The sequence below is a fragment of the Glycine max genome, chromosome 7, assembly GCF_000004515.6.
Source record: "Glycine max cultivar Williams 82 chromosome 7, Glycine_max_v4.0, whole genome shotgun sequence".
Taxonomy (NCBI): Eukaryota; Viridiplantae; Streptophyta; class Magnoliopsida; order Fabales; family Fabaceae; genus Glycine; species Glycine max.
In genome coordinates this window covers 25,260,732-25,332,820 of record NC_038243.2, presented here as the reverse complement: position 1 = coordinate 25,332,820, position 72,089 = coordinate 25,260,732, and the positions used below count along the sequence as shown (strand labels likewise).

The 72,089-nt window shown below is 41.9% G+C and overlaps 1 protein-coding gene across 1 annotated transcript; it reads left to right on the top strand.

Annotated features, from left to right (window-relative positions):
- Positions 1-51,969: 51,969 nt before the first annotated feature.
- LOC102669853 (uncharacterized) lies at positions 51,970-52,485 on the top strand. Its single transcript, XM_006584270.1, has one exon. The coding sequence runs from the start codon at positions 51,970-51,972 to the stop codon at positions 52,483-52,485; it is 516 nt and encodes a 171-aa protein (XP_006584333.1).
- The last annotated feature ends 19,604 nt before the right edge of the window (positions 52,486-72,089 follow it).

Genomic DNA, 72,089 nt, shown 5'->3' with positions numbered 1-72,089 from the left:
GGTGACAGTCTTCAGCAGTCCAGCAGCCGTGATGAGGTCCATGATCTCCTTGCAATCCAAGGCAGCTCTTCCCAGTTCTCTTTCCAAGGCAAGTCTGCGTTGATACACAAATTTCCACCTTTCAGCATTGCCAATGGAGTGGAATGAGATGTTGTCCAATGGTGCATCAGGGACATTTTCAGGCACCTTTTTCCCTGATTTCTTGGCCCTCTTTGATGTCGAGACATCTAGTTCGACATCATCATCAGAATCAGATGAGGAAATTTCTTTCCTCTTCTTGGAAGGGATTGCAACTTTGCTCCTTCTGGATGTGGTAGGAGTGATTGGAGTGCTTTTCTTCTGGGCCATAGTCTTGATTCGTCCAGACCTCTTAAGGGGGGTTTTTCCTTTTCTGCTTTGTAGTCTTTCCGCAATGCCAGGTGCCAACTTGTTGGCAATGGGTTCCTCATCAGATTCTACATCTTCGAGGTCAATGAGGTCACCTGGAGCAGGTTCTGGTGCCTTTGGTGCAGGGGTCTCTTCTGTGGCTTGATCATCTTCTTCTGTTGATTCCTCTTCACTGGGTGAAGGGAGGGCTTCAGCATTTGGAGCGGAAGATGTTGGAACATCTTTATCAACATCAGGCACAGAAACATTTGGGGTGGAAGATGTTGGGACATCTTCATCAGCTTCAGGGACAGACGCATTTTTCAGAATGTTACTCACAATACTGCGGATCTTCTTGTCCATCTCCGGGTCTACTTCCCTAGGACTTGTTGCAGGGCTAGGGTTTTCAGCAATCTTCACTCCCTGTTGTCGTTTGGGAACCAGTTTTTCAGGAACAGGGGCTTGACCAGGAATCATCTGTATGGGCTGGATATTGAATTCAAGTCGTTCCTGGTTTGATGGTGCTTTGGTGGATGATGGAGATGATGGTACAGCGGGTGAACCAGGAGCGGAAGTTTCTTTTGGTGAGGTAGCCATTGAGAAGCAGAGCGTTTGGAATGGTTTTGCAAATTTCTGAGAGCTATTGGGGAATGCTGAAAACGAGATTACCACGAAAATATAAGTTTGAATGAGGAATGTAGAGGGACGTGTGAAGCAACGGTCGAATTTGCTTTGGTTCAGTAGTGAACGTGCTATTAATGTTAAGTGAGACGTTTGAGCATGTTCAGATAGCAGTAGCTGCTATAATTCCTCTAGCAGACAAATGCCCAGCTTGCCCCTCAGTTTTTCAAACTGATTTGCATCCAATGCCTTTGTGAAAATATCTGCTATTTGTTCCTCAGTGTCAACATGCTCTAGTGTGATAACTTTATCATCAACAAGCTCTCTAATATAGTGATGTCTAATGTCAATGTGCTTGGTTCTGCTGTGTTGCACAGGATTTTTAGAAATATTAATAGCACTCAAGTTGTCACAGTATAATGTCATGACATCTTGTTCGACATTGTACTCCTTGAGCATCTGCTTCATCCAAACTAGTTGTGAACAGCTGCTTCCTGCTGCAATATACTCGGCTTCTGCAGTAGATAGGGACACACAGTTCTGCTTCTTGCTGAACCATGAAATAAGATTGTTGCCCAGATAGAAGCATCCACCAGAAGTGCTTTTTCTGTCATCTGCACTTCCAGCCCAATCAGCATCACAATACCCAACCAGCATTGAATCTGAACAATGACAGTACATAATCCCATAGTCACTGGTGCCATTTACATATTTCAGAATTCTCTTTACTTGATTCAAGTGACTTATCTTGGGATTGGCTTGATATCTTGCACAAACACCTACTGCATAGGTGATGTCGGGTCTGCTAGCTGTTAAATATAGTAAGCTCCCAATCATGCTTCTGTACAGACTTTGATCAACACTGGTGCCAGCTTCATCTTTTGACAGCTTCAAGTGAGTAGGTGCAGGTGTTCTTTTATGGCTGGCATTCTCCATCCCAAACTTCTTGACAATGTTCTTTGCATACTTGCTTTGTGAGAGGAATATGGAGTCTTCCATCTGCTTCACTTGGAGTCCCAGAAAATAAGTCAGCTCTCCAACAAGACTCATCTCAAATTCAGATTGCATCTGTTGGATAAAATGTCGAAGCATCTCATTCGACATCCCTCCAAACACAATGTCATCAACATATATCTGTGCTATCATCAAGTTTTCAGCATCTTGTTTGACAAAGAGAGTCTTGTCAATTCCTCCCTTCCTATACCCTTGCTGAGTAAGGAACTCTGTTAGCCTTTCATACCAAGCTCTTGGAGCTTGCTTCAATCCATAGAGAGCCTTCTTGAGCCTGTATACATGATCTGGATGAGCTGGATCTACAATTGCTCCAATTCTTCTTGCATAGCATTGATCCAGAACTCATCAGTCAGTGCCTCTTTCACATTCTTGGGCTCAATTTTGGAGACAAAACATGAGTTGGAGACAATCTCAATCTCCCTTGATCTTGTAGTGACTCCTCTGTTTGGATCTCCTATAATCAGCTCCTTGGGGTGCATCTTCTGGATTCTAATGGAGGGTCTCTTGTCAGGTTGGTTGATGTTTGATTCATCTGTAGCAGAATCAGAGTTTTCTGCATTTTCTGCACTTTTAGCTGTATCTGCTACATTGTCTCCCGATGTTCTGACATCTTCTTCGACATCCTTCTTTCTTGCTGGAGTTAGATCATCAACAACCACATTGATGGATTCCATCACAGTTCTGGTTCTGGAGTTGAATACTCTATATGCTCTGCTGTTTGTAGAGTATCCCAGGAATATCCCTGCATCACTCTTGGGATCCATCTTTCTCCTTTGCTCTCTATCTGCCAAAATGTAACATGGACTTCCAAAGATGTGGAAGTGCTTGACAGTTGGCTTCCTCCCTTTCCAGATTTCATACAGTGTGGTTGGAGTCCCTCTTCTCAGTGTGACTCTGTTGTGGATGTAGCATGCTGTGTTCATGGCTTCAGCCCAGAGATTATAGGGAAGTTCTTTGGCATGGAGCATGACCCTAGCAGCTTCTTGCAAAGTCCTGTTTTTCCTTTCAACTATGCCATTTTGTTGTGGTGTAGTGGCTGCAGAGAACTCATGAGTGATGCCTTCAGATGTGCAGTATTCAGTAAACTTGCTGTTTTCAAACTCTCTGCCATGGTCACTCCTGATTCTCTTGATGACACAGTCTTTTTCTCTTTGGAGTCTTAGACTCAACTCCTTGAATACTTCAAAGGTGTCTGATTTTTCTCTGATAAAGTTGACCCAGGTAAATCTGGAGAAATCATCCACAACAACATAGGCATACCTCTTTCCTCCAAGGCTTTCAACTTGCATAGGCCCCATCAAGTCCATGTGAAGTAGTTCCAGCACCCTGGAAGTGGTCTGATGTTGAAGCTTCTGGTGGGACATCTTGACTTGCTTTCCAATCTGACATTCACCACAGATTCTGCCTTCTTCTATTTTCAGATTGGGAATGCCTCTAACAGCACCTTTGTCAATGATTTTCTTCATGCCTCTTAAGTGCAGATGTCCAAATCTTTGATGCCATATTTTGACTTCATCTTCTTTGGAGAATAGACATGTGGAGGAGTACCTGGTTTCTTGAGGTGTCCATAGGTAGCAGTTGTCCTTTGATCTGCTGCCCTTCATTAGAACTTCACTCTTCTCATTTGTCACCAAGCATTCTGACTTTGTGAAGTTTACATTGAATCCTTCATCACACAGCTGACTGATGCTGATCAAGTTTGCAGTCAGTCCCTTCACCAGCAGTACTTTGTCCAGACTAGGAAGTCCATCATGGACTAGCTTTCCCATTCCAGTGATCTTTCCTTTAGAGCCATCTCCAAATGTCACATAGCTAGTGGAGCAAGGTTCGATGTTCACCAGGAATTCTTTGACTCCTGTCATGTGTCTGGAACAGCCGCTATCTAGGTACCAATCTTCCTTAGCTGATGCTCTAAGTGAAGTATGAACAACAAGACTAACAGTCTTGTGTTTTGGAACCCACATCATCTTCCTTCCGCTGCTGCTACCTTGATTTCCATGATGTGGATGGCCATGTAAATGATAGCAAAAGGGCTTTATGTGACCATACTTGCCACAGTAGTGACACCTCCACTTCTTTCTTTTGCTCCTTTTCTGCTGCGTTCCATGATGTCGAGACCGATGTTGTGACATCGTGGCTCCAGTGCTGTTTTTGGCAGGAACAAATTCTGTCATGGTTGTTCTGCCAGCAGATTTATGATTAAATCCAAGTCCTCTCTGGTTTCCAACATTCTTCCCAAGCTGTAGCACCTCATCAAGCGTATCTGAGCCTTTATTCAGCATCTTTATTGATTTTGTCATGTTTTCCAGTTTAGAGTTCTCCTTTAAGCTCAGAGATCTCCTCTTCATGTGCCTCCTTTTCAGCCTCCAGATTTGCAATGACCTTCTTCAGTTGTGCTTCTTGCTGAAGAATCTTCTCACTTTTGATGCATAGTTCTCTATAGGATGTAGCAAGCTCATCAAAAGTGATTTCACTGTCTGTATCACTTGAATCTTCAGCAGATTCAAATCTCCCAGTGAGTGCATTCACATCTCTGTCAGAATCACTTTCTTGTTCACTCTCTGCATCATCAGACCGACATACAGAAAGTCCTTTCCTCTGCTTCTTGAGATGAGTGGGACATTCAGCTTTGATGTGTCCATAGCCTTCACACCCATGGCATTGAACTCCTTTGCTGTGACTGGGCTTTTCATCTGACCTTTTCTGGTTTTCACTACCTTTCCTGATGTCGAAAGAGATGTTCTGGACATGTGGTTTCTGCCTCCTGTCCATTCTGTTCATCACTTTGTTGAACTGTTTTCCAAGGAGCACAACAGCGTTAGTCAGACCTTCATCAGTATCCAGGTCATACTCATCTTCTTCTCCTTCATCATTGGACACGAAAGCCAGATTCTTGCTCTTCTTTTCAGCCCTATCCGAGAGTCCTAGCTCAAAGGTTTGAAGGGAACCAATGAGTTCATCTACTCTCATGTTGCAAATGTCTTGGGCCTCCTCTATTGCAGTGACTTTCATGTCAAATCTCTTAGGCAAGGATCAGAGGATTTTTCTCACCAGCTTTTCATCTGTCATCTTCTCTCCCAAGGCAGTGCAAGCATTGGCAATTTCAAGAATGTTCATGTGGAAGTCATGAATACATTCTTCTTCCTTCATCTTCAGATTTTCGAATTTTGTAGCCAACAGTTGCAATCTGGACATCTTCACTTTGGAGGTTCCTTCATGAGTGGTTTTCAGGATCTCCCATGCATCCTTGGCCACTGTGCATGTGTTGATCAGTCTAAAGATATTCTTGTCAACTCCATTGAATAGAGCATTCAAGGCTTTGGAGTTTCCAAGTGCCAATTCGTCTTCTTCTTTTGTCCAGTCTTCTTCTGGCTTTAATTCATCAGTGGGCTTTCCTTCTGTGTCCAGCATCTTGGGATGTTCCCAGCCTTTGATGACAGCTTTCCAGGTTCTGCTATCCAGTGATTTGAGGAAGGCCACCATCCTTGCTTTCCAGTATTCATAGTTGGTTCCATCCAGAATTGGTGGTCTGTTCACTGGTCCTCCTTCTTTCTCCATGTTCATCAGAATTTATCTCCCTAGATCTCACTCAGTGATTTCGAGTGCCTGCTCTGATACCAATTGAAATTCTGATACCACTGCCAGATGTCGTACCGGATGTCACGACATCACGCTTCAGAACATGTAGATTATATTTGGGAGTATGAACAGATTAAACAAGTAAATAACACAAGAGAATTGTTAACCCAGTTCGGTGCAACCTCACCTACATCTGGGGGCTACCAAGCCAGGGAGGAAATCCACTAAAATAGTGTTAGTTCAAGGTCTAACAGCCACTGTTTACAACCTTCTCACCTAACCACTACCCGTGCAATCTCTACCTAAGAGCCACTCTTAGATATGAGAACCCCTCTCACTCCCTCTCAAACACTCTCCCGTGTTTACAATTAAATCAAATACACACCAGAGATTGCTCTCTGAACAAAAGGGATCAACCCTACACACTAGAGATCAACTCTACACACTCAGGTCCAACTCTTGATGTTAGAGTAACATCAAGGTGGCTCACAAAACACTCAAGTCCCAAAACTCACAAAATAACCCTTCAATCCCGGACTTGGTACAGAACTCGTGCAGCCTCCATGTTTTTATAGCAGTGTGTGATTCTGGGCTGCAACTTCTTGTGCTGGATGAGATCTATCATTCTTCCTGAAAATCTGCACTTAAAGATCTAAAAGATACAGTTTGATCTTTTAGTTTTTATCTTTAATCTTTAATCCCTGAACGAACTCTTCTAGTTTGTAATTCAAACTTTAATTATCTTTTAATTCGTTCCTAAAGATAGATCGTCTAATCTCTTGCTAACTGCACAATAATCTGTTAAAGATATAACAGATTTATATGTCCAGTATTTTCGGGCCAGATGTCCTGGACATCGTATCCGACATTGTGGATCCTGCAGCTTCCATTCTTCATTTGACTTTTATCTTGCCTTCCAGTATTTTCGGGCAGGATGTCCTGGACATTGTATCCGACATCGTGGATCCTGCAGCTTCAATGCTTTTAGCAATTCCAGTATTTTCGAGCAGGATGTCCTGGACATTGTATCCGACATCGTGAATCCTGCAGCTTCAATTCTTCATTTGACATTTCATCTTGCCTTGTGCATTGTGCAGCCCGATCTTATCGTTGACATAACGTTGGACATCATGTGCAGCAACTCCAGCTTTCCTTCATTGTCTAAGTGCTTATGTTTTAACAAAATCTTAGCCAATCTTTTAAAACTCAGTAGAGCTAAGCACTAACAGTTTGGACCACGTAAAATAGACTCGAAACGGCATAGCGGGCCTACCACGGAAGTACCTAGAAGACATGGCGCGAGGGGTATGGCCAGTCAAGGAGATTGGGTCCCGTTTATGGATGTGTTAGCATTGCTAATTTTTGGGGTCGTCCTCTTTCCAAACGTAGATGGTTTGGTGGACCTAGCGGCAATCGACGCTTTCCTTGCATACCACCATAGCAAGGAAAGTCCGGTGGTAGCTGTCTTGGCAGATTTATTTGACCCATTTGACCGAAGGTGCAAGAAGAGTAGCGCACGGATCATCTGTTGCTTGCCCGCTCTCTGTGTTTGGTTGGTTTCGCACCTGTTCCTGCAAGACACTAGGCATCCATGTCCGCTCCAAAGCCATCGCTCGTGTGCTGAAAAGAGAAGAATAGATTGGGACCAACTTTTGGCTGGTGTAGGAGGTAGAACAATCAATTGGTTCCCCCGATGGAAGGAAGGAAAGGAGGGAGTCCTTTTCTCATGTAAAGGGTACCCAAACATTCCGCTAATAGGGACGAGGGGTTGTATTAACTACAATCCCGCGCTCGCTATAAGACAACTAGGGTACCCCATGAGGGGAGCACCGATGGAAGAAAGCATGTCTCCTTTCCTTGTAAGGGATTTCGGCGCGCAAAATTTCAAGGCTATACAAAGAATCCATAAGGCATGGGAAACCCCGTTAAGGAAAGATCAAGAACTTAGGGGCATTCGTAACAGCATCATTGGTGGTTATCATGAATGGCTGAAAGTTCATATACGAGGTTTAGATTGGCTCGCCAAGTTAAAAGTCGTCAGCGAAGACAGTTTCGAAGCACTGGAAGAAGACGAAGAAGTCCAAGCTCTCAAAAACGAGTTAGGAAAGGCGAAACTTGCCAAGGAGAAGTTCAAGTTAGCCGCTACACACATCCGGAAGGAATGTGCCGGATTACGGGAAGAGAATGCAACTACCGCAAAAGCCCTTGAACAAGAGACCAAGAGGGCTCGCAAGGAAGAGTATGGCCGTAACAAATTTCGCGGAGCTCTGTGGGGTAGCAACAGTGAAATCAAGCTGCGAAGGGAAGAGAGGGACCAGTCGCGAGCACATAGCATGGTTTTGAAAGAGGAGTTAGTTGCCTGTTCAAGGTCCAAAAGGAGCTTGTCTCAACGTTTATGCGAGACGGAGACCAACATGCTAGCTATCATCGCCAAGTACCAAGAAGAGTTAGGTCTAGCCACGGCCCACGAGCATAGGGTCGTGGACGAGTATGCCCAAGTATACGCGGAAAAAGAGGCTAGAGGAAGGGTGATCGACTCTTTACACCAAGAGGCAACCATGTGGATGGATCGGTTTGCTCTTACCTTGAACGAGAGTCAAGAACTTCCCCGATTGTTAGCCAAGGCCAAGGCAATGGCGGACACCTACTCCGCCCCCAAAGAAATTCATGGGCTTCTCGGCTATTGTCAGCATATGATAGACTTAATGGCCCATATAATTAGAAATCGCTAGAAAACTTGTATGGTCTCTCAGACCTTGACTAGATACGACTTTCTGAAATAAAATGAGTTGGTCCCATGTTTCTACTCCAAAAAGCTTGTGCGAATCAAATCACTCCTGCATTTTATCTCTAGCATGCATTCTTTCTTTCTTTACCCACTCCTCACGTTTGGTTTTTTAGGGAAAAACACCATAACTAAACGTGCCACAAGGCATCCCTATCGTACCAGATCCAAATCTAGAACGATGGGTGATCAAGAGGAGACACAGGAACAGATGAAAGCCGACATGTCGGCTCTGAAAGAACAGATGGCTTCCATGATGGAGGCCATGTTAGGAATGAGGCAGCTCATGGAGAAAAATGTGGCCACCGCTGCCACTGTCAGTTCGGCTGTCGAAGCAGACCCAACTCTCTTGGCAACCGCGCGCCATCCTCCCTCAAACATAGTAGGACAGGGAAGGAACACGCTGGGGCACGACGGCAACCCTCATCTGGGATACAACCGAGCGGCTTACCCTTATGGATTGCCGCCCAACTACTCACCACCCGTCCTGCAAGACGATGCGGGCCATATTGCTTCTCCCATCCTTGAAAGAGAGCCTCCTCAACAGCCCGACGAGGTCCACGAAGACCCTCAAGACTATGCTCGAAGGGATGTCGAGTTCTATCCCCCGATCCCCGAAGGGCCGGCACCCAGCACGTTGCCTCAGCCCAACATCACGACACAACCAATAGTTTTGTCCATGGAAGGACCGCCCCCGGCAACTGAAGAAAGGAGGAAGCTATATCTCCTCGAGGAGAGATTGAGAGCCGTGGAAGGATTTGGGGACTATCCGTTCGCAGACATGACGGATCTTTGCTTAGTACCCGATGTTGTTATCCGCCCGAAGTTCAAAGTACCGGACTTCGACAAGTATAAAGGGACGACTTGTCCCAAGAACCATCTCAAGATGTACTGTCGCAAGATGGGCGCACACTCTAAGGATGAGAAGCTTTTAATACACTTTTTTCAAGATAGCTTGGCCGGAGCCGCGGTAGTTTGGTACACTAATTTGGAAGCTTCCCGTATCCGTACTTGGAAGGATCTAATTACTGCCTTCCTAAAGCAATATCAGTATAATTCCGATATGGCTCCCGATCGCACTCAGCTGCAGAATATGTTCAAGAAAGAGGGCGAAACCTTTAAAGAATACGCACAACGGTGGAGAGACCTGGCAGCACAAGTGGCTCCTCCCATGGTCGAGAGAGAGATAATCACTATGATGGTAGACACGTTGCTAGTGTTCTACTATGAGAAGCTAGTAGGTTACATGCCGTCCAGCTTTGCAGACCTAGTGTTCGCCGGGGAAAGGATCGAGGTAGGGTTGAAAAGAGGAAAGTTCGATTACGTTTCCTCCACGAGTGCGAATGCCAAAAGAATCGGGACAACGGGGGCAAAAAGGAAGGAAGGAGATGCCCATGCCGTCTCTTCAACGCCCGCGTGGGTCAAACCCCCGCAGACACCTCATGGTACCCATCAGTACGCGCAACATCACCCGAGCTTCTCGGCTCACACCGGGAACACCTCTAGTTCAGCACTTGTGCAGCCTAAGGCACCCACCCAGAGGGAAGCTCCCCAAGTTCCAACTCTGAACACAACTCGCCCGGCCGGCAATTCCAACGCAACAAGGAACTTCCCTTCGAGGCCATTTCAAGAATTCACCCCACTCCCAATGACGTACGAAGACCTCTTGTCGTCCCTCATCGCCAACCATTTGGCCGTGGTAACTCCTGGAAAGGTCCTCCAACCCCCTTTCCCAAAGTGGTATGACCCTAACGCAACTTGCAAGTACCATGGGGGTGCCCCGGGGCATTCCATTGAAAAATGCTTGGCCTTTAAACACAAGGTCCAACATTTGATAGATGCTGGATGGCTGACTTTCCAAGAGGATCGGCCCAATGTGAGAACCAACCCGCTCGCCAATCATGGAGGGGGAGCGGTTAATGCCGTTGAGTCCGATAGGTCGCGCAGGTCTAAACCTTTAAGGGATGTGGCAACCCCTAGGAGGTTTATCTTTGAGGCCCTACAAAAGGGAGGTGTGATTCCCCATAGTGGGCATAAGGACGATTCCTGTTTGCTGCATTCCGGCGAGCTGCATGACATGGAAACGTGTTTGGGAGTAGAGGAATTGTTACAGCGGATGATAGATCAAGGTCGACTAGAAGTTGGCAGTGAAGGAAGAGAGGAGCAGCACATATGCATGCAATCCACGGATGGGAGCACTGTTGCGAAGCCTAAACCCTTGGTGATATACTTCACCAAGGGCACAACTTTGCAAAAGCCCGGACACCCCTTGGCAGCTAAACCTGTCCCTTTCCCGTACCAAAATAGCCACGCAGTCCCATGGAGATATACACCTCCGAGGGGGAAGGGAGAAGAAGCCACCGACGTCAGCTCGTTGTCGGCTAAGGTAACAAATATCACGGGACTGAGTGGTGTGACCCGTAGCGGTCGTGTGTTCGCACCCGCGGACCTGCCAGTCCAACCCGCGAACGTCAAGGGGAAAGCAAAAGTGGTGGAGGAACAAGATGACGAAGCACCCCTCACTTCGAATAAAGATATTCCGGCGAAAGGTCTTCCGGAGAAAAAGGATGGTAAAAAGGAGGTGTCACTAGAGGAAGCCAGTGATTTCCTCCGTATAATTCAGCAGAGCGAATTCAAGGTTATCAAACAGCTCAACAAAACCCCGGCCAGGGTCTCGCTGTTGGAGTTACTCATGAGCTCCGAGCCTCATCGGGCTCTGCTAGTGAAGGTTTTGAACGAGGCCTATGTGGCCCAAGACATCTCGGTAGAAGGTTTCGGAGGGCTGGTCAATAATATCACTGCCAACAACTATCTCGCCTTTGCCGAAGAAGAAATCCCCGCCGAGGGGAGAGGGCATAACAAAGCTTTACACGTATCAGTCAAGTGTATGGACCATATCGTAGCCAAGGTGCTCATCGATAATGGTTCCAGTTTAAACGTGATGCCTAAGAGCACTTTGGAGAAATTGCCATTCAATGCCTCCCACCTAAAGCCGAGTTCAATGGTGGTTCGTGCCTTCAACGGCACCCGCCGAGAGGTTAGGGGAGAGATTGACCTCCCAGTACAGATAGGCCCTCACACATGCCAAGTTACCTTCCAAATAATGGACATTAACCCCCCCTATAGCTGTCTGTTGGGGCATCCGTGGATCCACTCAGTGGGAGTTGTTCCCTCTACACTCCACCAAAAGTTGAAATTCGTAGTGGAAGGGCATCTGGTCATCGTATCAGGCAAGGAAGACATCTTGGTGAGCTGCCCATCCTCTATGCCTTATGTGGAGGCCGCAGAGGAGTCATTAGAAACCGCTTTCCAGTCTTTCAAGGTGGTAAGCATTTCCTCCATGGATTCCTTCTCTGGGCAAGCTTGCCTGTCCGATGCAACAGTAATGATGGCCCGAGTTATGTTGGGGAACGGTTACGAACCCGGAATGGGTTTAGGCAAGGACAACGGTGGCATAACTAACCTGATAAATGCCAAAGGAAATCGTGGGAAGTATGGGTTAGGCTATAAGCCCACTCAGGCAGATATAAAGAGAAGCATCGCGGGAAGGAAGAGCGTTAGTCAAAGCTCGCGGTTGAGACAAGAAGGTGAAGGAAGCCCGCCCTGCCACATAAGTAGAAGCTTTATAAGCGCGGGTCGGAGGGACGAAGGTCAAGTGGTCGCGATATACGCAGATGGTGTTCCGGGTACATTGGATTTGGTACGACCATGCCCTCCTGATTTCCAGCTGGGAAATTGGCGAGTGGAAGAACGTCCCGGCATTTACGCGACGAGCATAATGTAAACCTTTACGGTTTTAAAAGCTCTATAGTTGGGCCTAGGCTTTAGAGTTTTTCTTTTGTTAAGGCTTTGTGTCTTTTGTTTTTGAATTTATAATACAAGGATCTTTCTTCATCTGTTCCTACGTCTCTACCCATTCTTATCCATTTGCATGTTTACTTCTTTATTTCTGAAACGGCAGATCCGATGACGAGTCCCCCGAAGGTACTAATACCTGGGACCCGCCTATCAACTTCGAGCAAGAAACGAATCAAACGGAAGATGAAGGGAACGAGGATGTGAGACTTCCCCCAGAATTAGAAAGGATAGTCGCCCATGAGGACCAAGAAATGGGGCCTCATCAAGAAGAAACAGAACTAGTAGACTTGGGAATTGGCAGTGGAAAAAGGGAAGTAAAGATAGGCACAGGTATTACCGCACCTATCCATGGAGAATTAATAACCCTGCTGAGAGACTACCAAGACATCTTTGCTTGGTCGTACCAAGATATGCCCGGTTTGAGTTCTGACATTGTACAGCACCGATTACCTCTAAATCCCGAGTGTTCCCCGGTAAAGCAGAAACTGAGAAGGATGAAGCCCGAAACATCTTTGAAGATAAAAGAAGAAGTGAAGAAGCAATTTGACGCTGGTTTTCTGGCCGTCGCTCGGTACCCAGAATGGGTCGCCAACATTGTACCGGTCGCTAAGAAGGATGGGAAAGTACGAATGTGTGTGGATTATCGGGACCTGAATCGGGCCAGTCCCAAGGACAATTTTCCTTTACCACACATCGACATCCTCGTAGATAATATGGCCAATTTCTCTCTATTTTCCTTCATGGATGGTTTCTCTGGTTACAATCAGATAAAGATGGCGCCAGAGGATATGGAAAAGACTACCTTCGTCACCCTGTGGGGAACATTCTGTTACAAGGTGATGTCCTTTGGACTCAAGAATGCCGGGGCAACTTATCAACGGGCCATGGTAGATTTGTTCCATGATATGATGCACCAAGAGATCGAGGTCTACGTGGACGACATAATTGCCAAATCTAAATCCGAGGAAGAACACCTTGTTAACCTGCGGAGGTTGTTTGAAAGGCTTAAGAAATATCAATTAAGGTTGAACCCCGCCAAGTGTACCTTTGGGGTCAAATCAGGGAAATTGCTTGGTTTCATTGTAAGCCAGAAAGGGATAGAGGTAGACCCCGAAAAGGTGAAGGCTATCCTTGAGATGCCGGAACCCCGTACAGAGAGGCAAGTCCGAGGTTTCCTGGGACGCTTGAATTATATTGCCAGATTCATATCGCAGCTCACCGCCATTTGTGAGCCATTGTTCAAACTCTTACGCAAAAACCAAACTGACCGCTGGAATGAGGGTTGCCAAGAGGCTTTCGGAAGGATCAAGAAGTGCCTCATGAATCCCCCTGTGCTTATGCCACCAGTACCTGGAAGGCCTCTCATCTTGTACATGACAATCTTGGACGAGTCAATGGGGTGTATGTTGGGGCAACATGACGAATCCAGAAAGAAAGAACGCGTTGTCTATTACCTGAGTAAGAAGTTCACGGCCTGTGAAATGAATTACTCATTGCTCGAAAGAGCGTGTTGTGCTTTAGTATGGGCATCCCATCGCCTAAGGCAGTACATGCTGAGCCATACTACCTGGTTGATATCCAAGATGGACCCGGTCAAGTACATCTTTGAGAAGCCAGCTCTCACAGGACGAATCGCCCGGTGGCAAGTCCTGCTATCCGAGTTTGATATAGTTTACGTCACCCAAAAGGCGATAAAAGGAAGCGCCTTGGCAGATTATTTGGCTCAGCAGCCTCTTAACGACTATCAGCCCATGCATCCTGAATTCCCGGATGAGGACATCATGGCCTTGTTTGAGGAAAAATTGGATGAAGATCGAGACAAATGGACCGTATGGTTTGACGGAGCGTCGAATGTTCTAGGCCATGGGGTTGGAGCAGTATTGGTCTCTCCGGACAATCAATGCGTGCCTTTCACAGCCACGTTAGGATTCGACTGCACCAACAACATGGCCGAATATAAAGCATGTGCCCTGGCCGTCCAGGCAGCGATTGACTCCAATGTCAAACTACTCAAGGTGTACGGCGACTCAGCGTTGGTAATCCATCAGCTGAGAGGGGAATGGGAAACTAGAGATCCCAAGCTGATACCCTACAAAGCCTATATCAAGGAATTGGCTAAAACCTTTGATGAGATCTCTTTCCATCATGTTCCCCGCGAGGAAAATCAAATGGCGGATGCGCTCGCTACTTTGGCGTCTATGTTCCAGCTAACGCCGCACGGGGACCTACCATACATTGAATTTTGGTGTCATGGCAAACCCGCGCATTGTTGCCAAGTTGAAGAGGAACGGGACGGTAAGCCTTGGTATTTCGACATCAAGCAATATGTCGTAAGCAAAGAATACCCACCAGAGATTGCCGACAATGATAAAAGGACATTGAGAAGATTGGCGGTCGGTTTCTTCATGAGCGGAAGCATACTATATAAGAGAAACCACGACATGACACTCCTGCGGTGCGTGGATGCCAAAGAGGCGAACCACATGATCGAGGAAGTCCATGAGGGCTCATTTGGAACGCACGCCAACGGGCATGCTATGGCCAGAAAGATCCTAAGGGCAGGTTATTACTGGCTTACCATGGAAAGTGATTGTTGTGTCGACGTAAGGAAATGCCACAAATGTCAAGCATTCGCGGACAATGTCAATGCCCCGCCGCATCCTCTGAATGTCATGTCCGCCCCTTGGCCTTTCTCCATGTGGGGAATAGATGTCATCGGGGCCATTGAGCCCAAGGCCTCGAATGGTCATCACTTCATCCTCGTAGCAATAGATTATTTCACCAAGTGGGTCGAGGCGGCTTCCTACACCAATGTCACGAGGGGTGTAGAGGTCAGGTTCATTAAGAGGGAGATCATCTGCCGGTATGGTTTCCCAAGAAAGATTATCACGGACAATGGCACCAACCTGAATAACAAGATGATGGGGGAAATGTGCGAGGAGTTTAAAATCCAGCATCACAATTCCACGCCCTACCGACCAAAGATGAATGGAGCCGTGGAAGCGGCCAATAAAAATATCAAAAAGATTATCCAAAAGATGACCGTGTCGTACAAAGATTGGCACGAGATGCTCCCATTCGCGTTACACGGTTACCGAACTTCAGTACGAACGTCAACTGGGGTAACGCCGTTCTCATTGGTATATGGAATGGAGGCCATGCTACCGTTTGAGGTAGAAGTCCCGTCATTAAGGATCTTGGCGGAATCCGGATTAAAGGAATCAGAGTGGGCTCAAACCCGCTATGACCAGCTCAACCTCATTGAAGGAAAGCGCTTAACGGCCATGAGTCATGGGCGCTTGTACCAGCAAAGAATGAAGAATGCATTCGACAAGAAGGTACGCTTGTGCAAGTTCCATGAGGGAGACCTTGTGTTAAAGAAAATGTCCCATGCTGTCAAGGACAATCGAGGAAAATGGGCCCCAAACTACGAAAGGCCTTTTGTTGTGAAGAGGGCTTTTTCCGGAGGAGCCCTGGTGCTTACCAACATGGATGGCGAAGAGCTACCTTCACCCGTGAACTCTGATGTCGTCAAGCGATATTATGCTTAGAATCTGGGGCAATTAAAGATGTCGCTGCATGTTCTTTATCTTTATGTGTTTTCTGGGTATCCCCCAGGGATTCCCCGTCTACTGTACCTCTCGTTACAATCTTTCAAAGAAGTAAACGTGGGTTCGAGGCTTTAGTCCTCACGTTGGTTTTAAACTTTGCGTTAATTTGTGATCACCTGAGCCCTTCCACTCAATTCATGGGATGCCCCAAGCGCTTAATTAAAATTGAACCTAAACCAACTTTCACTAAAATTTGCTGCGTTTGAAAACATTCATGCATACGCATACGCATGCATATTGTTGTGGTAAAACAGGGGCAGGATCATCTTGAGCTACCTTCTGGGGTAGAGACAAAACTAGAACAGCAGAAACCAATCAAGGTAAGACAACGATGCGGTCAAGATTGGCCACACCTTGTTGTTTCTTACTTGCAGGTACATAGGGACGGATGCAAGTGGGGATGGGGTCACGACCGACCGATCGTTGCCCCTTCTCTGCACTAAACAAGCAGAGAACGTCGCTGCAAGGCAGCCCAGTATCCTTTGTGTTCGCAGTTTTCTTTTACTATTTGTTTGTTTTAAAATAAGTAATCAACGCCTAATTCTAACTTAAGTAAGTTCAAGTTAGGCGAGACGCTAATCCATGAAAAAGGAGGGGACATGGTTAATGTTCCCCTCAAAAAAAAAAAAAAAAAAGAGTAGCAGGTTAGCTCGCTTGGGCGAGCAACCCCTGCACTCAAAATAAAAAAACGAAGGAGGGGAACGTTTTTGTATCCAAAAACTTCCCCCTTTCATTCAAGAAAGAGAGAACACGAAGGCTTGCGGTTTCTTGCTCCCCTAAGCCTTTTGATCGCGTTTTGCTTTCATTTTTGGTGTTTCAATTCATTCCAACAAGTAAGTATTCCATCCTTGAGGTTTTTGCTTCCCATTGATGTGTTTTCTTCATCTTTTGGTGCCTTAAATTGTGAGAACATGCTTATAATTGTGAGGTAGTTTTGGTTTGCTTTGATGCTTGTTTTCTTGAATTAAGGATTTGAATGAAAAGGCCTTAGGCCTAGGTCGTATTCTGAAGCAATGGGGCATCCCACATTGCTCCCATTCTCTTGCAATTTATGTCCAAACATGCGCCCACCAAGTGCTCGGTGAAATGCCTCAATGACATATGAGCATGGTTTTGAAAGCTTGGGATTGTGGGACTGTTTCATATATATAGGGACAGCATGAAGGATTTAAAATGAGAGTCCGAATGTAATTCTAGGCCTAGGAACCCAAATTTTTAATTTCAATGCAAGGAAGCATGACTTATGCCTAGGAATCTAATTTTTGGTTTTGAATGTAAAAAAGGCATGAATATTAGGACATGTTTGAGGGTCTTTTATTAAAATTTAAATTTGGCTGCCCCATGAGGAATACCTTGAACCTAGGTAGCATGGAAAATACCTTTCAACGGTATATATATGTGTGAATATATGACATGAAAATACCTTGCAAAATGAGAGAATAGTAAATAATGCCTTTCAAATATGTATATTTGTGGATAGGTAGCATAAGGAGCCTTTTAAAAAAAATGTACCCATGCCAAAGATGGCACAAGAATGCTTCCCAAATGAATACATGATGTGGAATTGTCCCTCAAGTGTAGATTAAATGACATGAAAGTCCATTTTGAATGCAAAAGTGTGTGCATAATGTAATTAGCTTTCCGACATGCATATAAATGAATATGAGAGAAACAATAAAAATTAGTATGATATACATATCAAACATGTATAGGTGGTTTGTAAATAGAAAATGTTTAGGATATGAACATATGTAATTTTGGGCACAATACCTTGAGCATGCGTGTAAGTATTCTTTCCAAAAAAACATATATATATATATATATATATATATATATATATATATATATATATATATATGTGTGTGTGTGTGTGTGTGTGTGTGTGTGTGTGGTGACTAGAATGTTTTGAATATCCTTGTATGTTGATATAAATAATAGGGTATTTTCTACACGTGCGTGTGTGCATGAATGGATCATATGAGTTTAGTCTAAATTAGAGAGATTGGCATGACATTTTTTGCGTTAAGATAAGCATTGTCTTGTAAAACTAACTTCTGAATGTTTGTTCTCGCAGGAAATGGCCCCGAGGAAACTTGCCTCAAAGAGATCCAGGAAGGATAAGGCGGCCGAAGGAACTAGTTCCGCTCCTAAGTATGACAATCACCGCTTTAGGAGCGCTGTACACCAGCAGCGCTTCGAGGCCATCAAGGGATGGTCATTTCTCCAGGAGCGACGCGTCCAGCTCAGGGACGATGAGTATACCGATTTCCAGGAAGAAATAGGTCGTCGGCGGTGGGCATCACTGGTTACCCCCATGGCCAAGTTCGATCCAGAAATAGTCCTCGAATTTTATGCCAATGCTTGGCCAACAGAGGAGGGTGTGCGTGACATGAGGTCCTGGGTGAGGGGTCAGTGGATCCCGTTTGATGCAGATGCTATCGGCCAGCTCTTGGGATATCCGTTAGTGCTGGAAGAGGGCCAGGAGTGCGAGTATGGCCAGAGGAGGAGCCGGTCTGATGGGTTCGATGAGGAGGCCATCGCCCAGTTGCTCTGTATACCGGGGCAAGATTTTGCCCGGACTGCTGCCGGGAGACGGGTGCGGATCATGCACACCAACATGACCACCCTGACTCAGATATGGATGACTTTGCTGCTCAGCAACATCCTGCCCACCGATCATAATTCCGACCTCCCCCTGCCGAAGTGTCAGCTGGTGTACGCCATCCTGACGCGGATGAGCATCCATGTGGCTCAGTTAATCGCTGATGCCATCTATATTTTTGCAAGTATGGCGCCTACCAGGCACCCTTTGGATCCAGATAAGTCCAACAGAGCCCTGGGATTTCCCGCGCTGATCACAGGACTCTGCCAGTCGTTTGGAGTCCCCGTTGCACCTACCAAGGTGATTCGGCCGCCCATCACCTGGGCTTTTATTGAGAAGTACTGCACCCAGAGACAGGCTCAGGGTGATGCTCCATAGGCCGCAGGCGTGCCACCACCACCTCATCAGGCTGGCCCGGCTGGGTCATTTGACATGGAGCAGTATTTACGGCATTTGGTTTGCCAGCAGGCGGCCAACCACCGGGCACATGTACAGACCCATGATTGTCTGTACCAGCTGAGCCTCAGCATGCAGAGCCAGGGCTTCGCTTCTTTTTCATGCCCTACTCCAGACCAGTTCAGGGCAGAGGTCGCATGGCCCGGGGATTGGCCCGAGGCCCAAGCAGGAGAGGCACCCCCAGAGGCTCCCGACGATGGAGAGGAGGCCCCCGAGGACGAGGAGATGGCCGATTTGCTTGACTTCTTGGGAGGGAGTGGAGCTACATGACTGGGAGATCCCCAGATTCATGTTTTCTTTCATATCTCTTTTATCATTTTTTATGTTATGTTATTTTTTTGACTTGGGAGACTAATGTTTGTTTTTGTTGTTTCGGTTGTCATTTGTACAGCGCATACATTTTTGTTTGGATTGTTGCGTTAGTGTTTATATCATTATTATCAATGATGTTTGAAATTCTGGAACCGTGTAGAGTTTTTCGTTTAGGAACATCGTCCAAAAAATAAAACAAACAAAAATCATGATAAAAATAAAAATAAAAAAAAATAAATAAGGGAGAGCAAGTAAGGAAAAAAAAGAGAGCAAGTAAGAAAAAAGAGAGGAAAAAGAAAAGAATAATAAGTTGTCTAGCTGAAAAAAACCAACATGCTTTCGAAAAGAGATGACTTCCAACTCTTCTTTGAAAAAAAATTCGCTGATCATAGCTAGTTGTTGAAAAAAAATGTGTGTATACCTGAAGGGTGAATGCTGTGAAATTTTCCCGAGTACCCAAAATGGACTCGGATGAATGCACAAATTGATAAAAGAACATATTTTGGAAACATTGGGTTGATCTAAAATAGAGGAAATGAATCCTGAGCCCTAGCATCACTTGACCATAAAAGTTTTACACTTGAGTGTCCGCATAGGTGCATGCATGACCAGTTTTGCATAAAATTTCCAAATCATCATTTTTGCATTTGTGTCATGGAAATAATGTGGGGCATCCCTTTTATCCTTGAACCAAACCAAACCCTGACATGTATCATGTCTAGCCATTCTACAAGTCTTGAGCCAAAATCCTGACTCACCATAAACCTTAACCCAGGGTGAGAATGTCAATCCTTACCCTCGGAAGCAAAAAAAGAAAAGAAGGAAAATTTCCAATCAAAGAGAAAGCAAAAAGAAAAAGAAGGAAAATTTCCAATCAAAGAGAAAGAAAAAAGAAAAGAAAGGAAAATTCCCAATAAAAGAGTGGGAGAAAGCAAAAAGAAAAGAAAGAAAATTCCCAATCAAAGAATGGGAGAAAGAAAAAAAAAGAAGAAAAGGAAGAAGAAGAAGGAAAGAAAGTTCCTGATCAAAGAAACAGAAGAAATGTGCAGAAAGGTCTTTTGACCAGACAATATCTGAACAATACAGATTTGTCACCAAATGAACAAAAGGAAGGAAAGGAAACCATGACCTAAAGTGGTCTTCTCCCTTTGATTACCAACCAAAATCCTGTGCGTCGGTGACTTGTTCGCCTCGCGTCAAACAAGAAAAGAAAAGAAAAAAGGCCAGAAAAAATCAAATCAATCAAAAGCCGAAAAACCCACCAAAAGAACCCATCCCCAAGGGAAGTCCTATTGATCCATGATCATGCATGTAATCTTTGATTTGATAGGAAATGATTTGTGAAATCAAGTCATGACATATCTATGGTTCGGAATTAGGATAAAACACTTACCTGTGCGAGATTGATACACTTTGAGTGGATTTCTTCTATTTTTGTTGAACCCAGTGTTTCCTCTAAATGGTCATTTAGAAACGAAATGCTAAACATCCAAAATCTCATTTATGGTTATGGGGGGGTTTCATCAGCAGACTCTCCTTCCCCGGTAGACGCATTGTTTTTTCACTCAAAAAAGCATATGCTGCTCTAATCAGCTGGAATATTTGTCTCTTTACTAAAGCATGTTTGCATTTTAATGGAGAAAACACCGAGACTTTTTCAAGTCTCACAAGTTATCCAGAACTACGTAGGTCTGAGTTCCTCATTGGAGGATACGTAGGAGCAAGAGCCTCGCTTTTGTCGACCACACCACCTTTTGTTGCCATGACCCAAGAGCTGGTAGCCCGCGGAGGCACCTTACGGTTATCCGCACCTCATCATTCAGTGACCCCAAGTGTGATTGACGAGCAAAGGCCAATGTGGTCATCTGTGCCCTTTCCGGAGGTGTCAGCATCTTCCGGTGGAGACTTTTTCAAGTCTCACAAAGTTATCCAGAACTACATAGGTCTGAGTTCCTCATTGGAGGATACGTAGGAGCAAGAGCCTCGCTTTTGTCGGCCATTTTCACAAGTTTTGTCATGCTGACTTTTGAGTCATGCTGACGGGCGGAAATACCCGAGTGGTTATCCGTATAAATTCTTTTTTGCTATCTGTAAGACGAAAAGCCTGGTAGCACGCAGAGACTAACGTCGTCTCCTGCGCCCTTCGTCAATCGCGGCCGACAAGCCCGTTGACACGCGGAGATTTACGTCATCTTCCGCGCTCACAAGATCTGTCATGTTGACTTTTGAGTCACGCTGACGGGCGGAAATACCCGAGTGGTTATCCGTATAAATTCTTTTTTGCTATCTGTAAGACGAAAAGCCTGGTAGCACGCAGAGACTAACGTCGTCTCCTGCGCCCTTCGTCAATCGCGGCCGACAAGCCCGTTGATACGCGGAGATTTACATCATCTTCCGTGCTCACAAGATCTGTCATACTGACTTTTGAGTCACGCTGACGGGCGGAAATACCCGAGTGGTTATCTGTATAAACATTCTTTTTCTATCTGTAAGACAGAACACTTGATAGCATGCAGAGACTGACATCGTCTTCTGCACCTTTTGTTCCCCCGGGGACAACAAGTCATTTGCATGCGGAGATGTTATGGTCACCCGCGACTCTCGTCAACCGAGAGGAACGAAATTAGTGTCTTATCTTTACTTCCCTTTTATCTCCAATAAAAGACAAGTAAAGAGGGGCAACTGTCATACCCTAATTTCGCCCGGGGACCTTTGCTTGGTGGCATGCAACTTTTGTTTGATCCTTGTGAGGTGCTTGGCACCCATCATTAGGCAATTTGTGAAGTTCCGGGACATGCCGGAAATCAAAAGAAGGTATTGATGCACAATCCGTAAGGTTCCGTGACACACCGGAAATCAAAAGGAAGCATCGTTGCACAATTAGTAAGGTTCCGTAACATTCCGTAAGTCAAAAAAGGGAATGATTATGTAATCCGCAAGGTTCCGTAACATTACGGAAAGAAAACAAGTATCGTTGCGAAATCCGTAAGTTTCCGTAACTTTACAAAAAAAGAATCTCCAAAAAAGGGCAAGGGGGTGTATTTAGTAAAAGTGGGGGTGCAAATAGCAACCAGGCCCACTTGGGCCCTCCCGAAGATTCCTCCAGAAGGCTGTTGCTTCTGGAGGAAGCAACCCTGCTCGCCTGGGCGAGCTTGGTGGCAAGCTTCTCCCCCAATTTTCTATAAATAGGGGAAGAAGTGAAGTAGAAAAGGGTTGAGCCCCTTAGGCACTTCTCTCTCTTTCGAATTTGCTTAGGAAAATTGTTTCCGTGAAGAAAATCCAAGCCGAGGCGCTTCAGTAACGTTTCCGTGAATGATTTCGCGAAGGTTTTTGACCGTTCTTCGACGTTCTTCAGTCTTCAACGGGTAAGTACCTCAAACCAAGCTTTTCAATTCATTCTATGTACCCGTGGTGGTCCACATTTGGTTTCATGTATTTTTATTCTCGTTTCATTTACTTTTTATACCCCCTTTTGACATGCTTAAGCCATTTTATTTAAGTCATTTCTCGCTTAACCTAAAAATAAAATAAATTTCCACCGATCGTTTGAATTGTATTATCCGTTAACTTTGGTTGAAATGAATTCCGACCGATCGGTCGTGCTGCAACCACGTTGGAAACCAAAAAAAGAGGTAAATAATAATATAATAATAAAAAATAAAATAATACCCTTTAGTAAAATAAAGCGAAAAATCAATTAGACGTTTTCTCTTTGGGATTTCTCATTCTTAATTGAATTGACTAAATAACTAAAGTGAAACTAAGGCTAAAATCGACTCGCCTAGTCAAGCTCGTCCACAAAAATAGGATTTTGAAAGTTTATCATTTCTGTTTCTTACTAAGTAAAATGGATCATTTTCAAGGTCCAACGCCTTAAAATGATCACCTTTTAAGTAAAAAAGAATCACTTGATTCACGCATAAGCAAGAACTACGTAGGTCTGATTTCCCCATCACAATTGAGGAATATGTAGGAGCAAAGGGCAACACCCTTGTCGATCGCAAAAAAAAAAGAAAAAATATATAAAGGGTATAAAGACATAAAAGGGAACATAAAAAATCAAAGTCATGTTTGCACATTCGATTAAAGGCTGTTGTCCTTTGAGACAAACGTGAGAGATGCTAATACCTTCCTCAAGCGTAAATACAACTCCCGAACTTAGAATTTTCTTTTTGACCGGTTTTCCTTCGGTTTTTTCGACGTTTTCCTCAAATAAACGTTGGTGGCGATTCCGCGCGTATTCCTTTCGTGGAACACGCATCCCGCGAGTCACGCGTCGCCCGCCCGCAAAAGGGCACGTTGCGACAATTATGATGCTGAAGAGATGTTTATGCGGTGCATGATATGAATGCATTTACGGACACGAGAGCCCGGAAAATTATCTCTCCTTATTGCGCATTTGGGGGGCGCAGTGCCCCATGTGTGCAGTTAAGAAGATGATATGGATCTTCCGGCTTCCCATGACAAAAGACGAGACCCACATACAACGCATGTGTGACGGTATGATGCAGATGCGCATGCATGAAACGGAAAGAAAACAACACAAATGGGTAATTCACACATACGAGACTGCAGAGATCCAACTTTAATGCTACATTTTGGGCATGATGGCGCCTCAACGTAGTATTAAAAAGGTTATGTATTACTCTAAAGAAACCAAACATCACTAGCAAAACTATAAACTAGTGCTATTTACCAAAAAATGCATGAGAACGAATGGCACGGAGCGTGTTTGCTCTTTGCCCCTATTTGGGAACCTATAGGACAATATCTAGGGGTCTCTAATAACTACTCCCCAACAATTCATAACTCACACGGCTGTTTTCTAGAGGTATCATCACTCAAGATAATAATATTGTGGCGGTATGGAATACCAGCGACAACACATTATAAAGAGAGAAAGCTCTAGACGAGGTTTCACTATTATCAAGCAAGTCGGAGACCTAGCATGATGATAGATTCACCTCCACTCCTTAAATTCCCATGAACCCGGGTATAGGGCCCCTTTTTTACTCAAACCCGTGGGTGCTTAGAATGCAGTGTAAAGAATGCGAAATAGACAACAGTTATTTACATTTTACACAGTCCAACAAATGCACACACAAAGTTTCACAATTCCACAATTCTTTAAAATAGGCGTAACTCACAAAAAGATCCCCAGTGGAGTCGCCAACTGCCGCAACGTGCCCTTCGCGGGCAAGCGAGGGCGAGGCTCACGGGTGCGCTTTCCAAAGGAGGAAAGATGCGCGGAGTCGCCACCAACGTTTATTTGTGGAAAATGTCAGAAAAACCGAAGGAAACCGGTCAAAATGAAAATTCTAAGTTCGGGAGTTGTATTTACGCTTGAGGAAGGTATTAGCACCTCTCACGTTTGTCTCAAAGGACAACAGCCTATTTTTAGAATTGTGGAATTGTGTTATCTTAACTTTTATTTCTTTTTATTTTTTGAGGTCGACAAAAGCGGGGCTCTTGCTCCTACGTACCCTCCATCAAAGAGGAAATCAGACCTACGTAGTTCTTCTGTATGCATGATTCAAGTGATTCTTCCTTTTTTACTTGAAAGGTGATCATTTTAAGGCGTTGGACCTTAAGAATGATCCATTTTACTTGGTAAGAAACTGAAATGATAAACTTCCAAAATCCTATTTTTGTGGACGAGCTTGACTAGGCGAATTGATTTTAGCCTTAGTTTCACTTTAGTTATTGGTCAATTCAATTAAGAATGAGAAATCCCAAAGAGAAAATGTCCGATTGATCTTTCGCTTTTATTTTACTAAAAGGTATTTTTTGATTATTATATTATTATTTTACCTCTTCACGAAAATAATTTTCCTCAGCAATTTCGAGAGAGAGAGAGAGAAGTGCCTAAGAGGCTGAACCCTTTTCTTCTTCACTTCTCCCCCTATTTATAGCAAAATAGGGTAGAAGCTTGCCGCCCAGCTCGCCCAGGCGAGCAAGGTTGCTTCCTCCAGAAGCAACAGCCTTCTGGAGGGCCCAAGTGGGCCTGGTTGCTATTTGCACCCCCCTTTTTACTAAATGTACCGCCCCTTCTATTTTTTTGTAATTCTTTTTCCGTAACGTTACGAAACTTTGCGAATTTCATAACGATAGTTATTTTCCTTCCGCAAGGTTACGAATCCTTACGGATTATGTATTTACTCTTTTTTAGCTTTCGAATAAGTTACGAAAACTCACGGATTGCGCAAAAACACCTCTTTTCGACTTCCGCCACATTACGGAATTTCACGGATCGCGCAAGCCTGCTTCCTTTTGATTTCTGAGACGTCTCGGGACTTCATTTATTGTGCAACAAAGGACGCCAAGTATCTCAAAGCGGCTAACCAAAGGTTGCATGTCATCAAGTAATAATCCCCGGACGAAATTAGGGTATGACAGGAGCGGAGCACAAAATTTAGTTGTTGATCATTTGAGTCGGATCGAACATGTGTCTGATGAGGACTCACCCATTCGGGATGATTTCCCGGATGATTAGTTATATATATTGCATAGTATTTCTGATTCTCTTTCTACTCCCTGGTTTGCTAACATTGCCAATTATTTAGTTGCTTCTGTTTTTCCTCCCTTAGCATCTAAGGCTCAAAAAGATAAAATTAAAAGTGATGCTAAGCATTTTATTTGGGATGACCCCTACTTGTGGAAATTTGTGAATGTATGTATACATGATTTTGATGATGTCAAAAGAAGAATCAAACAAGGCTCATTTTGCTTCAAGATTAATACAAGATTGTTTCAACAAACAAAGCCTTGATTCAAGATTTCTTCAAGATCAAGCCTTGCCTCACAATGAAAGGTTTCAAGTCATTCAAGGCACATGTAATCGATTACCAATACATGTAATCGATTACCAATGGTTTGAAAGTGTGTAATCGATTACACATCATATGTAATCGATTACGAGAGACTCTGAACGTTGGGAATTTAAATTTTAAATGAAGGGTCACAACTGTTCAAGAAGAACAACTGTGTAATCGATTACACTAATTCTGTAATCGATTACACTAATTCTGTAATCGATTACCAGGAGTGCAAAAGGCTAAGTATGGGGGGTTTTGATGTGCCATTATTTTCTCATATTTCTTAACCCTTTTTGCACCATTTTAAGTACTGATTAGTCTTAATTGTCAAATTAATTAGGCAGTTTTATTATTTGGGCCTATTAAGCTAATTTGATGTTTTTAATCTAATTTCAAGAATTAATGAAGCTTTGGGCTTGAATCCAGAATTGGCCTTGGACTTGAAGAGGGCAAACTATTTTATTCTACAAAATTTTATCTTATCTAGACTTTATCTTATCTAGATATTATTTAGATTTGATCTCATCTAGATATTATTTCATCTAGATCTTATCTTATCTTATCTTATCTAGATTTGATTTTATTTTATTTATGGGCTTGGATTTAAAACAGATTTGTAAGCTTTGGGGCTGGAAAACTATATAACAACACCAAGGTTCTAGTTTAGGCCCTTTCTCTCTTCTCTTTTCTCTCCCTCTTCTGTCTCTCCTATTTTCGTTTTTAGTTTTAGGCTTTTCTTAGACACTTTTTCATTTTGCAATTCCAGTTTTGAATTTTCGTTTTAGCAATAAAATTTCGTTCTTCAATCTATAATTTCGTTCTCTATTGATTAATGGAAGGCTAAGTCTCTAGCGTTGTTTTCTCTTGAGGATCAAGCACAGTTCTCTTTGAGGTTTTATTATTACTGTTAAATTATGTTCAGTTTTTCCTCTTCACTAATTACTCTGAATTTGTTGCTATTAATTCATGCATGCTTAGTGCTTGATTAAGTGTCTCTACGCTTAATTTACGTTCATGTTTAATGATCGTTTATGATTAATTGGTGTATGTGTTGCTTAATCACATAATGAATGCCTTATGTTAAATTTTGCTTAGTAATTTAATTTAGGGTTGGATTAAGTGGTTGAATTGATAAAGGATAAACTCTCGTAACCTAGGATAAGAGACTTGCTTGTGAATCAAGGGGAAGCAATGTGTTTTAATTCTGATATTTTATAATTCACATCTATTCGATGTTTAATTTACAAAACCAAACAACCACCCCCTAATTCATTACTATTTTCCTACTATCTGTTATGAACATTTGGTTTATCATTGCTCGTTGGGAAACGACATAGGATCACTTCCTAGATACTGCATTTTTAATGTTTATTTGATTCGGGTACGACCTCGATCACCCTCGCTTCTCTCCCTCCTTTATAGGGCAATCCTCCTTATGTCAACGCGTGTAGGCTCGTATCCCAATCCGAATCTTCACGATTCTCTATGAACTCTACCAGACTTGCCACACCATTTCTATTTCGGCCCAAACCCATTCCGGGCTTATATCAGTGCCCCAACATTACCTGAGCCACCATCAAAGCGGCACCAAAAGAGCGCGGTTACACTGGGGGAGACTCCACGTAAGCATTGCTCACAACATCCAGTCCCTGGAAGGATGTTTCCAATGACTCCTTTGCAGCCTCCACATAAGGCGTGGAAGATGGGCAACTTTCAAGTATGTCTTCTTCTCCCGAAACTATAATTAGTTGTCCCTCCACCATGAATTTCAACTTCTGATGCAGTGTCGACGGGACTACCCCAACCGAATGAATCCAAGGCCAACCTAATAAGCAGCTGTAGGCAGGATTTATGTACATCACTTGGAATGTAATCTGGCACACGTGGGGTCCGATTTCAATTGGGAGATCGATCTCCCCCCTTACATCCCGGTGACTGTCATTGAAAGACTGCACTACCATGGAGCTCGATCTTAAGTGTGATGCATTGAAAGGCAGTTTGTCCAAAGTAGCCTTGGGCATGATGTTGAGGGAAGAGCCATTGTCCATGTGGGCTTCATTCAAAATCTTGACCAAAAACACCCAATGAGGCTCGAAATTCATAAGGAGCCCTAACAGAGAAATTCTAGCTGGTGTCTTGTTTAATTGTTCGATCACCTTGAACTCACTCTATTGGATGATTCTCAGGAACTTAGTTGCCTCCTCAGCGGATATTCCCTTCTTGTTGAAGTCACTCCCTTCCTCAATAATCTTTTCAACTGGGACCTCGTCATTTGGGGTCATGCCCACCTTGTTGCTTTCGCACACATCCGCCTTTGCCTTCTGTCAGACCCTAATTTCATCCGGGGACGATCATTTGCTAAAGTTTTGATTGTTGCCAGCCATATTGAGCTGCTTAACACCAGTTCTCGCACAATCTGTAAGGTTTTTTGACGTTTCAGAAGAGAATGCAAAAAATACCCAAAAGGGAGGCCAAAATGGTCATTTGGTGACTTTTTGAGGCCTCTGGCTTGCCCAGGCTAGCCTCAGGCTCGCCTGAGCCACCAGAAAACTTAGGGCTGAAGTAACCAGCTCGCAAGGTTACTTCTGGAGGAAGCAACTAGCTCGCCTGGCCGAGCTGCTGTTCAACCTCCACCCCTCATTTCCTATAAATAGGCGTGAGGGGGTTGAAGAGAAGGGTGCAACTTCTTAATTTGAGAGCATTTTAGTGAAATTAATGAGAAAAAGAAAAAATGAGGCCGAGGTGCTTCCAAAACGCTTTTGTGATCGATTCCAATGTCGTTCTTCACCGTTCTTCGTTCGCCAAATGGTTAGTTTTTCATTTTGATGTTTTGAATTCATTCTATGTACCCTTAGGGGTCCACTCTTGCTTTTCACATCTTCATCTTCATTCTTCTACCATCAGTAATTTTATTTCTTTATGTAAAGCGAGTTTCGACTGATTATTTTTGTCGTAATCCCTTTTTTTATCATTGTAAAGCGAGTTTCCACTGATCGTTTGTGCCATAATCTCACTTAATCATTGTAAAATAAAATTCTAATTGATCGTTTGTGTCGTAATCTCGATATATCAGCTGGTTATTTACTTTGCAAGCCATCTTTTAATGAGTTTGAAAGTAACCAAGTGAAACCAAAGTTAAAATCAACACATAATCAAGCTTTTATCCATAAAAATTGCTTGAATCCGTTCAAGGTCCAACGCCTTAACAGTCTCTTTTACTTTTATCGGTTAAAATATACCTTTCAAAAGTCTAAAATCAACTCTACGCGTAACATTCTTGCTTTAAAAGAACTACGTAGGTCTGAGTTCTTCATCGCACCTGAGGATATGTAGGAGCGAGGGAAACACCCTTGTAGACCCCAAAAAATAATGAAAAATAAAAAAGGGAAAATACACAATTTTGAAGTCATGATTTGCACACTCGATTAAAGGTTTCCATCCATTGTGATAGGTGTGTGGGGTGCTAATACCTTCCCCGTGAGTAAACGACTCCCGAACCCTCATTTTCAAAATATGTAGACCTTCGACCTTTCTTTTTGGTTTTTCTGACGTTTTCCTCGAATAAACGTTGGTGGCGACTCCATGCATTTTCCTTTTCGGAAGATGCTCCTAGGCCCATCTATTTTGGCCTTTTTGCACCCCCGCCGAAGGGTAGGTTGCGACACCTTCCCTTTTAGGTCTTTGAACCGCACTAGTAGTTCGGGTGCTGCGAAGATTCATCTACTACGAGTCATGCCACTCGTACCGGATATGTTTGTGACCTTAGCGAAGGACAAATCATCTTTAACATGTACGATGAACGCATCTTTCTTTCCATCGAGCCCTTGTGCGGCGTACTTCCATGGCACCGTCTTATCGCTCTTGTAAGGGAAAGGCGTAGGCTTTTTAACTATAACAGGCTGGAAATCTTGGCGTTTTTGAGTGGCGACATCTGTAACACACTAAAATATTACTAGTTATAAATTGATGTTTAATTGTATTTATCATGTTATTTGACTATATTGTTGACTTGAATGAATTAAGGTATGACTTGAATTAGTCATGTGTGAATTTCTTGATGTGGATGATGAGTTATGTGGAGTTTTGTTGAGATCAATTGAAATTATGAGATTTCAAATTTTACCTAAACCTAGTTCAGTAAAATCGCGATCCCGGATTCGTTAACCGTTGGATCATCTTCAGATTTTGTCTGGAGCTTTCTAAGACATGTTTCCATAGTCTTATCATTGGGATTTTGAAATAACAAATTTTGGTCTCTCGTTAAGTGAGAATGGCGCACTAAGCACAATTCCAACCAAAGAGGAAATTGCACTGAGCGAGCACAGGTACGCTAAGTGCAATTCCAACCCGAGAGGGAATTGCGCTGAGTGAGTTTCAGCCCGCTAAGCGAGCCCTAGTGCAGGGGAAGTTGCGCTAAGCCCAAATTCTCTTGCTAAGCACGAAAAGTGGACTCCAACTTAGTGAGATGAGCTAGCTAAGCGAGATCTGCAGATTATAAATACGTTCCTCAGCGTGAAAAACATTATTTTTCACTCTCCTCTTCTCCAAAACGCCAGCCAAACCCTAAAACCCCATTTTTCCACCACCCACGACCACCAGTGGCCGCCACGAGCCACCGTTGCTTGCCATTGAAGACCCACACCAAGAGGAACACTTTAATCGAAGCAGAATCCTCAGAATCCTCCTTAAGGATTCGGTAGAGAAAATCCCCCAATCCTCCATTTCATAGCTTCTCCGACGTAATCTTGATTTCTAAACCCTTCTCCTAGTTAGTTTGATTTCCTCTTAGTGTACCTTGTGTGTTGGGTACTGTAATAGGGTGTTTTACACTTCATTTGAAAACCCCTAGAGATTGAAACATTGTAAAATTTATCTTTTTACAACATTGATGTTATTTTTGTGACTTTCATTGAACCCCAGTCACATTGGCGTGATCGGAATTTCAAAATGTTGTTTCCATTTTGTAGAAATCCGAAACACCCCTCAACCCTTTATGTTTTGACAGGGGTATTTGACCCTGAATATTGTTATTAACTTTTTTTCTGAAACCTATATTAAATTTCCTTCAATTTGACATATAGAGACTTGCATTTGGATTGACATGCGTGAACAAGAGAGACCTTTGTGTGACGCGAAGAGGAACTGGCGGAGAGCTCATGATAGGTGAGGGGAGTTTATTATAAATTTATCATTTTTGATACCATAGTTAGGGTCAGGGAACCTAACTATGGTGCCTATCCTTGTTGCATGCTGATGTTTCTAGAAAATGATGTTTTTAACTAATGGGATGCGATATGTCTATTGTTGATGAATAACATTATTGTCTTTATTAGACTTGTGTTGTTCGAAGACCTGGGGAGTGTGAATATCATGCATGATATATGTGTGTGTGTGTGTGTGGAATGCGACTTACTGTTGATGTTGCCATTGATGACTTTGATTGACATGTGGTGAGGTTGATATTTATGATAATTTGATGTGAGATGATGTTGTTAATGACGATCATGTTAACATGAGTTGATGTTGTTATTGATGATTATGTTAATATGAAATGATGTTGTTGTTGTTGATAATGCCATTGAGATGAGAAGAAGTTGATATTGAAAGTGATATTGAAATGAAACGTTGATGATGTTGAAAATACATTGTGATGATGTATGTTGTGTATGTTCATGCGGGGGTGCATTGACCTTGTCAGATGTCCCTGGTGGGGGAAAATAGAGTGGTTAAAGAGTTTAAGCATCTCTGGAGGGGATGGCTTAGGATCTTTAATTCATACATGGTCAGTGTACTTGATGGTGCCCATGTTTTATACGTTGGATGTTGTGTATGTTCGTGGGGGGATGCATTGACCTTGTCAGATGTCCCTGGTGGGGGAAAATAAAGTGGTTAAAGAGTTTAAGCATCTCTGGAGGGGATGGCTTAGGATCTTAAATTCATCCATGGTCATTGTACTTGATGGTGCCCATGTTTCATACCTCATATGACATGAAAATAGTATACACTTTGCCAGTAAGTACTTGTAGTTCCTTGCGAGGAGGAATACTTGTACTAGGGGGTGTGCCACTCAGTTTGGAACTCCTTTGTGACTTAGGCTAATCACCGTCGGGAGGGGGGGGGGGGAGGGGGAGTTGCCTGTTTTCCTAAGTGAGAGTGTCGCGTGGACACGCTTAGGCTATTTCCTTGGGGATGGTACCACATTGCATCTGAGAGTTGAGGTTGCATCATTCTAAGCATAATTGATTGGAACTATGTACGAGTGATGAATATTTGTTGAGTGTGTGTGTGTTGATTAATGAATGTTGTGTAAGCTCATGATATTTGCCTATGTTTTCTTACTAATTGTGATTATTTGAATTTAGTATTAGTTCTTTTTATAATGAACTCACCCTTGCAATTTTGTATCGTGTGGTTGATACTTGTGATGATCGCAAACCTTGTTCGTGGGAGCAGAATGATAGCAGTAGGGTGAAGGAAGTGAGATTCTGATGTGGAGCCGCTGAGCCGACGTGATGATGTTGGGATATTTTTGGGAGAGAGTTGTGTTTTGTTAATCAACTCCTCCATAGTTGGTTCATGATTCTTTTGTTGAACTAAAGATGTAAATCATGTATTTAATTATATGTATGAACAAGTTTAATTTCCATCATGTGTATGACGTGTATTGTGTTACTATTCCTATATATATACATACATACATATATATATATATATATATATATATATATATATATATATATATATATATATATATATATTCACCTAAGTAATGGTGTGTTGTTTGGTTAATGTATGTCGAGACAAAAATTACTTTTATTTTTCATAAGCAAATTAAGGGAGTTTTCATTTAAAATTTGAAATTCTCGGGGATTAGAATGGTGATACCATAGCGATGAGGCTGGTCGTTACATTAGTGGTATCAGAGCCGGTTGAACCTTTTCGGCCAATTAGTTGTGAGTCTACTTTGTTTTTCTGTGCATTTTGTGGTTGCCTTGTTGAATGCTTGATGTCTGTTGTTTGCAATTAGAACTTATTCACTTTGTTGTGTTTCTATGTGTTATAGAAATTTGATTGCTGTAGTCATAACATGTTTGGTTTCCTGATGTCTGCTATACCATGAATTTCAATGTCGTGTCATGAGTTATCAGACTGGCCATGTGTATAATTTGTGAAGTGCAATGGGATGATATGGCAAGCGATCAGGAAATACAAATGATGGAAAGTGAGTGTTAATGTCTCGAGAGGGGATTAGTTTAGAGGAATACTTTCTCGAGGCATCAACTCTCAAAAGTAACCAAGTAGGGACTTGTGATGCTTGTGATTTTTATGTTGTTCTTTTTCTTGTGTGTATTCTTTCCATGTCTCACTTCCTGGTGTATATATGGAGAGATGGCTAGACGGAATGATCGTGTGATAGCTGATGCTCTCCAAGCCTTAGTGTCGCAACCTACCCTTCGGCGGGAGGGCGACGCATGACTCGCGGGATGCGTGTTCCACGAAAGGAATACGCGCGGAGTCGCCACCAACGTTTATTTGAGGAAAACGTCGGAAAAACCGGAAAAGACGCGATCTACGAACTTTTAAGTGAAAGGTTCGGGAGTTGTATTTACGCACGGGGAAGGTATTAGCACCCCACACGTCCGTCCCAAGGGACGGCAGCCTTTAATCGAATGTGCAAACATGACTTTGATTTTTTTATGTTCCCTTTTTATGTCTTTATATCCTTTATACCCTTTTTATATTTTCCTCTTTTTGTGGTCGACAAGGGTGTTTCCCTTTGCTCCTACGTATTCCTCAATTGCGATGAGGAAATCAGACCTACGTAGTTCTTTTGGAACAAAGTGTTTGAATAAGTTGTTTTTGTCTTTTTTGCAAAATATGTTTTTATTGAACAAAAGGTCATTTAAGGTGTTGGACCATTAAACGGTCTTTTGATTTTGAAAGGAGAGAAACGTTAAGGCGTTGGACCATTAACGATCTCTTGTTTTTTGAACGGAGAGAAACGTTAAGGCATTGGACCATTAACGATCTCTTGTTTTTGAAAGGAGAGAAACGTTAAGGCATTGGACCATTAACGATCTCTTGGGGTGGTCGACAAAAGCGGGGCTTTTGCTCCTACGTATCCTCAATTGCGATGAGGAAATCAGACCTACGTAGTTCTTTCTTATCACGTGATTCTTTTTTACTTAAGTGGTGATCATTTTAAGGCGTTGGACCTTAAAAATGATCCATTTTACTTAGTGAGAAATTGAAATGACAAACTTCAAAAGCCTATTTTTATGGACGAGCTTGACTAGGCGAGTTGATTTTAGCCTTAGTTTCACTTTAGTTATTAATCAATTCGATTAAGAATGAGAAATCCCAAAGAGAAAACGTCCGATTGATTTTCCGCTTTATTTTACTAAAAGATGTTTTTTTTATTATTATATTATTTTTTACCTCTTTTTTGATTTCCAACGTGGTTACGGCACGACCGAACGGTCGGAATTTATTTTAACCGAAGTTAACGGATAATACAATTCAAACGTTCGGTGGAAATTTATTTTATTTTTAAGTTAAGCGAGAAATGACTTAAGTAAAATGGCTTAAGCACGTCAAGAGGGGGGTATAGAAAGTAAACAAAACGAGAATAAAAATGCACGAAACACAATGTGGACCACTACGGGTACATAGAATGAATCGAAAAGCTTGTTTGAGGTACTTACCTGTTGAAGATCGAAGAACGAATGAAGAACGTCGAAGAACGGTCGAAAACCTTCGCGAAATTCCTCACGGAAAATGTTACGGAAACGTTTCGGAAACGTTTCGGAAGTGCCTCGGCTTAGATTTTCTTCACGGAAACAATTTTTCCAAGCAAATTCGGAAGAGAGAGAAGTGCCTAAGGGGCTCAACCCTTTTCTTCTTCACTTCCTCCCCTATTTATAGCAAAATAGGGGAGGTGGTTGCCGCCCAGCTCGCCCAGGCGAGCTCAGCTCGCCCAGGCGAGCCAGGTTGCTTCCTCCAGAAGCAACAGCCTTCTGGAGGAATATTCTGGAGGGCCCAAGTGGGCCTGGGTGCTATTTGCACCCCCATTTTTACTAAGTACACCTCCCTCTGCTTTTTTTGGTGATTCTTTTTTCGTAAAGTTACGGAAATTTACGAATTTCGTAACGATACTTGTTTTCTTTCCGTAATGTTACGGAACCTTGCGGATTACATAATCATCCCCTTTTTGACTTACGGAATATTACGGAACCTCACTTAATTATGCAACGATGCTTCCATTTGATTTCCGGTGTGTCACGGAAACTTACGGATTGTGCATCAATATTTTTTGGTTTTCCGGCATGTCCTGGAGTTTCACAAATTGCCTAATGATGGGTGCCAAGCACCGCACAAGGACCAAAGAAAGGTCGCATGTCATCAAGCAAAGGTCCCCAGACGAAATTTGGGTATGACAGTTGCCCCTCTTTACTTATCTTTTATTGGAGATAAAAGGAAAGTAAAGATAAGACACTAATTTCGTTCCTCTCGATTTGACGAGAGTCGCGGGTGACCATAAAATCTCCACATGCAAATGACTTGTTGTTCCCGGAATTTCACAAATTGCCTAATGATGGGTGCCAAGCACCTCACAAGGACCAAAGAAAGGTCGCATGTCATCAAGCAAAGGTCCCCGGACGAAATTAGGGTATGACACTAATTTCGTTCCTCTCGGTTGACGAGAGTCGCGGGTGACCATAAAATTTCCGCATGTAAATGACTTGTTGTTCCCGGAGGAACAAAAGGTGCAGAAGACTATGTCAGTCTCTGCATGCTATCAAGCGTTCTGTCTTACAGATAGCAAAAGAATGTTTATACGGATAACCACTCGGGTATTTCCGCCCGTCAGCATGACTCAAAAGTCAGTGTGACAGATCTTGTAAGTGCGGAAGATGATGTAAATCTCCGCATGTCAACGGGCTTGTCGGCCGCGATTGACGAAGGGTGCAGAATGACCACATTGGCCGCTGCTTGTCATCGGGCCCGCCGCCTCTGGATGACACAAGGGTGCAGAATGACCACATTGGCCGCTGCTTGTCATCGGGCCCGCCGCCTCTGGATGACAAAAGGGTGCGGATAACCGTAAGGTATCTCCGCGTGTCATCGGGCCCGCCGCCTCTGGATGACAAAAGGGTGCGGATAACCGTAAGGTATCTCCGCGTGTCATCGGGCCCGCCGCCTCTGGATGACACAAGGGTGCAGAATGACCAAATTTTGTCTTCGCGTGTCATCGGGCCCGTCGCCTTTAGATGACAAAGGGTGCGGATAACCGTAAAAAGCGGTGCGGTCGACAAAAGCGAGGCTCTTGCTCCTACGTATCCTCCAATGAGGAACTCAGACTTACGTAGTCCTGGATAACTTGTGAGGCTTGAAAAAGTCTCGGTGTTTTCTCTACTAAAATGCAAACATGCTTTAGCAAAGAGACAGATATTCCAACTGATTAGAGCAGCATATGCTTTTTTGAGTGAAAAACAATGCGTCCACTTGGGAAGGAGAGTATGTTGATGAAATCCCCCATAACCATAAATGAGATTTTGGATGTTAGCATTTCGTTTCTAAATGACCATTTAGAGGAAACACTGGGTTCGACAAAAATAGAAGAAATCCACTCAAAGTGTATCAAACTCGCACAGGTAAGTGTTTTATCCTAATTTCGAACCATAGATATGTCATGACTTGATTTTGCAAATTATTTCCTATCAAATCAAAAATTACATGCGTGATCATGGATCAATAGGACTTCCCTTGGGAATGGGTTCTTTTGATGGGTTTTTCGGCTTTTGTGTGTTTTTGGCTTTTGATTTTTCTGTTTTGGTTTTGCGCGAGGTGAACAAGTCACCGACGCACAGGATTTTGGTTGGTAATCAAAGGGAGAAGACCACTTTAGGTCATGGTTTCCTTTTCTTTCTTTTGTTCATTTGATGACAATTCTGTACTGTTCAGATATTGTCTGGTCCAAAGACCTCTCTGCACATTTCTTCTGGTTTCTTTGACCAGGAGCTTCCTTCTTTTTTACTTTCTCCCATTCTTTGGTCGGGAATTTTCTTTCTTTTCTTTTTTCTTTCTCCCACTCTTTGATTGGGAATTTCCTTTCTTTTCTTTTTTCTCTTTCTCCCACTCTTTGATTGGGAATTTCCTTTCCTTCCTTTTTTTGTTTTCTCTTTGATTGGGAATTTCCTTTCCTTCCTTTTTTGCTTTCTCTTTGATTGGAAATTTCCTTTCCTTCTTTTTTTTTGCTTCCAAGGGTAAGGTTTATGGTGAGTCAGGATTTTGGCTCAAGGCTTGTAGAATGGCTAGACATGATACATATCAGGGTTTGGTTTGGTTCAAGGATAAAAAGGGATGCCCCACATTATTGTAGATGCAATTGGCTTTGATGTTTTGATGATGATCATGATGATGTGTTGCAATTGATGCAAATGGGCTTTTCAAGATTAAAATTCAAGACAATACTTCAAGATTACAAGTCACAACATCAAGATGATCACTAGAATATTAGGAAGGGAATTCCTAATTGAATTAGCAAAGGTTTGGCCAAGTGATTTAAAATAAAAAGTGTTTTTCAAAGGTTTTACTCTCTGGTAATCGATTACCAGTGGCCAAATACATTTTATAACAGCTATAAAAATTTGAATTCGAAATTTTAGACTGTGTAATCGATTACACAATTTTGGTAATCGATTACCAGCAGTTAGTAAACGTTTTAATTCAAATTTTAAAAGCTGTAATCGATTACACAATTACTGTAATCGATTACCAGACAGGAATTTCAGAAAAATTATTTCAAGAGTCACAACTTTTCAAAGGCTTTACTCATGACCACCAATGGTCTATATATATGTGACTTAAACACGAAATTGCTCAGAGATTTTCAGAACAACAAAGTGTTTATCCTCTCAAAAAGCAATTTCATTTTATCCTCTTAAAGAATTCCTTGGCCAATTCAATTGCAATTCATTAAGGAATTAATTGAGTGCTCAATCTGTAAAATCCATCTCTTTCTAGAGAGATTTGTTCCTCTTCTTCTTCTCATTCTCTAAGGGATTAAGAGACTGTGAGTCTCTTGTTGTAAAGGATCTCTAAACACAAAGGAAGGATTGTCCTTGTGTGTTTAGAACCTGTAAAAGGAATTTACAAGTTAGTGGAACTCTCAAGCGGGTTGCTTGGGGACTGGACGTAGGCACAAGGGTGTGGCCGAACCAGTATAAAATTGAGTTTGCATTTTCTCTTCCCTTAATCTCCTTTATTTATTATTGCTTTATATTCATATTCAAGTTGCTTCGTTTGAATTAATATTTAAGAAGATTGTCATTAAGGGAATTCATAACTTGAGTAAAAAGTGAAATAGATTTTTAATTAGGGGAAACAGTTTGGAATATCTTAATTCAACCCCCCCCCCCCCCCCCTTCTTAAGATATCTGAGGCCACTTGTCTAACAAGTGGTATCAGAGCTTCATTCTTGTACAAAGTTTAGAAGCTTCAAGAAAAAGATGGCCTCAGCAAATTCCTTATTTCCAGAAGGGAATTCTATTAATAGACCTCCAATCTTTAATGGAGAGGGTTACCACTACTGGAAAACCCGAATGCAAATTTTTATCGAGGCAATAGATCTAAATATCTGGGAAGCCATTGAAATAGGGCCTTATATACCCACCACAGTAGAAAGAGTTTCAATAGATGGTAGTTCATCAAGTGAAAGCATAACCATAGAAAAACCTAGAGATAGATGGTCTGAAGAGGATAGAAAACGAGTACAATACAACTTAAAAGCCAAAAACATAATAACATCTGCCCTAGGAATGGATGAATATTTCAGAGTTTCAAATTGCAAGAGTGCTAAGGAAATGTGGGACACTCTTCGATTAACACATGAAGGAACTACAGATGTTAAAAGATCTAGGATAAATGCACTAACTCATGAGTATGAATTATTTAGAATGAATACAAATGAAAATATTCAGAGTATGCAAAAGAGATTTACACATATAGTAAATCATCTAGCAGCCTTAGGCAAAGAATTTCAAAATGAAGATCTTATAAACAAGGTGCTAAGATGTTTAAGTAGAGAATGGCAACCCAAAGTAACGGCTATTTCTGAATCAAGAGATTTGTCTAACATGTCTCTTGCCACTTTATTTGGTAAGTTGCAGGAACACGAGATGGAACTATTGAGATTGCACCAAAATGAAGAAAATGACAAGAAAAAGAAAGGAATTGCTCTTAAAGCATCATCCTCAATTCAAGAAGAAAGTGATCAGGATAATGATGCAGATGATGATGATGATCTAAGTTTCTTTGTAAAAAGATTCAACAAATTTCTTAAAGTAAGAGGAAATCAGAGGCGACCAAATTTTAAATCAAAGAAATTTACAAGTTAGTGGAACTCTCAAGCGGGTTGCTTGGGGACTGGACGTAAGCACAAGGGTGTGGCCGAACCAGTATAAAACTGAGTTTGCATTTTCTCTTCCCTTAATCTCCTTTATTTATTATTGCTTTATATTCATATTCAAGTTGCTTCGTTTGAATTAATATTTAAGAAGATTGTCATTAAGGGAATTCATAACTTGAGTAAAAAGTGAAATAGATTTTTAATTAGGGGAAACAGTTTGGAATATCTTAATTCAACCCCCCCCCTTCTTAAGATATCTGAGGCCACTTGTCTAACAATTATTTCCATGACACAAATGCAAAAATGATGATTTGGAAACTTTATGCAAAACTGGTCATGCATGCACCTATGTGGACACTCAAGTGTCAAATTTTTTATGGTCATGTGATGCTAGGGCTCAGGATTCATTTCCTCCATTTTTAGTCAACCCAATGTTTCCAAAACATGTTCTTTTATCCATTTGTGCATTCATCCGAGTCCATTTTGGGCGTCTGGGAAAATCTTCACAGCATTCACCCTTCAGGTGTATACACATTTTTTTTTTTAAAAAAAAAACTAGCTATGATCAGCGAATTTTTTCAAAGAAAAGTTGGAAGTGATCTCTTTCAAAAGCATGTTGGTTTTTCAGCTAGATAACTTATTTTTCTTTTTCCTCTCTTTTTTCATTTGTTCATTTCTTTTTCTCGTTTGTTTTTGTTTTTTTTTTTCCTTTTTTTTTCATGAGGTATTTTGCTACCTAAACATGTGTATATTTTTGTGAGGTATTATTGCTATATACATGCATATCCAAGGTATCTTGCTACCTAAACATACATATATATGTTTTGTAAGGTATTTTTGCTATATACATGCATATCTAAGGTATCTTGCTACCTAAACATACATATATATATTTTGTGAAGTGTGTTTTTGTTTACATACATGCATATCTAAGGTATCTTTCTACCTAAACATACATATATATATATATATTTTGTGAAGTATTTTTTTGTTACATACATGCATATCTAAGGTATCTTTCTACCTAAACATACATATATATATTTTGTGAAGTGTTTTTTTGTTTACATACATGCATATCTAAGGTATCTTTCTACCATACATATATATATTTTGTGAGGTATGACTACCTTCCGAGCTTGTGCTCGTTTTATTTAAATTCTTTAGGATCATGAGCAACTAGGTGTGTCCTACTATAAAAAGTGATCAAATAACAAGCATAGATTCAAAAGGTACTAGGTTGCCTCCTAGTAGCGCTTCTTTAACGTCTTGAGCTGGACGCCTTATGACTTGTCGGTCACTGACCTAGTACTTTGCTTACCTTTGGCTTTGGACTTGGTCGCCTATTGGTCGGCCATGTGGTGTAGGCAATACTCAAACCTTTTTGTGGATGAGCAGAGGTGAACTCTAGAGGTGGTGGCGATGTGTCTATTGCCCGCTACCGGCCATCCCAATGCTGATGTGGTGTTTCGCCCTGCGCCTGCCTGGAGACGCAGTACTTCTTGATGAAAGCTCGATTAGTAGGGGGGGGCTGATGACCTTGCTGGGGGCGACAGGCACTCCCTATAACTGACAGAGACCCGTATTTAGAGCTGGCAACTCCAAGACCCTGTTGGACTTCTCCGGGTCCACAGAGTGTTTTGCGGGCACGATCCCTGCAAACAATAGATGACATCAGAAATTAGTTGGGGGGAGGTGCGTACTTACCTATGCCACGACGACATGAACTTGCTGGGGGGAACAGGCACCCTGTAGGGCCGACAGAGTCCCGTAACCAGAGCTGGAAACCCCAGGGCCCTGTTGGACTTCTTCAGGTCCACTGGGTGTCTTTGTGGGTGTGATCCCTGCAAATAATAGATGGCATCAGAAATCAATTGAACCATATGCATACTTACCTATGTCGGAACGACACAGACCAACTGATACTTCCACAGGGGGAGATCGGCATTGCGGTCGCTGGGCAGAATGTTGCTAAGTAGCAATGTCATCTATATCTATGTAAGAGTGGTCATGTTGGTGCGCATGATCCGCACTCGTCTCTTTGCAGCGGCACGGGTGAAATCTTGCCCCAGTATGCATAGTAGCTGTGTGATAGCCTCCCTCTCTGGTTGTGCTCGCACAGTTGGCCCTCCTCCAATATCAGGGGGGTGGCCCAGAAACTGATAAAAGGAAACTACTGGCCCCTTAACCAGGAGCGCGAGTCTCGGTTAAGCTTTTAAGGGCAGAGGACCTTAAATTATCTTAAGGTGTGGATATGGGGCCCCCTGAGAGCGAGGACGCGTAGTCCTCTAAAGGCGAGGGCGTGTAGCCCTCTGAAGTTCAGGACGTGTCGCCTTTTGAAGGCGAGGGAGTGTAGTCCTATGATGGCAAGGACGTGCAATCCTCTAAAGGTGAGGGCATGTCCCCCTTTGAAAATGGGGAACATGTAGTCCTCTGATGGCGAGGACGTGTAGTCCTCTAAAGGTGAGGACGTGAAGTCCTCTGAAGGTGAGGGCGTGTAGCCCTACAAAGGTGAAGGCACATGACCCTTTGACGGCGAGGACGTGTAGTCCTCTGAAGGTTAAGGTAACTAGTACCCAAGGTGAGGGCGTGTAGCCCTCTCAAGGCGAGGACGTATAGTCCTCTGGAGGTGAGGGCGTGCAGCCCTCTGGTGGTGAGGACGTGTAGTCCTCTCAAGGCGAGGACGTGTAGTCCTCTGACGGTGAGGGTAACTAGTACCCAAGGTGAGGGCGTGTAGCCCTTTCAAGGCGAGGACATGTAGTCCTCTGGAGGTGAGGGCGTGCAGCCCTCTGAAGGCGAGGACGTGTAGTCCTCTCAACTGTGAGGGTAACTAGTACCCAAGGTGAGGGCGTGTAGCCCTCTCAAGGCGAGGACATGTAGTCCTCTAGAGGTGAGGGCGTGCAGCCCTCTGATGGTGAGGACGTGTAGTCCTCTCAAGGCGACGACGTGTAGTCCTCTGATGGCGAGGGCGTGTAGCCCTCTGAAGGTGAGGACATGCAGTCCTCTAAAGGCGAGCCAATAGGTACAAGTACCAAAGGACTTTAACCTTACAAGAAAGCAAGAGGTTGACTCTTTGAGAGGGCCTCTCATCTATTCATTTATTACCTAATATGAACATGATGATTTTTTGGGGATGCAAATGTATGCAACCTTCATCTTGAGATGCAGTAAATGCAGGCTTTGTATGCAATAATGCAATGTTATGGAAAATTGTACAATGTTCATGACATTCTTTCCCTATTTTGTGATTTTGATTTTGATTTAATTTTTTTGGAAAACACAGATTGACTGTCCTTTTGAAAGAGGTGATAATTCATGCAACCTCATCCTATCTTTTTGCAAATCTCTCCGGGAACTCCCTCAGAGTGTATGATCTGTTTGATTTAGTCACTTGACCGTTTTGGAGTGACGGGAATGGAGCCGTTTGATGTTTAATCAATCTATTGAAATTCCAGGGCTTGTCTCCCTTTTTTTTTTTTCTTGTTTAAAAACATCGACGGGTGTGAACTTTTGATCTGCCCCTATGTTCACCTAAGGCTCATGCACGATGCCCCTCATTGCCCCAGTGTAAGGCTTTGAGGTACCAATTGTTATCTTTCGTCATGACCTTGTAGCTGGGAACCTATTGGGTGAAAACTTCTAATCTGCCCCTAGGTTCACTTGAGGTTTTTGCATAGTGCCTTTCGTTGCCCCAGTGTAGGGCTTAGAGGTACCAATTGTTGTCTTGTTTTCACAACCTCGTAGTGAGGAAGAATGAAAGAAGCAGTTGATTCTTGCAAAAAGAATTTTCCAAGGACGAGAAATAGTTGAAGGATTTTTCAGTTGATGGATTAAGTCAAATGACTCCTATGTAGAAGCAAGATGTTTTGATGTCTTGATGATGCTAAAGGATCAAGTGCTTCTAAGTTTCATTCAAGACAAGAATCCAAGAAAATCAAGATATATGATCAAGTTGATCTCTAGAATCTTAGGAAGAAGTTTCCAAACAAACAAAAGGTTTGACCAAAGAATTCTATCATTTCAAATTGAGATTTGCTCTCTGGTAATCGATTACCAGCAGTTGAAAATGTTTTAATTCAAATTTTTAAAACCTGTAATCGATTACACAAGTCTTGTAATTGATTACTAGCGGGGATTTTCATAATATAATTCCTAAGAGTCACACCTATTCAAATTTTTATGAATGACCATCAAAGGTGACTTGGAAACACGAACTTAAAGGGAGTTTTCATTGCCCAAAAAGCTTTATCCTCTTAAAAGATTAAGAGTTTTTCTGAACTAAAATGTTTTATCCTCTCAAAAAGATTCCTTGGTCAACCACTTGCATATTCAATAAGGAATTTTGATTGGTCTTCATTTTACAATCTACCTCTTTTAAGAGAGACCTCTTCTTCTCTTCTTCTTATTTCTGAAAAGGGATTAAGAGACCGTGGGTCTCTTGTTGTAGGGGATTCTTGAACACAAGGGAAGGGTTATCTCTGTGTGTATTGTTAATCCAAAGAGAGAGTGAAAGTTTAATTGGGGAATAGTCTTTGTATCTTAATTCAACCCCCCCTTTTTCTGAGGCCATTTGTCCAACATCCTATTCTTGATAACTCACTTCTCTCTAAAAAGACAAAATGAGGTTACATGAACGTCTATATTTTTACTTGAAAACACAGTCAATCAAATGCCTTTCTTATTTTTTATTTTAAAACTTATTATTTTTTTTTATTTTGAAACTTATTTGTTTATTTTTAAACTTATTTGTTTTGAACTTTACTCGTTGTTTTACGGCACCCCCACCAACGTGCAAGACGAGTAATCTCTGATGGAACAGTCTTGGAAGTTAACACTCAGGAGCGCAGGTCGCTTGAGCAAACAGACCAATGGCTTGCACCCACATTCCGGTGAAAGTTGAATAAGCAAACATGCGTTTGTGAGAGGATGAGGGACAAAGATATCAACTTTATCCATTTCATTTAACATTGTAACTGTGGTTTACAATAATGGCATAAACTTGGAAATCCTGATGAGTCATTAGAGACATCTAACAACAACTTCCAAAATTGCCCCATGTGTGGCATCTCTTGTCAATGTCAGGATTTACACGCGATTCTCCTCAAATTTCAACCAGCCCGCATCAATTAGACCTTGCACCTTACGCTTCAGAGCCCTACAATGCTCAATGGAACGCCCTGGGGCTTCTCTGTGACAAGCACACGTTGCGTTCGAGTCGTATTCTCGGAGAAATGGAGGTTGATGAACCTTGGCTAGGGTTATGGCTACCATTGATTTATCAAGTAGATGTGGGAGCAAGTCAGCATAGGACACTGGAATTGGGGTGAATTCTACAGGCTTTCTCGCTGCAAAATTCATTTCTTGGTTGGTGTTTTTGGTTTGTGCTAAAGGTGGTGTTCGTCATTGGAAGTGCGATAGACAGGCTTTGTGGTTGATTTAGGGATGGCCTTTGTGGATAACTGGGTGGTGGGAAACTTGGCCGTATAGGAATGGCAGTCACAGCATGGGTTTCTCCCTCTTCCTCACCCTCTTCATTTGCCCCATTTTTTTTCAGTCGTCCTAGTAGGATGATCAAATTTGCCTCTTTTCGGACCCACATTGATCCTTTCACTGGCGAAGACCAAATCTGCAAAGCTTTGAGGGTGCGCAGCCCACCATCTTTTCATAGTAGAGTACCGATAATGTGTCTACCATCACGATTATCGTCTCCCTTTTTGCACATGTTCTGTAGTTGCATCCTATCCAGAACCATATCAGAATAGTATTGATACTGCCTAACGAAGGAAACCATTAGGTCCTTCCAAGTATGGACTCGGGAAGGTTCCAAGTTAGTGTACCAGGTAACAACTACCCCAGTAAGACTTTCTTGGAAGAAATGTATTAGCAGTTCCTCATCTTTGCGTATGCCCTTATCTTCCGACAATACATCTTTGGATGGTTCTTGGGGCAAGTAGTCCCCTTGTACTTGTCAAAGTCCAGCACCTTGAACTTGGGAGGGGTGATGATATTGGGTACTAGGAACAACTCTTCTAGGTTAGCAAAGGCATAATCTTTACCTCCTTCAATGGCCCTGAGCCTTTCCTCTTTCCCATTTCTGCCATAGTCATGAGGGTTTTTAACCGTTGTGGAACGTGAGGGTTGTGGTTGTGGATGATACTGAGGGCCTTCCAAAGTGTTTTGCAGGGGTACACCACCAACTGCTTGCCCTTCAGCGGCATATCCGAGGCAAGGCTCGAAGTCGGCTAGATTGTGGTGGGGAATTTCATGTGTCTCCTCCATGGGTCGAGAGACATGTGCATGATCAGATTGAGGTTGTTGGCTCTTAATGAGTATGGGAGTGGAGTTATTCACATCCTCATTGGGAATGTACGCCACATTGGGTGGTGTATAGTTTGGGAGGCAAGACATATGGCAGGAAGGCGTGCTTGTTTTGAATTTGCACATCATGGGGTCATCCGTACTTCCCAAATCTTTACCTACCATATTTGAGGTTGGATGATTCATTTGCTTGAGGCCAGATGGGAGCATCGGGTTCACCTTAGCGACAGCGCTAGTAGCGGCAACTATAACCGCATTGGCTTCCATTATCTTCTTCATGCTCATCATGGCCTCCATCATTGTGGCCATTTTCTCTTTCATGGCCTCCATGTCGGCCTTCATCTTCTCTTGCACCTCCTCTGCTTCACCCATTACTCTAGCTCTAGCACAAGTTCGGTGAGGACGCTGTAAAGCATGTTTTTTTTTTTTTTTTGATAACAATGATTAAGTTCATTTTATTTTTCAAGGAAAGAATGCAACGAGCAATGCAACCAATGAAAAGCATGGATGTATGCGAATGATGTACAGTTGAAGATTGCGAATTTTTACGCAGGATATGGGGTTGAATCAATTTAGATTTTCAACATGGTCCATGACATCTTTGTCAAGGGGAAACTGGAAGTAACAAGGACATCAACAATCCTAAATATGTTTGGCAGTAGACGAAGCAGTGATGTGACTCGATTCATCTTTTGCCCCAATTTTGCAAGACGATTACTTCCATATTTCAACTTGACTTGATGAACCTTTTTATAAAAGCATGAGCTTGGTTCAACCCTATAATCCAAGGAATGGCAATTCTGATCGCCAATACTTCAACAACATCTCATAGGGATGAATGACTCGGGCATACTTTAAGCCGTGCACAGAAAATGTAATTATGAAATTGAGATGCCCAAAGAAACACCATTTCCTAGTTAACCATGCATTAGGTACCATGTTCAATTATTTTGTTTTGTTGTCGTGTGTTTTTTTTTTAGAAATGGGTTTATGATCCCAACATGGTTGGCTCATGGTGCCTAACACATGCAACTAAGAATGTAGTGTGAAGTTTCACGCTTCCCCTTTTTTGTTTTTGTTTTGTAGAGGAAAACGCAAGGATGAGCAAACATGAAAACAAATGGTATGCAATTTTTTCAGATCAAAAAGTTTGTTGAACGCATATGCATGACGATGCCATGACTCATGCAAAATGTGAGGCTGTAATATGATAACAGACAAATGCAGGAATGATATGTTCATTATGATGCCATGAAGAGATGTTTATGCGATGCATGATATGAATGCATTTACGGACACGAGAGCCCGAAAAATTATCTCTTCTTACTTGCGCATTTGGGGGCGCAGTGCCCCATGTGTACAATTAAGAAGGTGATATGGACCTTCCGGCTTCCCGTGACAAAGGACGAGACCAACATACAATGCATGCTAGAGATAAAATGCGGGAGTGACTTGATTCGCACTGATTTTTGGAGTAAAAACGTGGGATAAACTCATTTTTTTCAAAAAGTTATAACTAGTCAAGATCTGAGCGACAATACAAACTTCCTAGCGGTTTCTAATCATATGGTCCATTAAGTCTATCATATGCTGACAATAGCTGAGAAGTCCGTGGATCTCTTTGGGGGCGGAGTAGGTGTCCGCCATTGTTTTGGCCTTGGCTAGCAATCGGGGAAGTTCTTGACTCCTGTTCAAAGTAAGAGCAAATCGGTCCATCCACATTGTTGCCTCTTGGTGCAATGAATCAATTACCCTTTCCCTTGCTTCCCTTTCTGCTGATATCTTGGCGTACTCATCCTCTAGCCTTTGCTCGTGAGTCGCTGCTAGATTTAGCTTCTCTTTGCACTCATCGATGATGGCCCACATATTCCCTTCAGTCTCGCTTAATTGTTGGGACAAATTTCTTTTCGACCTAAGGCAAGCCTTTAGCTCGTCTTTCAAGATCATGGCTTTGACCCGTGATGATTCCTTTCACCTCTTCGGAGCTTGAGCTCACTATTGCTGCCCTATAAAGGCGTGATGCTTTCGTCTGATGGCACTCCTCTCATGGGGTAGCCAAGCTGTCTTATGGCGAGGACGGGATTATAATTAATACAACCCCTTGTTCCATCAAGGGAACATTTGGACATCCTTCGCATGAAGATAGAATCCTGATTCTTCCTTCCTTCTAGCGAGGGAACCAATTAACAGACGCCCCTTCATGCTAGCCAAGAGTTGGTCCCAATTCGCCTTTCCTTTTTCGACGCATGAGCGGTGACCTTGTAGTGGATAGACGGGCCTACCTTCTTGGAGAAAAAAGGTGTGAAACCAGCCACACATAGAGAGCCAGTGCACAACAAACAATTCTTGCGCTGCTCTTTTCACATCCCCGGTCGAACGTGTCATACATGGCCAAAATGGTGACGACCGGGCTTTCCTCGCCATGATGAAAGGCGAGGAAAGCGTCAATCACTGCTAGGTCCACTAACCCTTCCATATTCGGAAAGAGGACAACTCCAAAGATCAAAAGCGCCAAGATGTCAATAAAAGAAAGCCCATTCGCCTTGATTTCCCAAGGCCTTTGCCCTTTCCTCCAAACACTTCCTTGGTACTCCGACTACTCCATTTCTGTTTTGCTTTACACGGTCCAAATCTTGTGCTGAGATTTTCACTACCTTGGCAACTCTTGTTGTGGAGGGATAGAACCCAGAGAAAAGATATGGCTTCCTTCCTCCCAGTGGGCATCCCAGGATTTCTTCAAACTCTTTCATAGTCGGCACTAGCTGGAAGTCCTCGAATGTGAAGCACCTTAGGGGCTGGTCATAATACTGGGAAAGGGATGCAATCGGTTCCATGGAGACTTCTACCCTAGCTAGGTCCCAAATCTTACCATAGGCTTTGCGGAAGGCTTGCTGTTGAAGTTGACCCATTAATTGCCCCAACTCTCGTAAACTAGTGACCTCTAAGCTCTTGATTTTGACTTAATAGAACCTCTTTTTAAGCGAAGGCTTTTGACTTGATCCCATGTTTTACTAAAGTGAAATAAAATCTAGTCCGAATCAAAACTCCGACATCTATCATGGGTGGAATGGATGAATGCATGAAGAAATGCATATGACACAGATGCAATTTACGAATATGGGAGCCCGAGAAATTGTCCCCTTCTTGGATACAATGTTTGGGCGGCATGGCACCCAACGTATGTTTTTAAGAAGGCGACACGGACCCTCCGTCGGTTTGCTAAAGTGAGGGGATCAAGACAGAACCCATGTGCGATGCATATGCGCAAGGCGCAACACGGGGATGTACATAGTACGACAAATATTCACAAACAAATATAAGCAAAAAGGTACATGATACTTATGCATGGCAGTGTGAAAAATGGCACGCAGCGTGTTTGCTCCGTGCCCCTATTTAAGGGACCTATAAGGGAGAGAGATAACTAGGCTTTTAGTGATAATCCCCAAGGTAGTCATATCTCTCTTGATGGTTTCTAGAGGTATCATCCTCTTCGAAGAACATAATGCAGCAGTAGGGACTACTAGCAACAATATGTCTTCAAAGAGAAAAACTCTAGATGAGGGTTCACTGCAATCAAGCAAGTCGGAGACCTAGCATGATCACAGATTCACCTCCACTCCTTATGTTCCCACGAACCCGGGTATAGGGCCCTTTTTCAACTCACTGTGTGTGCAAATAGTGTTAGTGTTTGTGTGCATCAAATGAATAAATATTTACCTCAAGCATACAAAAAATGCACTAAAAGCATCAAAGAGTTATATATACAAGAACATAATGAAGGAAAGCTAACAAAGGAGTAAGTCATGGTAAAACATTGCACAAGATTAAATGGCCTAACTCTCTAAAAATTGTCCCCAGTGGAGTCGCCAACTGTCGCAACCTACCCTTCGGCGGGAGGGCGACGCGTGACTCGCGGGATGCGTGTTCCACGAAAGGAATACGCGCGGAGTCGCCACCAATGTTTATTTGAGGAAAACGTCGGAAAAACCGGAAAAGACGCGATCTACGAACTTTTAAGTGAAAGGTTCGGGAGTTGTATTTACGCACGGGGAAGGTATTAGCACCCCACACGTCCGTCCCAAGGGACGGCAGCCTTTAATCGAATGTGCAAACATGACTTTGATTTTTTTATGTTCCCTTTTTATGTCTTTATATCCTTTATACCCTTTTTATATTTTCCTCTTTTTGTGGTCGACAAGGGTGTTTTCCTTTGCTCCTACGTATTCCTCAATTGCGATGAGGAAATCAGACCTACGTAGTTCTTTTGGAACAAAGTGTTTGGTTAAGTTGTTTTTGTCTTTTTTGCAAAATATGTTTTTATTGAACAAAAGGTCATTTAAGGTGTTGGACCATTAAACAGTCTTTTGATTTTGAAAGGAGAGAAACGTTAAGGCGTTGGACCATTAACGATCTCTTGTTTTTTGAACGGAGAGAAACGTTAAGGCATTGGACCATTAACGATCTCTTGTTTTTGAAAGGAGAGAAACGTTAAGGCATTGGACCATTAACAATCTCTTGGGGTGGTCGACAAAAGCGGGGCTTTTGCTCCTACGTATCCTCAATTGCGATGAGGAAATCAGACCTACGTAGTTCTTTCTTATCAAGTGATTCTTTTTTACTTAAGTGGTGATCATTTTAAGGCGTTGGACCTTAAAAATGATCCATTTTACTTAGTGAGAAATTGAAATGACAAACTTCAAAAGCCTATTTTTATGGACGAGCTTGACTAGGCGAGTTGATTTTAGCCTTAGTTTCACTTTAGTTATTAATCAATTCGATTAAGAATGAGAAATCCCAAAGAGAAAACGTCCGATTGATTTTCCGCTTTATTTTACTAAAAGATGTTTTTTTGATTATTATATTATTTTTTACCTTTTTTTTTATTTCCAACGTGGTTACGGCACGACCGAACGGTCGGAATTTATTTTAACCGAAGTTAACGGATAATACAATTCAAACGTTCGGTGGAAATTTATTTTATTTTTAAGTTAAGCGAGAAATGACTTAAGTAAAATGGCTTAAGCACGTCAAGAGGGGGGTATAGAAAGTAAACAAAACGAGAATAAAAATGCACGAAACACAATGTGGACCACTACGGGTACATAGAATGAATCGAAAAGCTTGTTTGAGGTACTTACCTGTTGAAGATCGAAGAATGAATGAAGAACGTCGAAGAACGGTCGAAAACCTTCGCGAAATTCCTCACGGAAAATGTTACGGAAACGTTTCGGAAGTGCCTCGGCTTAGATTTTCTTCAGGGAAACAATTTTTCCAAGCAAATTCGGAAGAGAGAGAAGTGCCTAAGGGGCTGAACCCTTTTCTTCTTCACTTCCTCCCCTATTTATAGCAAAATAGGGGAGGTGGTTGCCGCCCAGCTCGCCCAGGCGAGCCAGCTTGCTTCCTCCAGAAGCAACAGCCTTCTGGAGGAATATTCTGGAGGGCCCAAGTGGGCCTGGGTGCTATTTGCACCCCCATTTTTACTAAGTACACCTCCCTCTGCTTTTTTTGGTGATTCTTTTTTCGTAAAGTTACGGAAATTTACGAATTTTGTAACGATACTTGTTTTCTTTCCGTAATGTTACGGAACCTTGCGGATTACATAATCATCCCCTTTTTGACTTACGGAATATTACGGAACCTCACTTAATTATGCAACGATGCTTCCATTTGATTTCCGGTGTGTCACGGAAACTTACGGATTGTGCATCAATATTTTTTGGTTTTCCGGCATGTCCTGGAGTTTCACAAATTGCCTAATGATGGGTGCCAAGCACCTCACAAGGACCAAAGAAAGGTCGCATGTCATCAAGCAAAGGTCCCCAGACGAAATTAGGGTATGACACTTAGCTCAGGCTATAGGGAATCCAAATAGGGGAGAAGCTGTTGTAGTTGTTGAGTACCAAGGGTTGGACTGCTTCTAATGAAACAATCCTCTTGCTTTCAATGGAGGATACAACCCTGATGGTGCTCAGAATTGGATAAGGTAAATTAAGAAAATTTTCCAAGTAATGGCATGTCCGGAGGGGCAAAAAGTTGATTTTGGTACATATACTCTAGTGGAAGAGGCTGAGTACTGGTGGGAGAATACTCGCCAATGCATAGAGGCTGAAGGTCAAGATGTGACCTAGGATGTCTTCAAAAGGGTATTTTTGGAGAAGTACTTTCCTGAGGATGTTAAGAACAAGAAAGAGATGGAATTCTTGAAGCTCAAGTAGGGAAACATGATTGTGACTCAACATGCAACCAAGTTTGAGGAGCTGGTGAGGTACTTTCCCCATTATCAAGGGAGAGATGGTGAAAGTTCCAAATGTGTGAAGTTTCTAAACGGCTTGCAACCTGAAGTGAAGCAAGCTGTGAATTACCAAGGTGTTCGTCAGTTTCCACTCTTGGTTAACATGTGCCGAATTTGGGATGAAGATTCTCAAGATAGGGCGAGCTATTATAGGAGTATAGGTCCAATGAAGAACAAAAAGAATGAACCTCAACATCGGGGGAAACCGTACTTGACCCCTCCTAAGCAATATGGTAACCGCCCCAACAATAAAAGGATTATTGCTACGAGGTTTGCGGGTGATAGTGGTAGCAAACCCAATACATTCCCCACTCAGATCACTTGTTACAGATGTGGTAAGCCAGGGCACATCTCCTCAAATTGTCCTGATAAAGGAATAACATGTTTTAATTGTAGACAAAGGGGGCATATTCAGAAAGATTGTCCATATCCCAAGAAGGAGTAGAATGGTGGGGGCCTGAATGATCAAACTGGACATCCAAAGGCCATGGGAAGAGTTTGATGCAATCCTACCTTGCAAGGGCATTGGATAGAAGACTCCAAGTAGATTGGGCCAGAGATGTAAGAGAAGGCCCTAGGGTTCTCATGAGCCTTAGGGCAGATTTCGGGTCCATGGGCTAAGTATGAGCCCACTTATCTTTGTACATATTAGATTAAGATTTCATTATTTTTAGGCCTTGTATTTAGGGCTCCATAATGTAGCTAGGGCACCCTAGAAATGTAGGATTTTTCAGCCCTTGTATTTTAGGGCACCTAGACTAGTTTTTGTATTAGGGGTAGTTTTGTAATTTCACATGCATTAAGTGAATATTTGATGTGGGTGTTGGAAAATAAATTTAACTGAATTGGGAAGCCTAATCCAATTAAATTTTAGAGGGGGAGTGAGCATTTGCTTGCTACACCCTATTGCCACATCATATAGTCACACTTTGTGCATGTCTTTCATGCTTTACATGCCTCATGACACCTAAGCACACTTAGTGGAGAATCTTGGGCTTGACCTTGGATTAGAAGGCTGAACCATAACTAAAATTCACTAATCATAATTAGTGAAATTTTGGCTCCAAAATTTGGCTCCACAAATTCAATTTCAAATCCAAGTGAAATTTGAATAGAAATTCAAATTTTCCTCCAATTTTGTGTGGCACTTAGGCTATAAATAGAGGTCGTGTGTGTGCATTTTTTTTCAACTTTGATCATTTGAGAATTAAACATCAAAGTTCAGACATCTTTAGAGGCACTAAATTTCGTACTCTTCTCTTCTTCTCCATTCATTCATCTTCTTCTACCTTCAAGCTCTTATCCATGGCTTCCTATGGTGGTGAGCTTCTTCTAGACTCATCTTCTACTTGAAGTGGCGTCTCCATTCATATTTCTCCTTCTCCATTCTGCTGCAATCAGATCTCTAGAAGCAAAGGAATCCATTGATGAAGAAGATCCAAGGCCTACAAGCTCCACATAGAGCTACATCATGTGGTATCATGAGCATCTTCATCTAGGTGATGTTCTTTTGCTTCCTCTATCTTTTTGTTTGGTCAATTCACTTTGGTTCCTTGTTATTCATCTTATTCTCCATGTATATCCTCCATTTTCTTGTGGTTTGGTGCTTTTTAGAGTAGATTCAAAAAAATAAACCGATTAAATCTTAGATCTACACTTGTTCTTGCATTTCTATGGTTCAAATTCTATAGATCTACTCTTGAATCATGTTTTTCTGTTGATTTTAGGTTCTATCATTTTTCATTCATAATATTCTTGTGCTGAACCTTAGATCTAAATTTTCTTCCAAAATATTGATTAGAAAAAAAAACACAAAAATCTAAGTTTAAATCACTTAATCCATGTTGTCTTTGAGTCATGTTTAGTCATAGTAATTGTCACATTATGTTCTAAGTTTGTGTTGAATTTTTATTTTGTTGATTGAATTCTAGATACATTTGTTCATGTATTCTTGTCATTCGTAGCCTATCTTTTGAATTTTGAGTCTAATTCATGCATGTTATTTAGTTCATAACATGTTCTAAATCAATTCGTAGAAGTAGTCTTGTTGTTGAACTCTTTTTTTGGTTTTCTAAGTTTCTTACATGATGCCTATGATGAAGTTGAGTTGTGGTGCTGAGTCGTGGCTGGATTTGTGAATCAAAATAAGTCTTAAGCTCTCTTGAATTGTTTTATTCAAGATAATTGAGCATAAGCAAACACAAATTGTAACTATCCAAGCCTTAAGCAACATAAACACTACTCCTGATTTCTAGGTTGAAATCGCTGGTGCTGCAGCTTCAACATACGAACTTGTATAAATTATTGGGAATTGGTCACTACGTGTTTTGAGCTGAAATTTTTCTGAATTTTCTTGACATCTGGACCAAAATTATGAAAAAAGAACCAATTGATTTGGATTAAAGGAAAAAATAAGAAAAATCACACAAGTTGGCAGAAAAATCAGTGTCCAGGAAAAAAAAGTAAAAGGGAAGTGTGCTTGTTGTTTTGGCTCAAAATTTGTTCTATAATTGGTGCCTATTTTATACCAATCCTAGCTCTGAAATTTCAATTAAAATTTAGTGTGAAAAAAAAGTTCCAAAACTAGAGGTTTCTTGAGTCTTTTTATTTTAGTTTTTTTACTCTACTCTAAAGCCATTATAAGTTTCTCTTTGAGTCCCAGCTTGCTTTTATGTGCTTTTCATTTCTTTAATTGTTGAAAATCCTTGAAAATTTGTCTTGCTAAAACTCTATTGGTTTAGCTTTCATTTCATTTTTTGGGTCTTTGGTTATTGCTTGTCTGTTTGTTTTCTTGTTTGTGAGTTGCCATATAGGGAATTGGAAAGGAGGATTGGTGCCATCCCTTGAAGAATTTGAGTCAAGAAGCAAGGGGAAAACCACCTTAAGAGCTATTGGACTAAGAAGCACTCCAAATTGAGTGAATCACCAAAGAGAGAACAACCACCAAAATTGACGATCTTGTTGTAATTTTGTAATTAACAATTTACTTACTTTCATTGCTTTCAAATTTTGTAACAAAAAGGCCTTTCATTGGAAGTAAGTTGGGAGCCTCCAATAGCTCACCTTACTTCCATTTGTGTGTAATAATTTTAAGCAATTTTCCCTTAGGATTGTGAGTGTTTTGTTGGGAACCCTAAATGTGGTCATCCAAACACTCTTAGGATTCGCCTAGTTTACATTTCATGCTTACTTTCATAGCTTATTTCCTTTACCTTTCATTGTCAAACCACCTAGATAGTTTGCCTTTTACCAATTAGTTTTTACCTTATCTTTCACACCTGATTTAGTGTTTATTTTGGCTAGTTTCAACCATAGTTTCTTTTACCTTTTGTTTTCAAACCCCCAACAAGAAAGAACCATAACTTAGGAACCAACATGAGTCTTCATTCTTCATCTAGTGATAATGGTGAGGGTTCTACTCCTAAGGACCCCTTTTATAAGATATTAGATGAGTTGAGATCCCTTAAGTTGTGGAAAGAAAAACAAGAGAGAAAAGAATAAGGAAAAAAAAAGAGCGGAAGAAATAAGTCAAGATGAAAGAGAAAATAAGAGAGGAAGAAAGAAGAAAAATAATGAAAGAAATGAAAAGAGAAAAACATGCCTCCTATAGTAGTCATAACTCTTGCAAGAGCCTAAGTGAAGAACTTCATGACTATTATGAAGGAAGGCATAGGTCACATCTTAGACCTCACTATCATAGGAGAGAAAATGAAAGAAAGCCTCAAGAGGCTAACATTAACCTCCCATACTTCCATGGGAAGGACAATGTAGAGGCTTACTTAGATTGGGAAATAAGTGTAGAGCAAAAACTTGAAAGAAAGTCTACTTTAAAATCTTATGGCTCTCATTCTTATACAAAGTAAGACCAAGGTCTACGCATCTTAGGGGCAGCACCTTCTAAACCCAAAGATGATAAGGGGAAGACAATAGAAAAGCAACCCCCTAAGGCTAGTATGCAAGAAAAGACTAGCTCTATAAAGTGCTTTAAATGTCTTGGAAGAGGACACATTACTTCTCAATGCCCCACCAAGAAATCCATGATTATGAGGAGTCAAGACATTTATAGTAGCCAAGATGAGGCTACTACTTCACCTTCCTCTAATGAAAATGAAGAAGCAAAAGGGGAAGAATCTAGTGAAGAAATCTACCCCCAAGAAGAAGGACAACCTTTAATGGTTAAGGAGGAGTGTAAGGAGGTAAGTGTCTCTTCCAAGAGGTTAGCTAAGAAGGAAAGACATTTTGAAATAAAGACAAATATTAAAGAAATTTCCCCTCTTAGACAACATCCACATTTTCTCCTTTGTAAAAAGACACTTGTTAGCATTGCCACACCTCTTGGGCTTGAGTTTATTCCTTAAGTAAAGGAGTTGTTGGATGAGGGTTTGGTTTGCAAAAGCTTAAATCCTTGTGCTTTGTTGGTGCCCAAAATAGGTATTATTAGGCACTAAATCCCTAAAAGAGGTGGTATGATGAATGTTCATAGTGGTGCAACCCTCTTTTGTAAAATCACTTGTGCACCTAACATCTTCATGATTTGTGTACATAGGGACTCATTAGGTAGGTTTGTTCTTACTTTTAGTTTCAATACAAACTTAGGTACTCATATGGGACACCCTAAGAGAATAAAGGTCATTCCTGAGTGGCCCACTCCACCAAGTATAAAGAAAATTCGGGGCATCCATGACTTAACGTACTTTTACAAAAGGTTTGTTCCATATTTTTCTATACTTGTAGCACCACTCATTGAGTTGGTAAGGAACCATGTTCCTTCATGGAAAGATGCCCAGGTGTCGCAACTTACCCTTCGGTAGGAGGGCGACGCGGGGCTCACGAGTGCGTCTTCCAAGGGAGGAAGGCGTGCGGAGTCGCCACCAACGTTTATTTGAGGAAAACGTCGGAAAAACCGAAACATGTGGTCTACGAATTTTAAATGTGAAAGGTTCAGGAGTTGTTTTTATGCACGGGGAAGGTATTAGCAACCCACGCATCCATCACAATGGACGATAGCCTTTAATCAAATGTGCAATATCATGTCTTCAATTTGTTTTATTTTCCCTTTTTTATGTTTTTATGTTTTTTTATGGGCCTTTTGTATTTTTTTATCTTTTTGTGGTCGACAAGGGTGTTACCCTCGATCCTATGTATTCCTCAATTGCGATGATGAAATTAGACCTACGTAGTTCTTTCCGAACTAAACGATGGATGATTTATTAGGTTGAGGCCTGATGGGGGAGTCGGGTCCACCCTAGAAAAAGCGCTGACAATGGCAACTGCAGCCGTATTGACCTCCATTATCTTCTTCATGCTCATCATGGCCCCATCATTGTGGCCATCTATTCTTTCATGGCCTCTATGTCGGTCTTCATCTGCTCTTGCACCTCGTCTACTTCAGCCATTACTCCAGCTCTAGCATGCGCTCGGTAAGGGTATTGTAAAGTGCATTCTTCCCTTTGATAACAATGATTAAAGTTTGGTTTTCAGGGAAAGAATGCAATGAACAATGCAACCAATGAAAAGCATGGATGTATGTGAATGATGCATTGTTCGTGCTTTACCGTGACTTTCTTTATTTTGCAGAGGAAAATGCAAGGATCATGCATGAGAGAACATAAAACAAAAGGTATGCAGTTTGTAGAACAAAAAGTATGTTGAATGCATATGCATGATGATGCAATGCAAAAAATGTGATGCTTGAATATGATAACTGACAAATGCAGGAACGACATGTTCATTATGATGCCGTGAAGGGAGGCATGATGCAAAAGTGAGTTTTCTGTGTGCCCCTAATTGAGGAATCTAATGGAAATGATCCAAAAGTCACCTAGTGACAATTCCCAAGCGTGGTTTTATGTAACCTTACTGGCTTTTAAAGATATCATCCTTTTAGGAATACATTATGGTGATAGGGACTATCAGTGACAATGCATCACTAAAAAAGGAAAACTCTAGATGAGGCTTCACTGTCATCAAGCGACTCGCAGACCCAGCATGACCAAAGATTCACCTCCACTCCTTATGGTTCACATAGACCCGGGCATAGGGTCTAATATCTCGATGTGTGTGTGAGGTGTAGGTGTCATCTGTGTGTAGAAAAAGGGTATTTCTAACTATGAATGTAATTGATAGACGAAAACACCAAACACAACAACATAGCAAAGGTTATGTACAAATATGGACAAAAAACCAAAGATAAAAGGGAAGGGAGAACATAAATAAAGAAGAAGTCATTATGAGATGTTGCACACTGATTGATTGGCCTAACTCTCTAAAAACAGTCCCCAGTGGAGTCGCCAACTATCGCAACCTATCCTTTAGCAGGAGGGCGATGTGGGGCTCACGGGTGCGTCTTCCAAGGGAGGAAGGCGCACGGAGTCTCCATCAACATTTATTCGAGGAAAACATCGGAAAAACTGAAACGTGTACTCTACAAATTTTAAGTGTGAAAGGTTCGGGAGTTGTTTTTACGCATGGGGAAGGTATTAACACCCCACGCGTCCATCACAAAGGACGACAACCTTTAATCAAATGTGCCATATCATGTCTTCAATTTGTTTTATTTTCCCTTTTTTATGTTTTTATGTTTTTTTATGGGCCTTTTGTATTTTTTATCTTTTTCTGGTCGACAAGGGTGTTTCCCTTGCTCCTACGTATTCCTCAATTGCGATGAGGAAATCAGACCTACATTGTTCTTTCAGAACTAAACGTTGGCTAAGTTGCTTTTATCTTTTTCCACAAGATATATTTTAACCGAACAAAAGTCGTTTAAGGCATTAGACTTTTAAACGATCTTTTGATTTTTGAAAAGGAGAGAAACGTTAAGGCGTTGGACCATTAATGATTTCTTGGTTTTGAAAGGAGAGAAACGTTAAGGCGTTGGACCATTAGTGATCTCTTGGTTTTTGAAATGAGAGAAACGTTAAGGAGTTGGACTATTAACGATCTCTTGGGGGTGGTCGACAAAAGCGGGGCTTTTGCTCCTATGTATCCTCAATCTAGATATTTTGATTATTTTATTATTTTTTTAGATATTTTGATTATTGTACTATTATTTTTTTGAAGATATTTTTATTATTTTATTATTATTTTGCTTTTTTTTTATTTAACCAATGTTACAATGTGAACGATCAGTTGGATTTTATTTTAATAGTGATTAAACAAGATTACAACACAAATGATCGGTTGAAATTCATTTTATCAATTATTAGGCGAGATAAGGGCTTAAATAAACGGTAAAAAGCTCGTTAAAAGCGGAAGAAAAGAAAATTGAAAGTGAACTAGATGAAGATGAAAGCAAACAAAACAAGAAATGAATTGAAAGTCTCAGATTCAAACACTTACCGGTTGAAGACCAAAGAACGAACGAATAACGGATTATGAACGACAAAAAATCTTCACGGATTTGCTCATGGAAATGCCTCGGAAGCACCTCATATTGGATTTTCTTCACAGAAACACGTTTTTTTCACCCAAAACAGCTGAAATGCATAGCATAGGGGTCAGGGATAAATTCACACAGCCCCCTTCCCCTATTTATAGCCAAAATGCGGAGGTGCTTGCCGCCCAAAGGCTTCTTGAGGAAGATTTATGAGCGCACCCAAATTACTAAGTTCACCCCCCTTTTTGTACTTTACTGAAGCCTTACGGAAGCGTTTCAGACTTGATTTTCCTCTTTTTCTCTTTCCTTTCACCAATATTAAGTGAAATATGCTAGCCCAAGGTTTTTGGAAATTTTACGAAAGCATTACGGAAGCCCTCGATGCCCCGGGTGCCATTTTTTAACAAAATGGAGGTGGTTGCCGCCCAGAGGCTTCTTGAGGAAGATTGCAGAGCATACCCTGTAATTGATAAGTCCACCCCCCCTTCTAGAATGTTCTGGATGATGTTTCCTAAGCACACACCCCGTGTTTGATAAGTTCACCCCCTCTTTTGTGTTTTTGGTTGTTTTCTTTCCAAAACGTCCCAGAACTTTATGGATTCCACAACATGGGTATTAAACATTTTGAAGTGGTCAAACGAAGGTCACATGCCAACAAAGAATGGTCCCTGGACAAAATTAGGGTATGACAGTTGCCCCTCCTTACTTATCTTTTATTGGAGATAAAAGGGAAGTAAAGATAAGACACTAATTTCGTTTGAGCTAAACCTTTACCCGACTGGCCACTAGCGCAAATCCAAGTAGTAAAACCCGTGAAGGCATGAAGACATTGAAATTCCTTCTTTTCTTGTTTAATTCATTTTCATTTTCATTTTCAATCTCTTTTTTTTAAAGTGTACAAACAAAGGACGTCGAGTCCTACGAAGCACAGGGGAAAAAGATATTGAAGTTTTTGAGGTGAAGACATTGTTGTCTTCCAAATGCAAATGAAGACATTGTCGCCTTTTGAAGGCATGCAATGACTGAAGACATTGTCGTCTTCGAAATGTAGATGAGGACATTGTCTCCTTTGAAGGCATGCAATGACTGAAGACATTGTCGTCTTCGAAATGTAAATGAGGGTCATTGTTGCCTTTGAAGGCATGCAATGGCTGCAAACATTTTTGTCTTCGAAATGTGTGCGGATTACTGTATAGAGTGTCTCCGCATGCTACCTGACTTCTCAATGGTCAGGGTAGCATAAATGTGTGTACGGATAACCCTTCGGTGTCTCCACATGTCATCCGATTCTCAAAGGTCGGGTAACAGATCTATCTGTGTGTGCGGATAACCTATGGGTATCTCCGTATGCTACCTGACTTCTCAAAGGTCGGGGTAGCAGAACTGTGTGTGTACGGATAACAGCTTGGGGGTATTTCCACCTGCCACCTGACGCATCGGTCAGGATTAACGAATGTTGTCTTAGTACGGATAATCACTTGGGTAAATCCGTCTGCCACCTGATGCATAAGTCAGGATCAACGGATGTTGTCTTTGTACGGATAATCACTTGGGTATATCTGTCGGCCACCTGAAGCATAAGTCAGGATAAGTGGATGTTGTCTTTGTATAGATAACCACTTGGGTATATTCGCCTGCCACCTGACGCATGGGTCAAGATTAGCAGATGTTGTCTTTGTATAGATAATCACTTGGGTATATCCGCCTGCCACCTGACTCACGGGTCAAGACTAGCAGATGTTGTCTTCATACGGATAATCACTTGGGTATATTTGTCTGCCACCTGACGCATGGGCTAGGATTAGCAGATGTTGTCTTTGTACGGATAATCACTAGGGTATATCCGCCTGCCACCTGACTCACGGGTCAAGATTAGCAGATGTTGTCTTTGTATGAATAATCACTTGGGTATATCTGCCTGCCACATGACGCATGGGTCAGGATTAGTAGATGCTGTCTTTTTATGGATAATCACTTAGGTATATCTGCCTGCCACCTGACTCACGGGTCAGGATTAACAAATGTTGTCATTGTACAGATAATCACTTGGGTATATCCGCCTGCCACCTGACTCATGGGTCAAGATTAGCAGATGTTGTCTTTGTACGGATAATCACTTGGGTATATCCGCCTGCCACCTGACGCATGGGCCAGGAGTAGCAAATGTTTTCTTTTATGGATAATGACTTGGGTATATCTGCCTACCAGCTGACGCATGGGTCAGGATTAGCAGATGTTGTCTTTGTATGGATAATCACTTGGGTATATCCTCCTGCCACCTTACTCATGGGTCAAGATTAGTAGATGTTGTCTTTGTAAAGATAATCACTTGCGTATATCTGCCTGCCAACTGACACATGGGTCAGGGTTAAAATATGTTGTCTTTGTACAGATAATCACTTAGGTATATCCGCCTGCCACCTGACTCACGGGTCAGGATTAGCAGAACTGTGTTTGTACGGATAACCACTTGGGAATTTCTGCCTGCTTCCTGACTCAAGGGTCAGGATCAGAAGATGTTGTGAGACCAAAAGAGTCTCGGCCGGAAGATGTTGACATCTTCGGAAAAGGTGCAGATGACCACATTGGTCTCCGCTTGTCAATCAGACTTGGGGTCTCTAAATGATGAGGTGCAGATAACCATATGGCGTCTCCACATGCTACCGGACTCACGGGTCATGATAGCAGGATGGGGTGGTCGATAAAAGCAGGGCTTTTACTCCTACGTATCGTCAATTTGAGATGAGAAACTCAGACTTACGTATTTCTTTCTTTTGTAAGACTAAAATAGTCTCAGTGTTCTTTCACTAAAACGTGAACATGCTTTAGTAAAGAAACAAAACCTCCAACTGATCAGAGCAACATATAATTTTTGGTGAAAAATAATGTGTCTGTTGGGGAAGGAGAGTATGTTGATAAAATTTTCTCATAACCACAAATAAGATTTTGGATAACAGTGTTTCATTTCTAAACGACCATTTATAGGAAACACTGGGTCCAACTGAAATAGAAGAAGATCACTCAGAGTGTATAAACCTCACACAGGCAAGTGTTTTTTCCTAATTCCGAACTATAGATATGTCATGACTTGATTTTGCAAATCATTTCCTATCAAATCAAAGATTACATGCATGGTCATGGATCATTAGGACCTTTTTTGGGTGGGAAATTTGGCTCTGAGTGTTTTGGCCTTTTCCTTTTTTGTTTTTGTTTAGTGTGGGGCAAAAAAGTCGCCGACGCATAGGATTTTGGTTGGCAATCAAAGGGAGAGGACCACTTCAAGTCGTGGTTTCCTTTCTTTTCTTATTTTCTTGTGACGATTCTGTATTGTTCAAATATTGTCTGGTCCGAAGACCTTTCTGTATATTTCTTTTGTTTTCTTCCGATTTTTGATCGGGAATTTTTCTTTTTCTTTTGTTTTCTTCCGATCTTTAACCGGGAATTTCTCTTTTTCTTTTGTTTTCTTTCGATCTTTGATCGGGAACTTTTTTTGTTTTGGAAGCGTGTTAGTAGCTCAATAGTGAATGGCTTTTTTTTCTTGGGAGACCCCACTATTCCTTCTTCCAAGGATAGGGATGGAAACTCTCATCCTGGGTCAAGGTTTATGGTGGTTTGAGGTCTTGGCTCAAAAGGCTTGCAGAACGGCCGAACATGATGTATGTCAGGTGCTGGTTTGGCCAGCGGTTCAGGGATAAAGGGGATGTCCCACATTTATTTCCATGACACACTTACAACAATGATGATTTGAAAATTTTATGCAAAATTGGTCATGCATGCACCCATGTGGACACTCAAGCATCAAGTTTTTATGGTCATGTGATACTAGGGCTCAAGATTCATTTTTCCTATTTAAGTCAACCCATCATTTCCAAAACATGCTCTTTTATTAATTCATGCATCAATCCGAGTCCATTCTGGGCGTTTGGGAAAATTTTCACAGCATTTACCCTTCAGGTGCATACACATTTTTCTTCAAAAACCTTGTGTTCTGAATGGCAAGTTCATTTCCTTTCAAAAGCATGTTGGCTTTTTAGCTAACCAATTTTATTTTTATTTTACTTTTTTTTTGTTTTGTTTTTTTCATGAGGTATTTTGCTACCTAAACATATGTATATTTTTGTGAGGTATTTTTGCTATATACATGCATATACAAGGTATCTTGCTACCTAAACATACATATATATATATTTTGTGAGGTATTTTTCTATATACATGCATATCCAAGGTATCTTGCTACCTAAACATACATATATACATTTTGTGAGGTATTTTTGCTATATACGTGCATATATACATATATATATATTTTGTGAGGTATTTTTACTTTTAGAGCTTGTGCTTGTTTTATTTAAATTCCTAGGATCAGGAGCAACTGGGCGTGTTCAACTATGACTTAAGAAACATAGGTGAAAAAATAACAAGCAGAAATTTAAAAGGTACTAGGCTGCCTCCTAGTAGCGCTTCTTTAACGTCTTGAGCTGGACGCATGATGACTTGTCGGTCACGGGCCTAGTATTTTCACTTACCTTTGGTTTTGGACTTGGTCGCCTGCTGGTTGGCCACGTGTCGTAGGCAACGCTTCAGCCTTTGTAGATGAGCTGAGGTGGACTCTAGAGGTGGTGGCGGTGCGTCTGTTGCCTGCTGCTGGCCATCCCCAGGCTACTGTGATGCCTCGCCCTACGCCTGTCTAGGCGCGTGGTACTTCTTGATGAAAGCCCTATTAATAGGGGGCCTAATGACCTTGTTGGGGGCGACGAGCACTCCGTAGAACTAACAAAGGCTCATAATCAGAGCTGGAAACCCTAGGACCTTGTTGGACTTCTTCGGGTCCACTAGGTGTCTTGTGGGCGTGATCCCTGCAAACAACAGATGGCATCAAAAATCAATTGAGGCATATGCATACTTATCTATGTCATGATGGCATAAAGCAGCTGACACTTCGGTAGGGGGAGATCAGAGTCGTGGTTGCTGGGCAGAATGTTGCTAAGTAGCAACATCATCCATATCTACGTAAGAGTGGTCATGTGGTGCGCAGGATCTGCACTCGTTTCCTTGCAGTGGTCTAAGTGAAATCTTGCCCCGGTATGTATAGTAGCTATGCGATAGCCTCCTCGTCGAAGCTGGAGACCTGCCTCTTCCTCTGGTTGTGCATGCACAGTTGGCCCTCCTCCGAGATCATAGGGGTGGCCTAGGAACTGATGAAAGGAAACTAACGGCCCCTCACCCGGGAGTGCAAGTCTTGGTTAAGTATTAAGGGCAGAGGACCTTGAGTTCCCTGAAGGCACGGATGTGGAGCCCTGTGAAGGCGAGGACATGTAGCCCACTGAAGGCGAGGGCATGCAGTTCTCAGAAGGCAAGGATGTGCAGTCCTTTGAAGGCAAGGACGTGTAGCCCTCTGAAGGAGAGGACGTGAAACCCTCTAAAGGTGAAAACATGCAGTCCCCTGAAGGTGAGGACGTGCATTCCACTAAAGGCGAGGACGTGAAGCCCTCCGAAGGCGAAGACGTGTAGCCCTCTGAAGAGGAGGACGTGCAACCCTCTTGAGGTGAGGTCGTGCAGCCCTCTAAAGGCGAGGACGTGCAGCCCTCTGAAGGCGAGGACGTGCAGTCCTGTGAAGGCGAGGGCATGCAGCCCTCTGAAGGTGAGGACATGCAGCCCTCTTGAGGCGAGGACATGTCGTCCTCTGAAGGCGAGGGCGTGCAGCCCTCTGAAGGTGAGTACGTGCAGCCCTATAAAGGCGAGGACATGCAGCCCTCTGATGGTGAGGACGTGCGGTTCTCTGAAGCGAGGGCGTGGAGTCCTCTGAAGGTGAGAGCGTGCAGTCCTCTAAAGGTGAGGGCGTGTAGTCCTCAAAAGGCAAGGGCGTGTAGCCATCTAAAGGGGAGGACGTATAGCCCTCTTAAGGCGAGGATGTGCAGTCCTCTGAAGGCGAGGACGTGCAGCCCTCTAAAGGCAATAGGTACTAGTACCCAAGGTCCACCTTTATGAGAAAGCAAGAGATTAACTAATCGAGCGGGCCGGTCATCCCAAATTCAAAATATTGGACATTAGATATAGCAAATCTCTGCAGTTAACATGATTTTTAGGGATGCAGATGCATGCAACCTTTGTCTTGAAATGCGGTAAATGCAGACTTCGTATGCAACAATGCAATGTAATGAAAAGTTGTACAATGCTCATGGCATTCTTTCCCTATTTTGTGATTTGAGTTTGATTTAATTTTTTGGAAGACACAAATTAACTGTCCTTTTGAAAGAGTTGATAATTCATGCAACCTCATCCTATCTTTGCAAATCTCTTTGGGAACTCCCTCAGAGTGTATGTCCTATTTGATTTACTCACTTGACAATTTTGGAGTGACGACGATGAAGCTGTTTAATCAATCCACTGAAATCCCAGGGTTTGTCACCCCCCTTTTTTTTGTTTAAAAACATCAACGGGTGAGAACTTTTGACCTGCCCCTAGGTTCGCCTGAGGCTTATGCATAGTAGACCTCATTGCCCTAGTGTAGGGCTTTGAGGTATCAATCATTGTTTTGTTTCCACAACCTTGTAGCAAGGAAGAATAAAAGAAGCAGTTGATTCTCCAAAAGGATCTTCAAGGATGAGAAACAGTTGAAGGATTTTTAGTTGACGGATTAAGTCAAACGACTCCTATTTTTGATAACTCACTTCTCTCTCACAAAGACAAACTTTCAAGAATTATAAAATGAGGACACATGAATGTCTATATTTTTACTTGAAAACACAGTCAATCAAATGCTTTTTTCTTTTTCTTTTTGAACTTTTATGCTTTACTCTTTGTTTACAGCACCCTTACCAAATGTGTAGCACGAGTAATTTCTGATTGAACGATCTTGGAGGTCAAAAAACTTAGGAGAACAGGTCGCTTGAGGAAACAAACCAATGGCTTACACTCACATTCCGGTGGAAGTTGAATAAGCAAAGATGTAATTGTGAGAGGATGAGAGAGACAAGGATGTCTAATTTATCCATATTATTTAGCATTGTAACCGTGGTTTACAATAATGGCATAAACTTGAAAATCCTAATGAGTCATTAGAGACATCTAGCATCAACCTTCAAATTGCCCCATGTGTGGCATCTCTTGTGAATGTCAGGATTCACAAGCGATTCTCCTCAAATTTCAGCAAGCCCGCATTAATTAGACCTTGCACCTTATGCTTTAGGGTCCTACAATGCTCAATGGAATGCCTCGGGGCCCCTCCATGATAAGAACATGTTGCATTCGAGTCATATCCTCGAAAAAATGGAGGTTGAGGAACCTTGGTTGCGGTTATGGCAACCATTGAATTATCGAGTAGATATGGGAGCAAGTCAGCATAGGACACCGGAATTGGGGTGAATTCTACAAGCTTTTTTGATGCAAAATTCATTTCTTGGTTGGTGTTTTGGTTTGCGCTTGGCATTGGATATTGGCTGAGCGATGACATTGTTGAGCTGGTGGGAAGTTTGGCCATGTAGGAATGGCAGCCACAACATGGGTTCCTTCCTCATTCTCATCCTCTTCATTTGCCCCAGTTTTCTCATTCATCAAAGTAGGATGCTCAAATTTGCCTCTTTTCAGACCCACTTCGATCCTTTCGCTGGCGAAGACAAAATTCGCGAAGCTTGAAGGTGCGTAACCCACCATTTTTTCATAGTAAAACACTGGTAATGTGTCTACTATTATTATGATCATTTTCTTCTCCATCATTGGAGGTGCCACTTGAGCTGCCAAGTCTCTCCATCTTTAGGCGTATTCTTTGAAAGATTTGTGCCCCTTTTTACCCATGTTCTTTAGTTGCATCCTATCCGGAGCCATATCAGAATTGTACTGATATTGCCTAACGAAGGCAACCATTAGGTCCTTCCAAGAATGGACTAGGGAAGGTTCCAAGTTAGTGTACCAGGTGACAGCTACCCTAGTAAGACTTTCTTGGAAGAAATGTATCAGAAGTTTCTCATTTTTTGCGTATGCCCCCATCTTCTGACAATACATCTTTAGATGGTTCTTGGGGCAAGTAGTCCTCTTGTACTTGTCAAAGTCTGGCACCTTGAACTTGGGAGGCGTGACAAAATTGGGTACTAGGAACAACTCTTCTATGTTAGCAAAGGCATAATCTCTGCCTCCTTTAATGGCATTGAGCCTTTCCTCTAGATGATCCAACTTTCCCATTTCTTCCATAGCATGAAGGTTTTTACTTGCTGTGGAATGCAAGGGGTGTGGTTGTGGGTGATACTGAGGGCCCTCCAAAGTGTTTTGCAGGGGTATATTGTGGCGTCCCTAAATAATAATGACTGGTTTAATAGTAATAAATTAAATAGCAGAAACCATGGGAAAAAAAAATTTTCTCTTTTTTTTTCGCATTGTTATTCATTTCACGGTAATTAATTTCTGAAGGAAAATTACCACTATAGAGTCCTGAATGGCCAGTTCAAACCTCTATTCGGATTCATTTCTTTATGATCACTCATAACCTCCAAACTATTTTTCTCTTTCTAGAAAAATATCAGCCATCATTTTAGGTTGTCACGTGAGAATAATAAGGTGCGGTCGGTAAACTCTTGTCAAATAAAGTTCGTTAACATTTCTTTTCCAAATAACAAGATAAAACATGATTGTTTTCATCATCAAAAACTGTCCAAAATATGGGAGTTTGCAAAATAGCACAGTGACATCCAGAGCAAAGGTAACAACTGTGGTTGCTTCAACCACAATATATACAATCATCAAAATTTCTATACAAGAGGTCTACCCACCCAAAAATCAAAAGAGTAAACCTAGCAATCTGAACTAGATACACCCACCCACAAAAAGTATGTACGCCTGATCTAAGGAGCCGTCTGCTATGATGAAGAGTCGTCACTATTCGCTGTCCCTCCAGGGCCACTCTCCTTTATAGAGTCTACCTCAGATGCTGACATAATATCCTCTGGAGAATAAACATCAGGGAGTAGGTCCTCATGATCCTTTGGTAAGTCAGGGGCATCCATAGTAGGTTCAGGAGGTAACTCCTCCGGGTCCTCTTCAAGATCCTCATCGGAGGATGACACCTCTATCACTTGAACCGACTCAACTAGTCGATATGGAGTAGGTGTAGGTAGTATCCACTCCACAGGCTGCTGAAGTGTGCGTACGGGTTGCTCCGGAGGTACTAGCGAAGTAGCAGTGAGTCAAATTGTGCCACGGAATCGGCACCTCTCATTGCCTTCGAGGGTCTCCCAAACACCCTCTAGGCACTCCATCACAACGCGATCATGGATCAACTGTGCTGCCATCGCGATCAACAAAAGATAAAAGAAAGAGGGTAGACTCTTTCACAAGAAATCTAACTACACGGGTAGCAGTACAATGTGTCCCATAATGGCTACGCATAGTCAAAATGTCTTTTTCAAGATATTTCCTCTCTAGTAATCGATTACCAAAGTATGTAAATGATTACCAGTGCCCAAAAATGAATTACAACAGCCTTTGCACATTGGAACCTAAAAGTTACACTGTGTAATCGATTACACATAAATGGTAATCGATTACCAGTAGCATATAACACTATGTAATCGATTTCACACGATTGGTAATCGATTACCAGTAGCATATAACACTGTGTAATCGATTACACACAATTGGTAATCGATTACCAGATGCTACTGAACGTCCTGTTTCAATTTTTAATCCTTGTAATCGATTACACACGAATGGTAATCGATTACTAGAGGGAATTTTTCAGATAACAACCCAAGATAGATAGCTGGACAGCTGCCACACAAGCCTCCTTGCTTCGTGGAGTTTTGTTCCTTTATTGGTTGACTGTTAGGAGCTCGCCTGCTTAGGTACGTCATAGGTTCTCACTGGCTGACTATGCCCGGGGTGGGTCTGGATTGGTTAAGCTTGGTTTTGGGCAATAGCACCCCACTTGACGTCCCCAAGGTCTCCTGACCCCCGCGACATATCTTCAGGTACCACTCTGTGGTCAACTAATAAAAGTTGGAAGACTGACTCTTCCACGCTTTCTCACACATGGCTTATTGGATTATGGGGCACCCGTCATATGTGGTACTAGGTGGCGATCGGGCAATGGCGCAAAACAAATATCCCATTTCCACAAGCCCAGGCATAAGCACACCATCCCCAGTTCCCCACCTTTAAATTGAGCTCACGCACACGTACGTAGCCCTTCTCCTCGTTCCTCTCAGCACCGAGTCCCCATCAACCCCTGTAGAAGCAAAGCTTCATGGTGAATCAAAAGTGATTCAAAGGTGTTTTGATGATAACAATGATGATAACAAAAGATGATGACAAAGGTGATGACAAAAAGCTCAAAGATCAATCAAAGAACAACTCAAGTGAATCAAAGATCAATCAAAGAACAACTCAAGTGAATCAAGAACAAGTCAAGAGTTCACGATAAGAATCAAGAAGAATTCAAGACTCAAGAAGAAAGTCTGGAGTCAAGAATCAAGATTCAAGGTTCAAGATCTCAAGAATCAAGATCAAGATTCAAGACTCAAGATTCAAGATTCAAGAATGAAGAGAAGACTCAATCAAGATAAGTATTAAAAAGTTTTTCAAAACTTTGAATAGCACATGATTTTTCTCAAAACATGTTTACCAAAGAGTTTTTACTCTCTGGTAATCGATTACCAGATTGTTGTAATCGATTACCAGTAGTAAAGTTGTTTTCAAATTGAATTTACAACGTTCCAAATAATTTCAAAAAGTTGTAATCGATTACAATGTTTTGGTAATCGATTACCAGTGCCTTTGAACGTTGAAATTCAAATTCAAAAGTGAAGAGTCACATCTTTGACATAAAAGCTTTGTGTAATCGATTACACTGATTTGGTAATCGATTACCAGTGGTTGTTTCTGAATAAATCAAAAGATGTAACTCTTCAAATGGTTTTTGACTTTTTCAAATTGGTTTTAAGTTTTTCTAAAAGTTATAACTCTTCAAAATGGTTCTCTTGACCAGACATGAAGAGTCTATAAAAGCAAGGCTTTGTTTTGTATTTTTAATCAATCTTTCTAAGCAATCTTTCTATCAATTCATCTCAATCATTTCTTTCAATCATCTTTCATTATTTTCTTTCATCTCTTTCAACAGTTGTTCTGTTTCATCTTCTCTTCATCTTTCTAAAAGTTTTTGTTCAAAACTTTCTCTTCCAAGAAAAGTTCTTTGTTCAAAGACATGTGCTATTCATCTTTTTCATTCCCTTCTCCCTTTGCCAAAAAGAATTCGCCAAGGACTAACCACCTGAATTCTTTTTGTGTCTCTCTTCTCCCTTTTCCAAAAGAACAAAGGACTAACCGCCTGAATTCTTTTGTGTCTCCCTTCTCCCTTGTCAAACAATTCAAAACGACACAGTTTGAGAATTCTTTTGATTCTTCCCATTCCCTAATACAAAAGTGTTCAAAGGACTAACCGCCTGAGAATTCTTTTGTATCCCCATTCACAAAGTATCAAAGGTTTAACATCCTGAGATCTTTGTCTTAACACATTGGAGGGTACATCCTTTGTGGTACAAGTAGAGGGTACATCTACTTGGGTTTGACTGAGAACAAGACAGGGTACATCTCTTGTGGATCAATTCTAGTGGAGGGTACATCCACTAGGTTCAAAGAGAACAAGGGAGGGTACATCCCTTGTGGATCTTTGCTTGTAAATGGATTTTTATAAGGTTGAAAGAAATCTCAAGGACCGCAGGTCGCTTGAGGACTGGATGTAGGCACGGGTTGTTGCCGAACCAGTATAAAAACTCTTGTGTGTTTGTTTCCTTCTTCCCTACTCTTTTACTTTCCGCTGTGCATTTAATTTCCGCTTTTACTTTCTGTTAAGTTTCTCTTCTACTCCTCATTCTCTTAACAATTTAGTAAAAGCCGTAGAAGAGTAACTTTTTAATTGGTAAAGGTTTAGGAATAATTAATTCAACCCCCCTTCTTAATTATTCTGAGGCCACTCGATCCAACAACCCCTCCAAGCTTTCACAATATCAAAACAATTCAATTCCATTTGTCATGAAACTACCTTAAAAAAAACAGAGTGGAGGCAAAAATCTTTACACAAGATTCATTCGAATTCCACAAAGTTTTTCCTACCCACATACCTCAGTAACATCCTCTTCGTTTCGATTCGTTAACCATTGGATCGCCCTGAAAATTTAACTGAGGGTTCCTAATACAGAAATCTAAGTTTCGACCGTTGGAATCTGTTAAAGAATGTCTAGAACATGAGATATACACCTTTCCCGTGATTGCAGGAACTAGCACTGCACATCCATTTTTTTCTACATAATTGGCAGATTTGCTGCATAATTGGGCAGCTTTTCTGCAGAATTTTGCAGATTTTCAAAATCTAGCTTACATGCATCCAATTCCACTCAAATTGGATCCTACAAGTCCTAAACCATGTATAAATCATGTTCAAGCCAAAAACAAGCTTCAAACCAAGGTAAAGCAAAACATAGGTATCCAAAACCCACCAAATTTAGTGAATTTTCAAGGTTTGAAAGGTGAAAATGAAAATTAGGTGATTTTGAGGTAAACTCTCATCTTCATCAAGTCTATAACATTGAATTAGACTTGCTCAAACTAATTTTAAGGTAAAATCTCCACCTATTCAAAATTTGACCTCTCAACACTCAATTTACACTATAAATGGCTCTTTTCTTTCA

What these genes read in the sequence shown, in the direction of transcription:
- LOC102669853 (XM_006584270.1), top strand. Translation starts at nt 51,970, where the DNA reads ATGATTGTGACTCAACATGCAACCAAGTTTGAGGAGCTGGTGAGGTAC.